Genomic DNA, 72,089 nt, shown 5'->3' with positions numbered 1-72,089 from the left:
ATTAGGGTTAAGTGTTTCTTACATAACCCATTAAGGACTTAATCCACTAAGTCCCTCAATCTGCTAGGTAAATCATATAGTGTAATTGGCCATAAGCCATACATCTATCCACTGGTCCAAACGCGGGTCCCGATAGGTCCAAACCAACATTTTCTAAAATTAGGGTTTTCTAAACGCTAATTAGGGTTTCTAACCCAAAGACAAGCCAACCAAGTCCAAAATTAAGCTTTTAGGTCCATTAGGGTTCCACTAGGTCGGGCACCACCCACTACCACCTCGGATAGTGGCGCTCCACGGCGGCTCACGGCGTCAGCCACCACCTCCTGGTGGTGGCGGTGATCTTCTTCACTTTTGAATAAGAAAATCTTATATAACATTCACCATTAAAACATCCACATAATATAAACACACAGCCACCTCCCACAGTGGCTGGTGGCAGCAATGGGCGGCAGCAAACAGTGGCAGCCACCACCTCATGGTGGTGACGGTAGGTTTTCCGGCCAAAAATCGCACCTATGACCCCACGAATACAACAACCAGCATGTACACTCAAACATACACTTATACAGCCACCGCCTTGGTGGCAGGCGTCGCCGAAAAAGAAGAGAACAACGGCCCAATGGCCACCGACGACTGTAATGACGTCTCCGACGTCGTATCTACAGAAAAGAACGAGAGAAAGATAAAAGATGAGTTGTAGGTGGAATTACCATGCCTTTCCGGTGGATCCCGACCCTCACACGACGAACACAGCACCTCCTGCGGTCTTCTACGCATCTCTTAGTGGTTTGCGGCGTTGATGGCAGCGGGTCGTAGCGGCGGACGGCACATCGACGTGGCGGCGACTGAACACGAGGTTGGTGGTTGGAGTCTCACATGGCGACCAGTGAATATGTTGAGTATTAGGGTTAGGGCTTAGACGATGGGAAGGGACACGGGTGTATCTCGTGTTATACCAAACTTTCATTCGATTTAACAAGTTTAGTTCCTCCCTTCAGAAATATTTTTAAAACTAACCCATAATTTACCCTTAGCATTAAAACCCATTACAATTTAGGTACAATATTTACCATTTACACCCCTGCTTCCATAATTCCTCTCAATATGTAACGCCCCGATTTTCAGGCATTGTTTAAATAAGATTTTTTGGGTTAAGCTCTACTCGACGAGTTGGTTGACCTACTCGTCGAGTAGCAGCGGGGTGGGATCGCATGTTAAGTGACCTACTCGACGAGTCCATATTGGGACTCGGCGAGTAGGAGCTGGCAGATGAAACCCTAAATCCCGGGGTTTGCACCCCTATTTAAAGGAACCTCAGCCTCCTTTGGCCTCTTTACAGTCTTTGAGAGCCCCTTAAAACCCTAATACGTGTGTGTGTGCCCATTATGTGTTTGAAGCTTGAAGAGAGGATCTTTGGAGGGAGAAGGCTTAGAGGAGAAGGAGATTGGAGCAAGTAGAGTGTGGGAATCAACTCTTATCTCAGTTATCATCTTCTGGAGGTAACCAAATCACATTTTCCTTGTGAATCTCTTCTATTGGTTGAGTTTTAGGGTTTTTGGTGAGACATTAAGTTGGAAAGATGAGCTATGGGCTAGATCTGAGATTGTAACTTCAGATCTGGACCCTTCTTGGATTCTATAAGCATAAAGTTACAGTCTTGGTCATGATTGAGGTCCCTTTTGAGCATAAAGTTCCATTAAGAACTTAAAATAGGCATTTAGAGCCTTTATAGCCATGCATGCACGTAAAGTTTGCAACTTTACGTGATAAGCATGCCCTAGAAGCCTGGATCTGTGATTTGGAGCCGATGCATGGCTCAAAACAAGTCTGTATGGAAAAGGGACTGAATGGACTCGGCGAGTCGCAAGGTTGACTCGACGAGTCACATGAAGATGGTCGTGGACTCGACGGGTTGGATGAACAACTCGGCGAGTCCGATGAATATTACCATAAGACTCGACGAGTTGAAGAACAACTCGGCGAGTCGGATGAGTTTTCCCTAGGATATGTATGCGTGTGTATCCGTCGAGTTGCAAGGAGGGAACTCGACGGGTGGCCTTAAAGTTTGAACGAGAATCGAAGCAACTCGACGAGTCACCCCGATGACTCGGCGAGTTGGATTGTGCTTCAAGGAACTCGGCGAGTAGTCGAGGGTACTCGGCGAGTTGGGGTCAACATGGACTGTTGACCTTGACTGAGGACTTTGACTTTGACCAGGGGTTGACTCGTGGGTTATGGAGTACCTTATAGAGTTAAGGACTTATGAGTATATTGTACTATGGTCATAGGTGGTGGAGCCTGTGTCAAGTGATCCGAGAGTTGGAGTTACCTTTCGAGTCGACATCTGCGAGGTGAGTTATCCTCACTATATCGATAGGGTCTACGGCACCAAGGCCAGCCCTTTAGTTGTTATTGTTATGGTATGCTACATATGGATTTGATCTGCTAGATCGGAATCAGGGTAGACAGTATGTTATGTTTTTTTTTTATCCGTAAGGATTGGTATGTTAGTGACCTGCTAGGTCGGTACTCTAGTTACTAGAGGACTCTATGATTGATGATCAGTGTGATAGTTATGTTTGATGTTTGTATATGTCAGTATGTGATAGTTATGCGAACATGGTTTTTTACTTGTTGGTTGGGTTGAGGCGGTCCTGCTTTGTGCTGAAGGCCAACATACCCTATGAGCGGTCCGGGGAGACTGCAGGCCCACGAGGCGGACCAGTCATGCCGAAGGCTAGGGATGGATTCAGATAGACTGTAGGCCCAGTAGGGCGGTCCAGTCAGGCCGATGGCCCAGTATGCATGTTGATTGATTGATTGATTGATTGATTGACTGATTGTTGCTGACATGGTATTGTCAGTGTGGTATTGGTATTTTGGGGGTAGCTCACTAAGCCCTCGGGCTTACAGTTTTCAGTTTATTGTTTCAGGTACTTCAGGAGATCGTGGCAAGGCGAAGGCGTGACCGTACCGCTCCTCATCCTTATGATCTGTTTATGGGACACTCTGATGGATATTGATTTGAAAACATTTTTGTAAACAATATTATTTGACTTTTATTCATGGTTGAAAAAGTTTAAATTTGGCGTAAAATTTTTGGATGTTACACAATATCGATCCCTACTTTACCAAACAACCCCTTAGCCTCCAAAATCTCTTCAAATGAAGTCCCATAAGTTATCATTTAGTCCCTGCCTTCAATAACACTTACAAATTAAGTCTGAATTTTACACTTTTAACCCCCATTCTCTAAAATTATGACAATTACTTCCTCGACACCAACACCTTGCTATATAATTATTTATTTTAGGGCTACTATACATTCATTAATTAATTTATTTATTTACTTAATAAAAAGGGTGTTACAACTCTCCCCCACTTAAATTAAATTTCGTCCTCGAAATCATTCCTTACCATTCCTTACACGCTAAACCACTAAAGTAACATGGCCACAACCCTGGGCACACCCTAGCCTTCCCCAGTGTAACCGGGACCAACCTTCGCAGGCCCTAAAATTCGTAGATGAGCGAGTTCCTTGCAACAAGATCACATCTACTCCGTCTGAAATCTGCAGTCTCGAGGTTCCTACTAGAAAACAGAATCATTGACCCAATTATCCCTGCAGATCACTTATACTTGGCCAAGGCTCATATAATCCCACTGTGAGTGACTTAGCATAACCCAAGCTATCTGTGACTCTAACCATACATGAAATCCTATAATGCTAATACTGCCAAGCATATCGGGGTGCTGGCCTCCCCTTTGGTCCATTTCAATCGGGTACTATCCGAAATACTGGAACTGCCTGAAACACTGAACTACCTGAAACACCGAGTTGCTTGAACATCACGCTGCCACATGGCTGCTTCCCCAAAGTCCACCGAGACCTCCCTGGTTCCAGCTTATCTGGAATGCTAATGTCATGTCCGGTTGCTGAGCCAAGATCAATCTCACTGTCTCCCCACGCGACTTCCGAACGAAATCCTTGTCTTATTAATAGTTGCCACTAGTTATCTTGCCACTTCGGTTCTAACGACTTTCTGATCTAACTGATCGGGTCCATACGTCGGATCCTGACATCACCAATTCCAAGGCTAAAGTGATTTCTACCTGACCAATGGTAGCCTTATGTCACAAACAAACTTCAGCAGTCCATTGCTTCCTTGATCTCATAACTGTAGTGGCATTCCGACAGTCATATCCCTGGCTCCACCAAGTCTAATCCTTCTGGGGAAATCCATAAACCAATCCGTGGATTTGCCACGCCTTCACTGTTACACCCGAACTGGTGGGTATTACTGTTCCTTACGCGATCTAACAACACTCCCATGCTGTCTACCAACCTAGTGAATGCTACGACTACACCCGCAGTCTTACAACACTCTATCACTATCTGCCAACCTTATGAATGCTACGGCTACACCCGCAGACTTACAACACTCTAACACTGTCTGCCAACCTTGTGAATGTTACGGCTACACCCGCAGACTTACAACACTCTAACACTGACTGCCAATCTTGTGAATGCTACGGCTACACCCGCAGTCTTACAACACTTTCCATACTGGGTCGAACACGCGCTTGACCTAACACTCAACTGAACTTATGTCCAGACTGGAATCCTCAACCTGATTCCCTAAGGCCTACTATCTCGTGACCCCGTTGCATCAGTACCGCACCCATGCCCATGATCGAAGCTTCACCAAAAACCACGAAATCATCTACACCCTCTGGCAGGGTGAGAATCGGTGCCTCGGACAACCGCTGTCTGAGAGTCTCGAAAGTTGCCTGCTGCTCAGGCCCCCAGCGAAAGGCCACCGATTTCTTGGTCAGTTGGGTCAAAGGAACTGCAATCTTGGAGAAGTCCCGAATAAATCTCTGGTAATAACCCGCTATACCCAGAAAGCTCCGAATCTCAGTTGGAGACCACAGAATCTCCCACTGCATCACGGCCTCTATCTTGGCCGGATCGACCAGAATACCCTCCTGGTTGACAAGGTGCCCAAGAAATTACACCTCGCGCAACCAGAACTCACATTTGGAGAACCTTTCAAAAAGTCTCTCCCCCATCAAAGTCTCTAGCACCTCCCTCAGGTTCTCCTTGTCAATATCTCGTTCTCGAGCTCTAGAAATCATATCATCCAGGGTCTCGCACCCCGAGATACTCATGATCTCCCTGCTATCATTTTACTTTATGTTCTGATACCTTACCTTCTTCATTCCCTCATCTGCTGCATACGGTGGTACCAAATAAGCTCTTTCCCGAGACTTTGCAAGTGATCCCTGCCACAGTCTCAGTCGTCTGCTGAAGATCCAACAACTCTTGCGCCTCACTTGCCTGGGAAAACTCTGCCCGGAATCTGGTTGAAAAGTCATCCCATGATATAGCATCGACCGCATCATCACTCAACTCACTACCAACCTCTCCCATCAATCATGTGCTCTGTCCTTCAAGATATAGGAAGTAAGTCGGATCTTGTCCCCTTTCGAGACAACGGCTGGTACGAAAAGTGTTGGCGACATCTGCCAACCATCTGCTGCAAGCAATGGGGTCCCTAGCCCCATGATAATCTGGAGCTTCACAAGCTCTAAACTCCCGAATCATCAACATACGCGTCCTATCATGGCTGCAATCTCAGTGCAGAATGCACTGAGCCTCTCATCACAAATCTCTAGAATGCCCTCCTTGATCATACCGAAGATCACAGGAGTCTGGTAAGTGATACTGTGCGTAATCTCAAATGGAATGAACTCCCTCATCTAATCATTGAGCTGCCCGACTCCAGAGTCCGAGCCTGATCCCTCGTTGGCACCAGAACAGCCATCTGGTCTACCACGTAGCATCACCATACTCGTATATATACCATAACAATCATTAGAATACTCATCATGACTCGATGGATCTCACACACTACAAGTTCCCTGTGTTCGTCTCAACCTTCCTTGATTCAAGTACGGATCCTCTGCTTTCAGTAGTACATGCCCATACTGCCTTCCACATCTATCCGTACTTTCCTCAAGAACTGCCTTGACTCCACCAAGTCTCTTCTACTACTACTGCTCTCTATTAATCTCATCTTAGGCTTGCCCTAGGGTAATGACTAATCCACTCTCCGCCATCAGCTGCATAAGAAGTCCCTGTTATCTCCCCCTAACAAGCTCGCGAATACCATTACATATCACTCCAACTAGATAATTCTTCGAATGAGAGATCCTACCCTAGAACGGTTGTACTAGCATGCAGTTCATAAAGCTGATACACATATAGCAAGCACATAAGGCATCCTTCCTAGATCCTTAGTCCTAATCTAGCATGCGGTTCTCATAAGCATATCATAACATAACTTGTATGGGTAATTTAGGAGTACTTGCTTGAGCTCGGCTGATCGCATTCACCACACCCTTTTCTCTTTTTTCAAAATTCTTTTGCTTTTTCTAAAACTCTTTTCTTTTCTCAAAATCCTTTTATAAACATGGTTTTCTTTTGAAAATTTCTATACCAATTCCTTAGTTTGAGTTCAGACACACCTGAAAGTGTGCCCGAATCCCTCAAATCAAGGCTCTGATACCAACTTGAAACATCCCAAAATTACAGTCTATAAATTTCGTTTTAAATTATTAATAAATCCATAGTCATCAAACATCATATGAAAGTCATAAACAGTGTATCTCAAAATATCAGAAACATCTGTCAATTATATCAGAGTAAAAACATCCCAGGCTATAACAAATGGTGTGTGCATTGCAATCATCCCGAGCTCCTTTTTTGAACACCGAAGTACCTGAAACCAAAACTGAAAAACTGTAAACACGAAGCTCAGTGAGTCTCCCCAAACTAACACATACCATACACATAACATGCAACTAGGAGATACGAGCCACGCCCACTCTCATGGAGATTCGGGCCCCGACCACACACCGCTGTCTAGGAGATTCGGGCCCCGCCCACACTCTGTTGTCAACAAGATTCGGGCCCCGCCCACACTCGGCTACTTTGATATTTGGGCCCCGCCCACACTCAGCTACTATCATGCATACAAGTATCACACAGACAACAAGTATCTCTAACTCTATCAAACATGCACATAACTATACTCAAATAACATTACGAGATTCGGGCCCCGCCCACAAACGACTACTATGAGATTCGGGCCCCACCCACACTCAGCTACTAACATGCATACAAGTATCACGCAGACAACAAGTATATATAATAATATCAAGTATTCACATATCCATAATCAAATAATACTACGAGATTCGGGCCCCGCCAACACTCGTCTACTATGAGATTCTGGCCCGTCCCACACTCAGCTACTAACATATCACATATACGGGCCGACCTTGGTGCCTTCGACCCGTTCCTACTAAAAGGAAACTCACCTCGCACTGATGAAGTCCCGCGAATAAATCTCGGGCTGTTGGCTGACATATCCCCAAGCTGTCAACATCAAAACAAAACCCAATTAACCATTTGGGCTTCCTATGCATAACTCTAAAATCCCCACTTGGGGTAAAAGGACCTTTTTACCCCTAACCTATCTTGGTCCAATATTAAGGCCCAAACTCATACTCTGAAGTCCCAAAAGTCAAATAATCAACCAAGGCCCAGGAAAATTGGGCCCAATCCTCTACCTGGTCTTACCCTAAGGCCCAACCATATATTCTGGTCCAACACTTGGCAATCCAACGGTCCACTATCTCATAATCATCAAGGCCCAGTTATGGCCCATCTATGGTCAAATTTTCCAAATTGGGCCCAAGCCTTTCCAATGGGCCTTATCCTAAGGCCCAATTCAATACTCTAGTCCTTATACTTGTTCTTGGATGGCGCATCAATAGTCCAAACATCTAGGCCCAACAGAAAGGGTCCAACTCAAAACCCAAAACAATTAGGGTTTTCACATGAAATGGCGATTAGGGTTAAGTGTTTCTTACTTAACCCATTAAGGACTTAATCCATTAAGTCCCTCAATCTGCTAGGTAAATCATATAGTGTAATTGGCAATAAGCCATACATCTATCCACTGGTCCAAACGCGAGTCCCGATAGGTCCAAACCAACATTTTCTAAAATTAGGGTTTTCTAAACCCTAATTAGGGTTTCTAACCCAATCACAAGCCAACCAAGTCCAAAATTAAGCTTTTAGGTCCATTAGGGTTCCACTGGGTCGGGGACCACCCACTACCACCTTGGGTAGTGGCGGTCAATGACGGCTCACGGCGGCAGCCACTACCTCCTGGTGGTGGCGGTGATCTTCTTCACTTTTGACTAAGAAAAACTTATATAACATTCATCATTAAAACACCCACATAATATACACACATACAACCACCTCCCACGGTGGCTGGTGGCGGCAATGGGCGGTAGAAAACGGCAGCAAACAGTGGCAGCCACCACCTCATGGTGGTGGCGGTAGGTTTTCCGGCCAAAAATCGCACCTATGACCCCACGAATACAGTAACCAACATGTACACTCGAACATACACTTATACAGCCACCGCCTTGGTGGCAGGCATCGCCGGAAAAGATGAGAACAACGGCCCAAGAGTGTAACGACGTCTCCGACGTCGTATCTACAGAAAAGAACGAGAGAACGAGAAAAGATGAGTTGCAGGTGGACTTAATATGCGTTTTCGGTGGCTCCCGACCCTCACACGACGAACACAACACCTCCCGCGGTCTTCGATGCATCTCTCAGTGGTTTGCGGCGTTGCTGGCAGCGGGTGGTGGCGGCGACGCTTCAACAGCACGGTAGCGAGCGGCGGACGTCACATCGACGTAGCGACGACTGAACACGAGGTTGGCGGCTGGAGTCTCACATGACGGCTGGTGAATATGTTGAGTATTAGGGTTAGGGCTTAGACGATGGGAAGGGACACAGGTGTATCCCATGTTATACCAAACTTTCATTCGATTTAACAAGTTTAGTCCCGCTCTTTATAAATATTTTCGAAACTAACCCATAAATTACCCTTTCAGCCCTCAGCATTAAAACCCATTACAATTTAGGTACAATATTTGCCATTTACACCCCTGCTTCCATAATTCCTCTCAAATTCGATCCCTAAATTACCAAACAACCCCTTAGCCTCCAAAATCTCTTCAAATGAAGTCCCAGAAGTTACCATTTAGTCCTTGCGTTCAATAATACTTACAAATTAAGTCCGAATTTTACACTTTTAACCCCCAATCTCTAAAATTGTGACAATTAGCTACTCGAGACCAACACCTTGCTATATAATTATTTATTTTAGGGCTACTATACATTCATTAATTTATTTATTTACTTACTTAATAAACGAGGTGTTACATGGATGACTCGGAGAAAGAAGAGATGGTTCCCGAAACTAAACCCACACCACCCTCACAACGACGCACAGGAAAACAACAAGAGTGCAAGGGTGTCGCACAACCGGGAAGACAAAAGCCGACAACATGGCTTCAACAAGAAGAGCTAGTTTTGGTAAAAGCTTGGGTTGACATTTCTGAGGATTCGAAAACGGGAAATGCACAACCGGGAGATCATTTTTGGTTTCGTATTTTAAAACGGTTTCGGGAGGAGCTAGAAAAAGATGACGACTACCGTACAAAACACCAACTGAATTCGAAGTTTCGAGAAATAGCAAAGGGGTTTCAAAAATAAACGGGTTGTACAACAACCTAAAAACCCAACAAAAAAGCGGCCAAGGCGACGAAGAAATACTTCAAGAAGCTTTGCAATTTTACCTTGAGGAAGTTAGAAAACCATTCAAGTGGCACGGTTGTTGGAAATTATTGGTTAGATGTCCTAGGTGGAAAAAATACGAGCAAAATTTTATTTTTGGAGTACAACAATCAAAGCGAACAAAAACGAGTTCTAGTGGTTACACAACTTCCTCCGATGCTCGGGTCAGTCTAGATTTAAATCAGGAAGACGAACTTGAGCTAGAAGAAATTGTCCGACCGATGGGTAGGGACAAAGCAAAGAGGAAGGGAAAAGGGACTTCTTCAGGTGCATTGGATTTCGGCATGGACGTTGACGAAATGCGGAAAATAACAGTGTCGTTTGATCGATATAATATTAATTTCTCTGAACGTTTGACGTTCGACAAAGAAAAAGAAGAAGGAACGCTCGGAGAGACAAAAAATGGAGGATATGAAGTTCTTGATGGAAAACACCGACCATCTCTCGGGACCGGTTCTCGAGCTCGTGATGAAGAAAAAGGAAAAAATTTTGAAAAAATCTTTTCCATGGGTTGTTGTTGGTTTGTTTGATTTTTTTTTCTTTTTTTTTTTTTAATTTTCTACTTTTTTAAATCTTAGGTTTATTGTAATTTTTATTTTAATTAATAAAATACATTTTCTTTTTAATTAAAATTTTTGGTTGTTATTAATTTAAAAATTATAAATCATAAAAATTAATTAATTTTATTTTTTTTAAAAAAAATAGTGAGGGATATTTCCAATTCATTGGTTGGAAACAAAACAAAACAAAATAAGGAGAGTTTTCCGGTTCAAGTAAACGAAAATAAGTAGGCGGAAAGAAACAATATCTAGTTAAAATAAATAAATTTATGACAAAAATAATTGCAGACATTGTGTGGGCCAAAGCCCAATAGATGGATGGTCCATAGCCTATATCAGTATAACACGTAGCATATAGCAAAAGTAAAATTATTTCTTCGTGTCGTGTATTAATATCACCGTCTCAACTCTCAACCCTAATTCTTCCCCCATTCACTTTTACTGTTTTAGGGTTTGCTCTCGTTGTCAAATTATTTTGTTAACTTGAAAATCCTTTTGAAGATGAGGCCGATTTTCTGTGGGAATTTCGAGTACGAGACTCGTCAATCTGATTTGGAGAGGCTGTTCGGGAAATATGGAAGGGTCGATCGCGTTGATATGAAATCTGGTATATTCTTCCTTCATTTGATATTAATCTGATTTAGGAGTGTTTCCTGTAAATGGGATGACGAATCAGTTTAAGAAAGGAAAACGATTTAGGTTTTATGTCAAAATATCCTGATGTAGATGATGTTATGGTCTTAATTTATGCTAGGGGGCAATGCCTTTAGGTACAGGGCTCTTAGGTTTAGGAACTGGTTATCGATCAAACATATTTTCTTGTTGATTTTGCTCCGTTTTTGTTATCTAGGATAGATGTTTATCCTTATTGCTTGGTGAAGTAAAATAGATGGATTTTGAGTATACTTGATGATTGACTAGAATTGCAATAAAGCTAGTTTTGTAGCTTTGCTGATGGGCATTATTAACAAGGCCATGGAAATTTGAATTACAATGGAACAGGCCTTGGTATTTAAGTGTTTGTTTTGACGCAGGAACAACAACCAAGGGAAAATGAGCTTCTCCCTTTGCAATAAAAAAACCTTAAGGGAAACATGGAAACATATCTACTACTACTACTACCTCATCCTTATATTCATCCTGGATTCCTTCTACATTTCACTCACTCACTCATCTGCCATATCACAAGAATTTTCATGTTGGGGTCTGTGAGTTCATTGTGCCTTGAGATTTCCATGAGACTTGGATATAATCTTTTTGTTATGCCATGCCATGCCATCACATCAATCAAATCATCATCATCGTCATGAATTAGTTCATCTTGCAAGACTTGTACATCCTATCAGATCTTCACATCGGTCTTTGCAGGTCTCATACCTCTATCTAGTTTATGTGAGGGAAAACAAAACAAAACAAAATAAAAGAAAAGAAAAGAAACCCTCATTTATAGATGATGTGTATTGTGGTCTTCACTCAACACATTTCTTATATTCTATTATGCTTTTTTTTCCTAACTTTTCTTTTTTCAAAATTTTACAGGATTTGCTTTTGTTTACTATGAAGACGAACGTGATGCTGAAGACGCGATTCAAGCTCTTGACAACAGCCCGTTTGGATACGACAAGCGCAGGCTCTCAGTAGAGTGGGCTAGGGTATGTTCATATTCATGTGAATTTCCAATTTTGCCCTTATGAACCTCTTAATTTACAACAAATCTTTTACAGGGGGAACGCGGTCGTCACCGTGATGGTTCAAAGTCAATGGCAAACCAGAGACCAACAAAGACTTTGTTTGTAATAAACTTTGACCCGATTCGGACACGTGTTCGTGACATTGAGAAGCACTTTGAGCCTTATGGGAAAGTCCTTCATGTTCGCATCAGACGAAATTTTGCTTTTGTCCAGTTTGAGACGCAAGAGGAGGCCACCAAAGCCCTTGAATGCACACACATGAGGTCTGCCTCTGGTTGATTAATTAATTACTTTTTTTTAAAAAAAATAAAAAATAAAAAATAAAAATAAAAATGTTGGATAAATATTTTGCAGTAAGATTGTTGATAGGGTGGTGTCAGTGGAGTATGCATTGAGGGATGATGGTGAGAGAGGGGAGAGTCCTTACAGTAGCAATAGGAGGTGGCCTAGCCCTTACACTTACAGGAGGAGAGGTAGTCCAGATTATGGGCGGGGTGGTGGGGGTGGACGTAGTCCGGTGTATGATAGATACAATGGACCCTCGTATGATCGGGATCGGGCCCCACAAAGCCCCGGGTATGGGAGGTATCGCAGGTATAATAATGTTTATTTTATATTGGATAATGTGGATGATGAATATTTATTTAATTGTCTGATGTTTTTTGTTTTATACAGTCGGTCTCCTGTCAGAAGATAAAGGAAGGGGTTGAAGGTTTATTATTAGGAAGAAAGTATAGATGGATGGATATGTGGAGAAGTCAGTTTGTTGGATGAAAGTTGATTATTATTATTATGTGGTATATTTTGGACTGATAACAAATGTGTGTTTGTTTTTAAACAAATCTATTAACAATATTTTACATCAAGTGCCTTTATTTTTTTTGGATTTTAACAAGTTATTTATAAAAGTATGAATGCCACTTGTAACAATTATATGCACGACCATATATAAATACTTTAAATAATCAAAATCTATCCTAATAAATGAAAATAATTTTAATCAAAATCTACCCTAATAAATGAAAATAATTTTAACACATGTTTTTCTTAAAACTTTTGACTTTAGCTAAATGTTATTATGTGAGATTTTTAAATTATTTAAATTCCACATGTATTATTATTTTTTTGAACCAGCAAATAAATATATTAATTACAGCACAAGATGCTAGTTAGCAAAGGAGTACATGTAGATACTTAGGAAACAATTACAAACTTATTAAAGGACTTACACTCCAATATGTCTATTTTAAACCTCCATTACCATTCTTATGTTTGAACCATAAAAACATGGTTGCTTTTATATCTGCCACCTTCGTTGTCGGTATTTTGTTGTTGAATAATCGATTGTTCCTTTTTTTCCATATACTCCGAAACACAGTAACAAATACACAATAACGTCTTCTTTGTCGGGCAATTGCCCTAGTTTGAAGCATACTCCAATACCTCTTGCACTGTTTGGAAGCTTGCCATTTGAGTATTGCACCACTTAGATATCCACTGTGTAACTGTTTTTGCAAACTGGCATTGTACAAGCACGTGGTCACTTGTTTTTGCATATGATTCACATTGACAACAGTATGTACAAACCACAGATGTTCCTCGGTTGGAAAGTTTCACAGTTCATGGAATTTTACCAATTGTAGCCCTCCAATTAAAGCAATTGACTTTAATTGGCACTTGCTTGATCCAAAGGAACTTTACCATTATCCACCATGTTATGTTTTGTCAGCATAGTTCTGAGTGCCTTCACCTTGTATCTGTCATCCGAAGTTATACCACACACCCACTTCTCTCCATTAGGAATCTGTTGTTTTTTTATCACACTGGACATTTGAATCCCCTTTTTTTTTCTGAACTCCCGTTCAACACCTGCTATGTTATTCCATACACTTGTCATTGACTTCTTGGAATAGCAATCATCCGGTTTATTCCATAGATTGTGTATGCCCATGATTGTTTTTGCCCATATTGATCCCTGATTTGTTCTAGGCCTCCACCACCACTTTACTATCAAGGAAATATTAAGGGATTTAATAGAACTTACCCCCAAACCTCCTAATTCCTTTTTCTGCAATCACTTTGTCCCATGACACCCAATGGATATTCGATTTGTCTTCCGAGCCACCCCATAGGAACCTACGTCTCAATTTTTCTAGAGTATTTATAACTCTCTCTAGTGCGACAAATAATGACATGAAATACGTTGGAAGATTCCTAAGAACAGATTTAATAAGCGTAAGTCTGCCCTTAAAAGAGAGTGATTTTGACTTCCATGCTGATAATTTAGCTTGAAATCTTTTAATGACAGACCTCCAATGTTTTTTAAGCTTCATATTAGCCCCCACCGGTACTCCTAGGTATGTAAAAGGTAGAGATGAGAGCTCACAACCAAGCGGTCTTGCCCGGTTGGAAACTTCACGCAATTCTGCTCCAATTCCAAAAATCTTTGATTTGTTGAAATTGACCTTAAGACCCGAAGACACATGGAAACATCTCAAGACACTAGCAAGGTTTTTAACATTTTGTTGCGACCCCTCGCCTATGAATAGTATGTCATCTGTGTATAGTAAATGTGAAATCAACGGACATCCATTTGGTATTTGAATTCCTTGAAAAACACCCTTATCGCATGTCGCGCGGATAGCCACCTGAGACCTTCCATTGCTATAATGAAAAGAAAAGGGAGAGTGGGTCTCTATAACGCCCGCAGATTCGAGCTAGTCAATTTAGAAACAATAAGCGTCAAAAAATGACTTTTTGATAGAAGATTATTTAGAATAAATAATCTTAACCAAGTTATAGTATATGTCACAAGAGTTCCGTACATATAAAGAACGCTGAAATCCGAGTTATAATGAAGAAGTTATGACCCGTCGAAGTTTTACGGCTAAACCGGCACGGCACCGCGTAATCTAAAAAGTGATTTTTTGATAAATTACTCTTTAGCCTTAGGGATCTAAACGAAAGTTGTAGTATATGTTAAACCGAGAACATACATAAAAATAACGTCCAAATATGACTTCACATGAGGAAGTTATGATTTTTCTAAGATTTAGCATAACAGTACACAACTCGGAAATCGAATTTTAGATCGATCGATTTCTAGCCAACACGACCTAAATGAGAATTGAAGATCTCATTAATAGGAACTCAACGATATAAAGACAGACAAAAACGGACGTCGGATGACAAAGTTATGATCTTTTAACGGACTTTATCTGTCTAAACCTGTTAAAATATAACTTTAAAAATAAAGTTAAAATTAGCCGACGGAGTCTAAACAAAAGTTGTAGATCACATGGCTACCTATGCGTGAATATAAATAACATCAAAAACAGAGCTCGTATGCGAAAGTTACGAAATTTAGAAGTTTATTAAATTATAGAAGAATGCGAGGCTGACACGTGGCTAAGATCCGAACCCTCGCTTTCTCTTCACGGCTTCGCATGCGATGCCAAAACCTGGCCCTCGTACGCACAGCTTAGAGCCTCGTACACGCAACGTACTCCGAGGTTACGCCCAACGTAATCCGAAGCTCCACCCTATAAATAGATGCAAGGTTCTTCCATTTTCTTCACACCTCTTCTATTTTTTCTCTCTCAGTTACTTGTGTAACATCCCAAAATCCAAGACCAAAAATTTCATTTTTACTTTAAAGGTTCATAAAACAGATTACTGAAAATGCCAACAATGTTATCTCATATCATGAAAACCCATAAATCAACTATCTCAAAAACATATCATAGGAAAATAATGTCAGAGTATAAATCCCAAGAATCTCATATGCGGAAAATCCAAAGTCGGGCATGCCGAGTAACTGACATGTTTCCGGATGTCAGCCTTCAACATGTCGTGGTACCGGGTCTTCCACATCTCCTCATCCCCCGCGTACTGAGGCACCGTAAAGCCCTTTCCCTGAACGTGGCGATAATCTCCGCCACCGACTCAGTAGTCTGCCTCATATCCAGAAACTCCCTGGCCAGCTGCTGAAGTTCCACAGCCGGCGCAAACTCAGCCCAAAACCTGGTCACAAAGTCCGACCAGGTCATAGCCTCAATGGCTGGGGCTCCCAACGAATCACTGACTGCCTCCCACCAGTCTCTAGCTCTGTCTCTCAAACATCCCGCAACATACCGGACCTTCGACCCCTCAGGGCAGAAGCTCGTCAACTGTGCAGACTCGATGTCTGCAATCCATCTCCTAGCCACAATGTGGTCCTTCGCCCCATTGTCAGAATGTCACATAAAACACCCCAAAACTACAAATAAGCATGCAATGGTCAAGTTTGAAGCTTGATACCTCAAATGAGTCAGAAAAGATGCTAAACCCCTGGATCTACAAGCTCCTCCCATGTTCTTGCTCCTTCTTCTAACTTCTTCTTCTTCAAAATCACCAAAAATCACCCAAAAGTGCACCAAATTAGCTCACAAAGCATGCAAGAGGTTTAGGGTTCGATTTCTACTCTTTAGGGACATTGGAGGCTGAAGGAATGAGGTTTGGGATGGAGTTAATGTCTTTATATATGGTGCAAACCCTAAAATTTAGGGTTTGCAACTGGACAGGTTACACCCAACGTATGCAAGGCTCCCCCCGCTTCGCGCCGCGGTCGTGTACGTCGTGCGTACACTATGTACGCCCAACGTACGACCCTTCTCACAAATTACACTATACTACACTTTACATTAATAGAAGGGGAATACCTGGTGACTCAGATGTTACATACACACTAAAGCTTATTTTGAAATATTTATCAAATGACCAATTTGCCCCTGTTTTAATTGATTTGTGATACAAAGTTATAACTGGTAAAATTGGGACAAAAGTGGAATTGTAATGGCAGATTACATACATACATAAAGAAAAAATAGAAAATATAATTATATACAAGATAAAAGAATTGAAAGAAACAATTAGTATAAAGTATGTTGTTATTCATTGTTAGTTATGTATTTTTTTTGAAACAAAATAAGAAGGGATGTTATAAAACTTGTTGGTATAACTAAAAACTACATTTTTGTTTCTTGGAAAAATAGTTAAAAATCGATGTTTTATAAACTTCAATGCTAAATGTATACATCTTTGTAAGTATCGATGAATGTTGTGAAAGTCGAACTGATTGATTCATCGATACTTACAAAGACAATCTGATTTATGCATAAGAAAAAAAGAACAAAAGAATCAAATCAATTAGGGGCAATATAGTATGGAAAAGCTAACCTGATGTAATATCTGTTGTGAATGACGAACTAATGAAGGAACTCAGAGGATGCAGGACGATGCAAAAGTAAAATCCGAGTATCGTTGTGTAAGTTGAATATATGTAAACAATTTATGTTGACATAACAATGAAAACTGATATAATGGGAATAAATATGGAATGGGCTTAATTTTAGGGATTTTTCTACAATATTTCGACTCTAAAAAACAACAAAATTTTATATATTGTTATTTAATGTTATGGATTTCTATTTGAAAGTTGTATATTTATAATTTTGGTATGTTTGATTTAAAGTAATATTAAGATAAGGCCATGATTTTCAGGGATTCAAATACATGTGGGGGCAGAATAGGAAAACCGTAAATAAAGGAAACTTTAATGAACATATTACAGGCTGTGTGGGGTTATTAGCTGGATAACGTTTTTATTTTTGAAATACCTTATTTAAATGATGGTAGGTTATGAATTTTCCTTATTTACAGTTGATGATATTAAAAATTTAAATGTGATTACCTTGTATGGAGTAGAGGTTGTTAATTAGGTAAAATTGAAGTTAATGACACGTGTCACATAGGCTAAGAAAAGGACACGTGGCTAAATGGCTCATAAAATGACACGTGGCAATGGTGAACTATTCTTTTATTATGAAGGGTAGATGTAAGTATTTATTGTATTAAATGTGTAAATCAATACTATAATTATTGTGTAACATCCCAAAATTCAAGACCAAAATTTTCATTTTTAAATAAGTTATTATAAAGCCAACAATATAAAAACATTCATGTTAATATCTCATGTCAAACCAAAGTATCAATAATCAAAACATATTATCATAAAACCATATCAGAGTGTAATCCCAAAGATCTCATGTGCGGAAAACATAGTGTGATGCGCTGCGATCAAGCCGACTACTTTCCTTTGAAAACGAGTACCTGAAACCAAAACTGTAAACCGTAAGCACAAAGCTTAGTGAGTTCCCCCATCATACCAAATACCATACAATCACATACTGTCAGGCATACCGGGGTGCCTGACCTACCCCATGCCAGGCATATCTGGGTGCCCGACCTACCCTGCTGAGCAAACCGGGGTGCTCAACCTACCCCTGCTAGGCATACCGGGGTGCCTAACCCACCCCTGTCAGACATACCGGGGTGTCCGACCTACCCCTTCCGGTTTATCTCCACCGGTTACGGGGACTATTTCACCCCCTACTACTACCACATAAAACATAACATAATCATACTGTCAGGAATATCTGGGGTGCCCGACCTACCCTTCGGTCCTAACAACCGATCTTGGGGACTATTCCCCTTCTACTACCATTTGACGTATAACATATCATGCTAGCACATAAACATATCAGGTAGTAGCGAACATAGCAAACATAGACAATTATCACAAAGACAATCATCTACAACAACTCCTACTGGTGGGTCGGCATTGTGGCCGTAGACACACCGCTACTGGAAGGTAACCCACCTCACACTGCTGAAGTCCCGTAGACACAATCCCACGCTGCTGAAGTCCCGCAGACTCAACCCCAACTGCTGGATGACAGATTCCCGAACTGTCAACACCAAAATAACACCCAATTAATAATTGGGTTCCACTACATAACCATAAGTACGTACTTGGGGTCATTACTACATTACCCCATGCTTGGCTTTATTCAAGCCCAAGGCCCAATCCATAGGCCCAAAAGTCAACTATGAGTCAAAGCCAATCATATGGCCCAATTTTCCAAATTGGGCCCAAACCCTTACAAGGTCTTACCATAAGGCCCAACCATTTAGTCCAGTCCAACATTCAACATTCTAATGGCCCAATATCACATAATCATAAAGGCCCAAACTATGGCCCATCTATGGCCCATTTTTCAAATTGGGCCCAACTCCTCATAGGGCCTTACCTCAAAGCCCATTAATTATTCTAGTCCATTTGCTTGATCTTGGATGGCTCATTAATAACCCAAATCATCAAGGCCCAACAGAAAGGCCCAACAATAAACCCAAGTGAAATTAGGGTTTCACATAAAATGACGATTAGGGTTAAGTGTTTCTCACTTAACCCATTAAGGACTTAATCCTCTAAGGACTTAATCCATTAAGTCCAATATTTCTTAGATTAATCTTTGCCAATGATTATTATTTAATATATCAAGTTATTAAATAATTCCCGTGTGTGTGTCCCGATTAATTCTCAAAATTAGGGTTTTATTGGCATTAGGGTTTTCCAAATCCTAATTAGGATTTCCAATCCAAATATTAGCCCATTTATCAATTTCTTGGGCTTTTATGTCAATTAGGGCTTTATTGGGCCTGATAGGCCCACTAGAATATCATTAAGTCCATTAGGGTTTTATTTGGGTCAGTTAGGGTCCATTAGGGCTTACAAGGCCCATTAGGGTTTCAAGCACCCTAAACGAATCGAACTCAACGAGGCAAGCACACCGCCACCCGACACGGCGGCCGGTGGCGGCAGCCACCACCTAACGGTGGTGGTTTGACTTTCCTTTCATTATTCCAATTTTTACAATTACAATGAATTCATGAAATAAATACACACACACACACACACTACACTAAATAAACACACACCCGTAACCACCCTTGTGGTGGTCGGTGGTAGTACACGGTGGCAGCCACCACCTCACGGTGGTGGTGGTGGCATTTTCTCAATTTTCTGGCCAACGAAACTACATACAACACACACACACCTAAACACATGGCAGCACACGCACACAACCACCTTCCACGGTGGCTGGTGGCGACGAAAGTGGCGGCTGGTGGCGGCCATGGAAGTTCTCCGCGGTTGTCGGCCATCAAACACACACACGGTATGTACAATAACGCAAAAACGCACCCCCTCTTCTTTTGCTCGTAAAAGAAACCCACACCCACCTGTGGTGGGTGACGATGGCGGTGAGCGGAACAGCCGTTGGCAGCACCTGCTAACGGCAGCGATGCCGGAAGTAGAATAACTAGCGGCAGGTGGTGGCGACTTGCGGGAAGAAGCGAAGAAGGTGGTGGCGATAGGGCGGCGACCATCGGTATCAGAACGAAAGGAAGGAGGAATAAGAATGACAGCAGCGAACGACGACCATCCACGACTACAACGCCGCCTCAACGACGACTTTTGACTTTGACAACATGGCAGCGACCGGTTCACGAGCGACGGCGGCAACAACATTCTTGCCGGCATTCCCGGGTTGCGGTGGTTGGCGAACTCACAGAGGTGGAGAAGTGGGAGTGGCGGCCGGTGGGAGTCATAAGGGGGAGGTGACGGTTGCATTCTTAGCTAGGGTTAGGGTTTAGTGGCAACCGGCACATGCTAAGGCTTTATACCCGTGCCCTTCAATTTTATTGCCATAATGACGCCTTTAGTCCCTCCCTTCCCATTTTCTTTCCAAGTAAATCCAATAATTACCCTTTGAACCCTCACCATTAAAATCCCTTACAACTTAGGTACACAATTTACCAAACAGTCCCCCAATGTCTTAATTATAACATACTCAGCCCCTCCACCTCATTTCTTTTTAAAATAATTCCTGATAATTACCACGGAGCCCCTGTCTTCATAAATATTTATAAAAATGAGTACCGAACTCACACTTTTAACCCCTGACTTCTAAAATGTGGCAATTAACTCCTCGAACCCAACACCCTGCATATATAATTATTTATTTTAGGCTACCATTCGTTCATTAATTTATTTATTTAACTAATAAATAAACGGGTGTTACATATTGAAGATATTTTTTTTCCATAAAATGAATATATTAGTAAATACTTTGTGTTTTTCTAACACCAAAAGCATTTATTATGATTTTTTTGTTACATGAAATAAAATAATGAAATGTTATAAAATAATATTGTCAAAATTGAGATAAATTAATTTTGGTGGTGGTTCTAGGATTTTAAATTTTCTATATCTAATTTTTTATAAGATTCTATTTTTGCTAAGCATTTTATCTATCTATAATATCTACTAGGTGTGAATCCCGTGTACTACACGGGTTGTTTAAAAAAAATTATATATGAAGATATAAACTTTAAATATATTTTTTAAAGAAAACATTAAATATCAATAAAAAACAACAAAGTATGATTATTTTTTTTATATAGACCATTTTGCCTAAAATTACAATAAACTTACAAAAAAACATGTCAATTTTGAATTATATATATTGAAGGAAACATATTAAAATTTGAAAATACAGGGAAACAAATTAATGACACATTAATTACTTTCTATAACCTAAAAATTAGATAGTTAATTAAGAAAATAAAAAATTACCATAAAATGACAAGTGGAAATTAATTTATAAGAATTAACCACAAAATTACATGTGTCCAAATGCATAAGGAATTGACAAGTGGCAAAAAGTTCTTTATTTATTAGGAAGGATTTTTGCAGTTTAGGCTTAGGTCATGTAAAAACATATATTGATATAGTAACATTATTTTTTATAGAGCTTACAATAACAATAGTTAAAAGTAACACTATATAAATTATTATATTGTTAATTTTAAAAACAAAAAATAATGTTTGATGTTTTAAATAATTATAATGATAAAAATTAAAACGTTAAGCTAATAATTTTTAAAAAATTAATTAACAATAACAACAAATATAAATAACATTAAACCATATATTATTTTTTATTTTCATTGATGAGTAACCCGCGGATAGTAGTCATTCAAACGATTGAGATTATCCAGTTTTAATAGATGTATATATATATCATATAATTCAAAATAATTAATATATTATATCAACTTAGTATACGAATTATTATATCAAATTTAACAACAATATTATTGTTATATTTAAGAAAACATATATTTATAAAGATTTCGACTATATAAGTCTTTGTGCAACGCGCGGGCATTAAACATTATGAATTTATTTTCAAGAGGTTTTTTCTAATATTAAATTGATGTAGGAAACTTGTTGGATTCCACTTTATCATTGTAACACTCACAATGGCTCATCTCCTTTTGCTTTCGTTTATACCACATTCCTTATTTTCATATTAAAATTATTTACTTTTTTTATGATGATTAATAATGGTCCTCTTTCATAAGGCCGGAATGTATGGAGCGGGGAGACTTCCCTCTCACTGGAACACCGTACCATGGGTGAGGGGAGTAACCCGTGGGAAAGAGGTGGGGGAGGGGGTGCCGCACACTCTCTCCTCGTTCTATTGGTCAGATTTTTTTTTTATTTTTTTTAATATTTATAAAATTATATACCTATTAAAAAAATATAAAAAATATATCAAAATCCATGGTTTTTAATTCCTACAAAATGAGTATAATATAAGTATGAAATATATTTAAAAATAAAAAATAAAAAAGTAGTGAGGGGAGCTTCCCACCCATTCCTTGGGTTTTAGATGAGGGAAAAGAAAGTGAGTGAAAGGGTGGCGTGGCTCACAAAAAGTGAGGGAAACTCCCCACCCATACCCTCATGTCTAAGTAGTTCCAACTTCCAAGAAACTTACTTGTTCGTCTTTTTATTTTCATTTTGAGAAATTAAATTTCTTTTATTTTTTGAAAAAGAAAGAGAACAAAAGCCAATGAACCAATAATATTCATTATAATTTAAAGTTTAAACTAGCTGTAATTTTTGACAAAGTGATTGATAATACACACATATCGGAACAAACCTTAAATTAGATATCCTAACAAACCTTATCTGTACCAAACACAAACAAATGATCAAGATTCTATATCAAACTTCTTTTTTCTACTTGTTCACAACGATCCATTTGAAAAGCAAACAAGTTTCAAAATACATATTTTAAGAAGCTAGCTAGAGAACCTAACAAGAGTACTTTACTTGATAATACCTACAAATGATCAATCACAAATAAGGAACAATAACAATGATACATATGCAATTAATTACCAGTTGTGTTTGACGATCTTAAACTTTTCTAAAACCGTTTTTCCTTCTTTATACTTTTGAGATTCCTGATATGCTTTGTCGTACATCCATCCTAACACCTCCCCACAATCTGAGCAACTGACATCTGCCACACGATGTAATCCAGTAATCAGATGTCGGTATTCTTTCTCACCCACCACCACGTTCATCACCAAACTTGATTTGGAAATATAACTCAAAACCAAACTTGTTTACACTGTGTTTGTGTTGTACTGCATATTTCATAACTCGATATATGCTATATATATATATATATATATATATATATATATATATATATATATATATATATATATATATATATATATATATATATATATATATATGCTAGAGTAAGCTTTATAATATAAAATAGAAAAAGATACCCAACATCTTGATGGTATTCCTTTTGCTTTTCCTGGAAATATGGTGAGTGGAAGACAATGAGGGAATTAAGGAATTGAGATTCCAACAATCATCCCCGAATCTCTAAGTCCTTCTAGAGATTCCCGATCACCGCCAATCTTTAAGTCCTTCTAAAGATGTCTTCAATCCCGATCAAGTCCCGCATTGTCTTGAACTTGGTTCGAGCCAATGGTTTTGTGAGAATGTCTGCCTTTTGTTCTTCACCTGGAATGTACTTCACCTCCACTTGTTCTTTTTCAACACACTTACGAATGAAGTGAAACCTCGTGTGAATGTGTTTGCTTCTTCCGTGAAAAACAGGATTCTTCGTGAGTTCGATAGCTGACTTGTTATCAACTCTTAGGACCACCTTCTCTTGTGCTTTGTTCATGATTTCGCCTAGCAAATCTTGAAGCCATATTGCTTGACATGCAGCCGCAGTTGCAGCCATGAACTCCGCCTCGCAAGATGATAAAGCAACAATATCTTGCTTTTGAGAACACCATGTTATTGGAGACAACCCATAGTAGAAAATATGACCAGTTGTGCTTCTTCCGTCATCTGGATCAACATTATGACTACTATCACTGTAACCAATTATTCGATTTTGTCCCATCCTCTCGTACTTGATTCCGTATCCCGTTGTTCCTCGTAAATACCTTAGGATGTGTTTGATTGCAACACCATGTGATTCTCTTGGATCTTGCATGTATCGACTAACAACTCCAACCGCATATGCCATATCGGGTCTTGTCTGCAAGAGATATCTAAGGCATCCTACCAACTTTCGGTATTGTGTCGGGTCGATTTCGGGTTCATCTTCGGCCTTCGACATTTTGGTTCCTGGATCCATGGGAATGTGGGTAGGATTGCAATCATGTAAACCGGCTTCCTTCAGAATGCGTTGTGCATACGCTTCTTGGTTTATTGTAATCCCCGATTCATCCTGTTTGACTTCAATGCCCAGGTAGTAAGTTAATCTTCCAAGATCAGACATCTCGAAGTTCTTGGACATTTCAAATTTGAACCTTTTGATCATGCTCAAATTTGTACCTGTGACAAACAAATCATCAACATAGATTGCTAAAATTAGCAAGTTGGATCCTTCGTTCTTCCGGTACACCGATGGTTCTTTCATGCACTTGTGAAATTTCATTCCTTTCAAAATCCCATCAAGTTTTGTATTCCATGCTCTCGGTGCTTGTCTAAGACCATATAGTGCTTTTGAAAGACGGTACACCTTGTGCTCTTCGCCTTTCCTTATGTAGCCTTCCGGTTGATACACATAGACGGTTTCTCTCAACTCTCCATGTAAGAAAGCCGTCTTGACATCCAAGTGGTGAAGCTCCCATTCATTGGTAGCGGCTAAGGCAATGAGAAACCGTATGGTTTCGATGCGAGCTACCGGAGCAAATACTTCTTGAAAGTCAATACCAGGTTGTTGTACGTACCCTTTAGCAACCAATCTTGCCTTGTGTTTGTTTATGGTGCCATCTGCATTTTTCTTCAGCTTGAACACCCATTTGAGTCCAATGGGCTTCACCCCCATAGGCTTGTTTACGAGAGACCAAGTATTGTTCTTGTTGATCGAATTGATCTCTGTATTCATGGCTTTGACCTACTCTGGTTCTTTCTTCGCCTCTTCAACCGATACCGGCTCGTCATTGGTTGCTAGGAGAAGTTCTTCAATGTCATCAACATAAAGTACATAATCTCGTAATCGAATTGGAAGCACCTTTGGTATTGTGGGCCTTTGGTTTTGAACATTGTTTACGTTGTTGTTGACCGGACTTGGTTGCTCATTTTCTTGTACCTCCACTCCGTCTTCAATCTCGTGATCCGATTCGTTTGGTTCGTTTTTTACATCGTTTCCTTGGTTGTTGTTTGCCTCATCTTCCGGTAAATCCCATGGTACTATGAATGATCCTGGTTCTTCATTGTCAGGTGTAGCTTCGTTAACCCAATTCCATCCTTTGGTTTCATTAAAAATAACGTCTCGACTTACGATTATTTTTTGTGTAACCGGGTTAAATAACCGATAGGCTTTTGTACCCGGTTCAGAACCAAGATGAACCAATGGTCTTGATCTTGCATCCAATTTTTTCACGTTTACCGGTTCAACTTTTGCATACGCTAAACACCCAAAGATGCGTACGTTCTCCAAATTAGGTTTTCTTTTATACAACTTCTCGTACGGAGTTGTATCACCAAGTACTCTTGTGTAAACACGGTTGATCAGGTTTGTGGAATGTTTTACCGCTTCTCCCCATAGGTAGTTTGGAACATGCATCGCCTTCATGATACTTCGTGTGATGTCCATAAGTGTTCTGTTTCTTCGTTCCACAATACCGTTTTGTTGTGGTGAATATGGGGCGGTAAGATGGCGTTTGATTCCATTTATATCACAAAAGGAATTAAACTCGAGCGAAGTAAACTCACCTCCTCGATCACTTCGAAACACCTTTAAAGACTTTCCGAGCTCATTCTCCGCCAAAGCTTTAAATTTTTTGAAGTGTAAAAACGCCTCATTTTTCTCTTTTAAGAGAAAAATCCACATATACCGTGAAAAATCGTCAATTAGTGTGAAAATGTATCGATTTTGACCCTTCGTTGACGGTGTTATCGGACCACATAAATCACCGTGAACTAGCTCCAATGGTCGTGTTGCTTTGTACGTCGTCATTAATGGAAATGACTTTCTTGTTTGCTTGCCCACCAAGCAAGATTCACACAATTGATTCTCACTGTCAAACTAGGGTAACCCTTTGACTAGACCTTTCTTGGACATCTTTTTCTTTGACTCGAAATTGATGTGTCCAAGTCTTGCATGCCAGCGCCACGTGTCTTCACTTAGTCTTGAATGAAGGCAAATAGGTACTCCAATGGGCAACTGTATTTTATAAAGGCGGTTTGGAGTTCTTTGTACCTTCATTAATAAGCAGTTGTCGGCATCATGCATTGTCAAATAGTTGTCTTTCATCCGAATATCGCACCCGGCTTCGGTTGCTTGTCCGAGACTGAAAATATTATTTTTCAAATCCGGAATGAAATAAATCTCCGTTATCAATCGTTGTTGCCCCGATTTTCCTTGGAAAACAATTGAGCCTTTCCCTTTTATTTCGACACACGAATTATCACCGAATTTGACCTTTCCGGTTATTCCTTAGTCGAGTTCGGAGAAAAATGAACGATTTCCCGTCATGTGATTACTTGCCCCGTTGTCCAAATACCACACATCGTTTTCTTGTGAGTTGTATCGAGACGGTATCACCTTCTCTTCGTTCAAAAATACGGACTTGTGTAGAAATACTGTTTCATCGGCATCGTCGTGTTCAGTAAAATTACTTTCTTGGAATTTTTGGGTTCGGTCCGGACATTTGGATGCGTAATGGCCCGATTTATCGCATCTGTAACAAATAATTTTTGACAGATCTTTTTTCGGGTTACGGTTCGAGTCCGAATTAGAATTAGGCCGGTTATTGGGCTTATTATTGTTTTGGGCCGAATTGGGTCGGGTTGATTTTGACCCGGATCCATTCGAAGACCCGGCTCCACCGGATCCACCTGACCCGGTTCGATTAAAACCCCCCGAACCCCCTTTTCTTCCCTTATTCGACTCCTTCTTCCCCGATGATCCTCCAGAACCACCACCACCTTCGTTTCTCCATCCGCCACCACCACTCGTTCTAGCCATCAACACCTGTTGTTGCCCGTCTCCGCCCTCATCTCCTCTGATTCTTTCTCCGTATGCTTTCAGACGCCCTACGATGTCGTCGAAAGGTACCGTCTTTAAATCTAGCACTTGCTCGAGGGAGGCGACGATATGAAAAAACTTTCTTGGTACGGTTTTTAGCAGCTTTTTCACCATCTTCGTTTCTTCGATGGTTTCTCCCAGTGACGCCGATTGGGAGGCGATTCCGGACAGTTTCCCGGCGAAGGAGTCGATTGATTCTTTCTCTGACATCATCAATCTGTCGAATTCGGAGTTTAGGGTTTGAAGTCAGACTTCTTTTACCCGATCAGCGCCTACATGTCGAGTTTTGATTGCATCCCAGAGAGCTTTAGCAGATTCGACATCACCCAATTGCATGATCGATGATTCCGGCATTGCTTGGTACAACAATCCGATTGCCAGGTAATTTTTATCATCATTACTATCTGTTCCTGGATCAATCGATGTCCAAACCTTGTGTATACGCAGGACGATCTTCATGCGTAGAGCCCAGACAGTGTAATTTGTCTGGGTTAACATCGGGCAAGCCACCGATGTGGTTCCGACTTCCTTGATTCTGACCGGAGGAGTAGCAGCACCAACACCTCCATCATCTTCAACAGAAGACATCTTCTAAACAGATAAGATTCCTTGATTTCACAGCTCTTCTTGATTGATTTCAAAGCTCTGATACCAATTCTAGTATAGCAATTGTATAGTATAGCAATTGTATAAACAATTCTAGTATAGCAATTGTATAAACACAGACAAATATATCAAAATATCTTTTTGATTGATTTGGAAATATAACTCAAAACCAAACTTGTTTACACTGTGTTTGTGTTGTACTGCATATTTCATAACTCGATATATATATATATATATATATATATATATATATATATATATATATATATATATATATATATATATATGCTAGAGTAAGCTTTATAATATAAAATAGAAAAAGATACCCAACATCTTGATGGTATTCCTTTTGCTTTTCCTGGAAATATGGTGAGTGGAAGACAAGGAGGGAATTAAGGAATTGAGATTCCAACAGTAATCAGATGTCGGTCTTCTTTCTCACCCACCACCACGTTCATCACGTGAGAAAACAAAAAAGCTCTCCCATGTCTTGCCTATAAATATTTATATATTTTATATACAACCAAAACTCAGATATGTACACTACTTAATCATCATGCATATATGATGAAAACAATTTATGAAGATACATAATATACAGTATAATACCTGGAAAGTTTTGGAGACAATATCGTCATGAAGGGCAACATGGGAGTGACAGTTGTAGCAGGCGTACAACCTAGGAGCGACCGTATCTGCCATTTCAGTATGATGGATTTAATTTGGGATGGAGGTTGAGTAAAAGGAAGGAATAAAGAGCGAATCACTCAAGAAATTATCGATTAAAATAGTGGTTTGATGGTGATAATTGATACGACATACGAATCTCACCTTTAAAAAAAAGGACATTAATTAATTAAATAAAAGGTATATGGAAAACGAAAAAACGCCATTCCAAATTGCAAACCAAGAGGCTATTTCATGAAAATGGTTTTCCTGTCAACTTAAAAACGTCAAATATAATTATAATTATTAGAGAAAATAAAAATATTAAAAGTTTTGTTAGCATAAAGAACCATGTACGTATTGTGTATTTGATGTTGTTATGTACGTATTGTGTATTTGATGTTGTTAGTATTCACTTAGGTCATCCGTTATACTTACCACTAACCATGGGATACCTACCACTAAACATACCACTCCACCTCATTTTTTTTAATTAAATTTAAATCAAAAATACATAAAAAATCATATATATTTTTTAAATACTAACATTAATTTAAAATACCAAATTACATTAATTAAAATACAAAAACTTAAAAAAAACATTAAAAATAAAAATACAACTTCAAACTACATTACTTAAATAACCTAATTAAAACAAACAAACAAACAAACGTAAGTAAAAAAAAAAAAAAAAACTAATTTTTGTTCATATTGAGTTCGTACAAATGATCTGCGACATCTTCTCGAAGATTGAAACATGTTTCGCTGTTATGAATTTCAACAACTCGTGATAAAAATTCATTCGTTCCTGGTACGAACTCTTCAAGCGGGATGACGACATCGTCCGGATCGTACGTGCAAATCGCTCGACCTTGATCTTCTATGATCATATTATGCATTATAACACATGTTAGGACCATTCGTTTAATTCTATCCTTATCCCAAAGTCGTGTAGCGTATTTCACTACATGTCACGTCTGTTTGAGGACTCCAAATGCCCTCTCGATATCCTTCCTCGCTGATTCCTGTCTCTTTGTGAATAACTTTGTCTTTTCACTTCGAGGAACCGAATATGCCTTCATAAGTGTAGAATAACCCGATTTATATCCCATCACAAAGATAGTAACCGTATTTGTACGAATGTCCGTTCACCGTGAACGTCATATCAGGTGCTTTGTTGGTCCAAAGATCGTTAAAAAATGGAGACTGATCAAGAACGTTAATGTCGTTGTTAGACCCCGCGACTCCAAAAAAAGAATGTCATATCCATAAATCCTAAGATGCGACAGCTTCTAGGATTATACTTGGTTCACCTATATCTCCTCGAGTGAATTGACCACGCCATGCATTTGGACATTTTTCCCAAGCCACATGCGTACAATCTAGACTGCCAAGCATACCCGGAAATCCATGCCTCTCTTCATGAGTCGAATATAATCTCTCAATATCACGTGGAGTTGGTTTACGCAAATATTGTTGATGAAAAACCTCATATACACATGCGCAAAACCAATCTACACAATCAATTACGGTCCTCTCGGATACTTTTAAGTATTCGTCAGATGCATCAAATGTTATACCGTATCCCAAATACCTAAGCGCAGCCACACACTTTTGTATACTACTAAAACTCATTCTTCCTCTAGCGTCGGGTTTTTGTTTGAAAAAAATCATAATGAGCTTCTAAAGCGTTACTAATACGTAAAATATCGCCTTATTTAGACGGAAACGATGTTCGAATGCGTCTTCATTGTAAAGACAGTTATTAGTGAAGTAATCACGTACCAATAAGTCATGTGCGGCTTGACGATCACGATTGACGACCGCCCTTGTACGAGCAACATTCAAACTTTCTTCATCGTGAATGTGTTGTACAACATTGAAGAAGGTCGAGATAAATTCTCCATCATCATCCGAGTCAATTTTTAACACTTCCAAATCTTCCATGTTTTTTTTGGTTTAGAATGAGAGTGAAATTTGATGAAATGTATAAGTAGAAGTGTGAGAATTTTATTTATGGAGTATGTAATAAGTTTTTGAAAAAAAATGACCGTTCAACGGTCAAAAGAACCAAAAGAAATACGATTGGCCGTTTCACTTCGTCGTCGGGAACACGAGATACCACGGCCGGGGTGGTGTTCGTGGTCATGGTCCACGTAAACCACGAACAGGCTCGTGCCCAGTATACCTGATGGTCTTATAGAATATGCTATGGACATGACATAATTACGTATCAAATTTATTCACCATCTTTTTTATTAGAATTGACTATGAGTAATTGGTGTACATTAGGATTTATATATATAATAGTCTACAATGATTTTGTGAATATATAAAATTAACGTCATGTGATGTTCCTAACAAAACAAAAGGAATTCAATTTCATTATTAAACAATTTTTGTTTAGAAACTCTCCTATCGCAAGTTTATTTGATTCGTTTCATCTTCTTTTTGTTAGATAATTAAGATTTAAGAAGATAAACTAATGATCCCTATATAAAATGTTATTGTCCAAAAGAAACAAGACTACCATTAAGATACAACGAAGCAAAACATCTAGAACGCATTTTTTGAAATAAAAGATACTAAAAGAAAGAAAGAAATTCTTGGGTTATAGCCCAAACATTATGGTTTTATTACAGAACTTCCAGAAACCACCCTAGCTAAACCTACACAGTACACACACATGCTATTAATTTACGACCACATTAATTAATTAATTAATTTGTTCATTTAATCCATCTCTTTCTCGTTGCTTCCACTGCCTCCTCCCTCAATCTTTTGAGCTCTATACTCAGCTGTTCATACTGTGCTTCAATTGCTTCAATTCCTAGCCTCAATTCCATATCATCCTCTTCGATATCTTTATGTACTTCCATCTCATCATCATCATCATCTTCATTACATGATAAAGAAAGAAATGAAGCATTGTTTATCATGCTCATCGACTCAACCTCATCTGCAAAATCTTCATTAATCCTTTTTACACATTCTAATCCATACCCAAAGTACAAATCCCTAACCTCCATTTCACAAATCCTAACATCATTTTCACCCATCATCTCAACAGATGCATCCGATGTTTCTGAATCTTTATCCCCCCTTGAATTAGGTTTCCAACCAGGTATAATTTTTGTGATCAAGTAATCGATAAACTCAGCAATAAAACACACATCATGATCTGCTAACTCGAGCTGTTCCACCATCTCAATCGCGACAGATTGTGGAGTGTCGCTATCAAGGTAAAACAAAAAGTGTATGTTCCTCACCCCACCTGCAAATCAATCAATCGCTTTCTTTTTTATCTTATAATTAACTTTTTTTTTTTTTTTAAATGTTAATTAAAAAGTTTCTCACCACATGGGTCAGCAATCCGCAAGGTCAAAGAAACCGAATTGTCATCATTCTTTATCCCTTTCAACTTGAACTCGTTTTGCTGATGAATCCTCTTGAATTCAGCAACTCCATTTTTGGTGTTTAAACATGCAGATTGATCAATCTCCATGAAATTCAATGATCTTGGTGCTGGTGTTGGTGTTGGCTCTTTCAGAAAAGGATCTTCAAGAAGCTTTCCAGCAGACGATCTTTCAGTTGCTGGAACCAGACATTTTTCTATGAATGCCTTCAGTTCAGAATCACCCACTTTGCTAAGAGAACCTGGTTTAATCCCCTGTAGTTTTTTAAACAAAAAATCATTTAACTTATTTGATTCCATTAATAAATTACCATTTCCAAAACTTACTGAGGTTACTTTCTTATAGATTTGAGCTGGATTTTTGCATTCGCTATAAGGGTACTCAAATGTCACCATTTCCAACAGACACATCCCAAAAGAATATATATCAACAAGTTCATTGTATTCCTCTTCATAAAGCTCCGGTGCCATGAATTCAGGTGTTCCTAGTGAAAAAAAAAAACAACATTAAATTCATACTACACTTGAAGAACATGTTTTTTTTTTTTAAAAAAAAGATATATATTAATTAGTCTTACCAATAACACTCTTGGCAGTTGGCTGTTGCATGACAGTTGCCAATCCAAGATCACCAATCTTGATTTCTCCATTGTTCCCATTAACAAATATGTTGTCACATTTCAAATCCCTGTGAATCACAGGTGGATTTTGACTGTGAAGGTAGTGAAGACCATTTAGAATTTGTCTTGCCCACTTCTTGATCGCTTTCAAATCAACTGTTTTATGTTTCTTCCGATATCTAAATGCAAATTAAGAGTCGAGTAAAATATATATTACATTAATTATATAGGAGTATATGATATCAAATCTATTATTTCTTACTGTCTAAGGCTTCCGGATGTGAAGAGCTCAGTTATCATATTTACATTTTTCTTCTTATGATCAACCCATGAATCAAAGAACTTGATGATGTTATTGTGTTTTAATGATCTAAGAAGATGAACTTCTGAATATAATTTTTCCAAGTCTTGTGGTGACTGCATCACAGCATCAATCCTCATATGATTCCAGGCAACTTCAATTCCTTCAAGTTGGTCGAATCCCTTGTACCTATTAAAAATCAAAATCCTTTATTAACAAAATGTTACAAACGAATGAAAAACTAGAGCTTCTTCTACTAAACATTATGAAACCATACACAGTCTTGAATGCACCTTTGCCCAGAACTTGAGAGTACTGTAAATGGAACAAGAAACAAAAACCATGAATGAATGGATATGACGACCAAATATATAACTTAAATTCAGTCGGAATTGCAAAAAAACAACATAATTAATTAAGAAGGCAATAGATCATAAAACGCAATACCCGAACGTATCGACCTCTGGGGTCTTTTTCAACATAATCAGCCTCTGAATCAGGAGACTCGTTACAAACAGCTCCAAACAACCCATTATTATTATCTTTACAACAACAAATTTTGCCAGGAAAAAGTAACCCCTCTCCTACACCAGAACTCATCCCGGTAGCAGAGAGATAAAAAGATTGGGAAGAAGAAAAAGAAAAACGCAATAAGATTAGAGAGATCACAAGGGGACGTGGGTTTCGGAAGTAATTGAATACGAATCGAATGCCGATCGCGTATTGAATCGAGATCGACATCCGAAAAGGACAACATCATTGGCAAGCTTCCTTGATGACGACCACGACAACAGGGAAACAATAAAGAAGGGACTTTTATTATGTGCCATCACACCACAAAAAATAAAATCCTCCAGGTTTGATGGATGATTCTTTCTTGAATTTCGAATTTTCCTTCAATCTATTCAAACCAATCTAAGAAAAAGCACCATCATTTTTCTATCACCATCTCCTTGTTTTGCATTCCCTGCATTCTTAGAAGAAATCAAAAACCATCATGTCATAATATATGGATTCGGAAAAGGGAGATTTTGGTAGTGGAGTTCTTTTTATCCCTTTCTACAGGAAAAGTGGGGAATCTGGAGGTTGAAGATCAAAAAATTATTGGTAATGGAATTCAAAGGGAACAAAACGAGAAGAAAAAGGGAAAATGGATAATTTCAGAGTTTTTGAGAAAGGAGAAAAGGGAAGAGGAGGCGAGCGGCGGAAAAATCGCATCACACAAACACCTGTACGCCTGTACGGGTTTAGATTGCTGATTGCTGTCAGTCAGTGCGTATAATCATAAACTAAAAAACAAAACATTTTAATGCGGTGAACGTGGATCGAACACGTGACCTTCAGATCTTCAGTCTGACGCTCTCCCAACTGAGCTATCCCCGCTATGTTGTTGCTTTCTTCTAACGACGTATTTTACTAAAAAACGTTTCTGCGGTTTCATCATCACCCTCTCGAATATGATATTCAGAGGTGGTAATGCAAATCAGGTTGGGTAGTTTGAGACTTTGAGTTATAACCACGTCATCTCAACTTGAATTCCAATATGTGGTATATGTTTGATTGTTGGTGAGCTTGAATTGTACCATTTCAGTTGTGTATTGTAAATTAGTTTTTTCAAACTGGTTTGTTAAATTTTAAATTGTATTTTTCAACTTGATAGCCGTTCATAGGTGGTGGAGGAATTTTCTAAGATGTAGGTGATGGATGATAGCATTTCCATATGTTGTTGAATGGAATAGAGAAATGATGCCAATTTTTGTTTAGGTGGTGATGGATTCCTTTATAATTTGATGGCATTGAATCATCAAGATAGTATTAATTTGAAATACATTAATTCATTTTCTTCCCACTATTAATAACGGTATGCAAGTGATAAAATTTGTTTCCACACTAGAATTTTCATGTAATTAGTAAATTTCACTGGGATCTTGTTTTTCATGTTAGGTATTTTACTTTTTTTTTATGAGATGTCCAACATTGTTCGAGATTTGATCACTTAATGATGCGATTTCTAAAATTTTAATGTTACGGTCTTTTTTCAAAACTCGCAAACTTTAACTTATTATTTTGGAAAATATCTAAATATTGATGATCTCATTTTAAAGTTTTCTTTTCTTTCCTATTTTTCGAAACCATTTGGCATACAATTGGTTTTCTCTTTCTTTATTATCTTCCCATTTTTCCATGTTTCTTCGCACCACCAGGTAAGTGGCAAACGTTGGAAGGCCATCGCGCTCCATAGTCTGGGTATTGTATGTTGTTGTGAGTAAAATCCATCATTTGACCATTCATTTTGTACTTATTAAAAAGACTATATATACACTTAATTTCTAAGAATATCTTCTCTCAAATGGTTGTTCAGCCTTTCTTTTTGACTAGATAAAATTATGCATGCGAAACCTATTGGCCTTTATATCAATGTATTTGGACTTATCCTTCACATCATGTTTTTCAAGGTGTCCTCCTAATTTATACGACAAAATCATTTATGTCAATATATGTAACATCCCAAAATTCACGACCAAAATTTTCATTTTTAATTTAATAATTATAAAACCATTTGTCTGAAAACATTCATAGTATCAACCAAGGTTGTAAAAATCGCTCGACGGTAGCTCGACGGTCGACTGGTGTTAAGGGATTAATCGGGGACCATAGATTATTAATAAAATATTAAAATTAATTAAATATTAGTAATCTGAAGAAAAACAAGTACTTCAAAATTAGAAAATAAGAAAATTTGTAATTTGGAAATTTGAAAATAAGAAAATATGAACATTTTGGTATAATATTTGAAATTTGAAAATTTGAAAATTTGAAAATTGTGGAGTAAAAAAACAAAGTTGGTTTTTTGATTTTTTATAAATTTTTTAATTTTTTTTTTTAATTTTAAAATTTTTTTTTTTATCTTTTTTGACTTTTTTTTTTACTTTTTTTTGACTTTTTTGACTTTTTTGACTTTTGTTGACTTTTGTTGACCGATTAATCCCGCCAAGGCCGATTAATCCCGCCAAACCCGATTAATCCTAAATTTCCAATTAATGTCCTAATCATCGACGGTTGGAGAACGCCAAGCGATTAATCCACGATTAATCGCCGATTAATCCCGATTTCTGCAACCATGGTATCAACTCATAACAAAACCAATGTATCAGTAGTCAAAACATGTCACGATAAAACAACATCAGAGTATAACTCCCAAGTTCTCATGTGTGGAAAATGTAGTGTGATGCGCTGTGATCATGTCGGCCCATTTCCCTTCGAAGAGGAAGTACCTGAAACCAAAACTGAAAACTGTAAGCACAAAGCTTAGTGAGTTCCCCCCATCATACCACATACCATATAATAACATACTGCCTAGCATATCCGGGTTCTAGCCTACCCCTTCGGTCTCTTTCAACTGGTAACTGTCTAGCATATCAAGGTGCTGGCCTACCCCTTCGGTCTCTTTCAACCGGTAACTGCCTAGCATATCAGAGTGCTGGCCTACCCCCTTCGGTCTCTTTCAACCAGTAACTGCCTAGCATATCAGGGTGTTGGCCTACCCCTTCGACCTCTTTCAACCGGTAACCGGGGACTATTTCACCCCTACCACTACCACATAAAAGCATACATAATCATACTGCCAGACATATCTGGGTGCCCGAACTACCCATTCGGTCTTATCGACCAGATACGGGGACTATTTCACCCCTACCATTATATCATAGCATACTAGCACATAACACATAACAAATAATGGCATACCAGACAATTATCACAAAGACAATCATCACTACTATAATCAACTACTAGTGGGCCGACATTGGTGCATTTGACCCACTTCTACTGGAAGGTAACTCGCCTCAAATGTTGTAAAGTAGCTGAAGGGTCCTCGTTTCTGAAATCAACCCCACTCAAACTCCTACACATAAAATATTTCCTTTAATTCCCTTTTCATACTCATAACCCCTTAGGGATCAACTTTTGTCGAAGTCAAAGTCAAAGTCAAAGTCAATGTTCTGGTCAAATTCAACATTCTGGCTTGACTCAACTAGTCGAGTTCCATAAATCATAAAACCCTGAAATCGCGATCTAACTCGTCGAGTTCTTTCACGAACTCGTCGAGTTCCTCCTATCAACAGAATTGGGACTTTCCAAATCAGCTCGTCGAGTCCGTCCTTGAACTCGTTGAGTCCTTCCTTTTACAGAATCGGGACACTCCGACCCAACTCGTTGAGTTCCTCTATGAACCTGTCGAGTTCTTCAGTCTGTTAAGCTTTCTTAATGTATTAAGCCATTATTCTTCGAATCTAAGTTCCATATTCCAGATCTGGGTCGAATACACATCTAGGAGGGTAAGGTTTCTGACTTTACCCATTAAGACCCATCCTAGAAGAAATGAGCCTTAACCCTAACTCAAAATAACTTAGTTCCAACTTCAAAAACTAAAATGTTTAAGTTGTAGAAAAATCACCATAAATTGTAGAAAAATCGTATGGTGATGTGCAAATAGTCATTTTAAAGGTATGAGCCTGAACTATTTGCACCTAATACAGTTTTGAAAACTAAAATGTTTAAGTTGACCAAAACAGTCCGTGAATGGAGTTAAACTTTTCTGATGAAAGTTGTTGGGTGAGTTTAGTTGTGTTCTTGGTGTTTTAACTTGTATTCCCCCCTTAAAACTTAAGAAAAACATGAAAAGATAGGGGTATGAACTCACATTGTGTGATTTCAGTGGGTGGATGTTGAAGAAAGGTAGTGTTCAACTCAAGATCACTTAGAAGGTTGCTTGAAGATTCGAAGAACTAACACAAATATGATGAAGTTTGTGTAAGCAACCTATGATTGGAGTAGAAAGGAGTGAAATAATCACACGGAGGATGATAATACTTACCAAAAGTAGAAGAAAAGTATGAAGAATAGCCTTGAATCTCGAAATTTAGAGAGAGAAAGTGAGAGAGAATGAAGTTTGTTCTTTGGTGGAAAATGAGGGGAATGAGGGAAATGTGAGGAGGGGGGAGGGCTTTCCAGCTCTTGACCAAGTGTGTGGCTGAAAAATGGTGGGAAAAGTACTATGGAATGACTAGGTATGGTGGAAGGACAAGGGTGGTTCATGGAGTGGGCATGGGGTGGTTGCTTGTGTCATACACTAAAGCAAGGTCAACACTCCACCTCTAAGCCATACCCATTAGATTTTTATTCATAAGTAAGGATTTTCTTAAAAATATAATTAAATATGAATATTTAGGGTTTATTATGTTAAAATACGAGTTTGGGTGAAAATCCCGTGTTAAAATCTCGAAAAACGGGCTCAAAACGCTAAAAATATTGGAAACCGGGCAAAAACTGCCAATTTCCGAAGTTCAGGGCCGGAGGTTCGGTCCTAGCCCTTAGAACCAAAAGTAGAAGAGGAACCGAGAGTAGGGTTCGGCTGCGCAGGGTCGCCTCTCGGACCGAAGGTGCAGTCCTCTCGGACCGAAGGTGGGAAGGGGAGAGCCGAAGGTCAGGTCTCGGTTCGGAATGGTCAGGGGACCGAAATAGACCGAGCCCTCGGTCCATTTCGGCTGAGAGGGTTTCGGTTCTAATGCAAGGTTTCGGCTCCTAAGAAGGTTCGGTTCCTAAGAAGGTTGTTTTCGCGTAGACTTCCGTTTTCGAGCTGTTTTCGTCAAATTCGAGGGTCGAGATGTCCCGAGTGATTATAAAAAGTTGAGAGAGATTTTGAGAGAGATTTGGGAGAGATTTCACATACTTAGAGAGATTTGGGAGAGATTTGACATACTTGGAGAGATTTGGCATACTTGGAGAGATTTGGGAGAGATTTGACATACTTGGAGAGATTTGGCATACTTAGAGAGATTTGGGAGAGATTTCATATACTTAGAGAGATTTGGGAGAGATTTGACATACTTGGAGAGATTTGGCATACTTGGAGAGATTTGGGAGAGATTTGACATACTTGGAGAGATTTGGCATACTTAGAGAGATTTGGGAGAGATTTCACATACTTAGAGAGATTTGGGAGAGATTTCACATGCTTGGAGAGATTTGGGAGATATTTCACATGCTTGGAGAGATTTGAGGCAGAGAGAGATAGAGTGAAAGAGATTGGGAGAGACTTCTTTTGTGGCCTTTTTGAGTGTTTGGCTTTGAAACGCAAGGTCCGCAAACCCCGTTTAGCCATGTTTAAGAGTCTTACACACCTCCGAAGGGTATGTAATAGTGTTTTATCGCTTTGCTACCTCACTTACCCCGATTAGGGTTCAAGAAATCTAAAAATACAAACTTTTCAAGTGATGATTTCTTATTAAAATAGTGAGTTGTACAGTAATTACATAAAGTGAACCCTAGTATACAAGAGTTAGTAGAGTTGACCGGTTTGACTTGTTGACTTTATTTGACTTTGACTAGACCAGAATTTGACGGTTGTCACAGATACCAACTTGTAACACCCATAAAATTCAAGCCAATTTAAAACATTTTAACCCATTCAAAACCACTAAGTTATTACAACTTGTTTTCAAAATATTTTAAACATCAGAGTATCCCCAGAACCAAATCACAAATCATGAAATATGAGGAGCGGTACGATCACGCCTTTGCCTTGCCACGATCACCTGATGTACCTGAAACAATAAACTGAAAACCGTAAGTTCGAAAGCTTAGTGAGTTCCCCCAAAATACACGTACACACATAACCATACACATACATCAATGAACAACATACTATGGGTCCAATCAACCGTCAGGTTGGAATACCCCAGGCCCTCAACCATCGGGTTGGAATGCCAACATACTACGAGTCCAATCATCCTCGGGATGGAATACTCTCGGCCCACAACCATCGGGTTGGAATGCCCCCACACCTATACATACAAATAACTACTATGGGTCCAATCATCCCTCAGGATGGAATACCCCAGGCCCTCAACCATCAGGTTGGAATGCCCACCTACTATGAGTCCAATCATCCTACCGGGATGGAATACTCCTGGCCCACAACCATCAGGTTGGAATGCCCACATACCTATACATACAATAACTACTATGGATCCAATCATCCATCGGGATGGAATACCCCAGGCCCTCAACCATCAGGTTGGAATGCCCACCTACTATGAGTCCAAGCATCCTACCAGGATGGAATACTCCTGGCCCTCAACCATCGGGTTGGAATGCCCCCTACTATGAGTCCAATCATCCTACCGGGATGGAATACTCCTGGCCCTCAACCATCGGGTTGGAATGCCCACATACTAGCAAACATGTACACCTATCAAATAACCATACAACAGTCTACAAGACAACATACTAGGGCCCTATCATCCTACCGGGATGGAATACCCTCTACTACTGCTCAACACGTGCACATATAACAGGTAATCTCCTACCAGCATACAGACAGTCAGACCAACTACCGGTCACTAAGCATAGCCACATCCAATCTACCAGAATACCGATCTAACAGAGCATACCATCATATAGCCATCCTATCTACCAGGATACTGATCTAACAGAGCATACCATCATATAACCATCCTATCTACCATGATGCCAACTAACATATCACAACAGTAACTATCTCAAATAACAAATCAAAGGGTCGGCCTTGGTGCCTTAGACCCTTGGGTATAGTGAGGATAACTCACCTTGCAACTGCCGAACCGAACCACAAAAGCACAATCCCGAAGCACTGCCCCAAACTCCAACACCTATAGCCATCAATGATCCATTGACATAAATATCCAAATTACCATGAATACCCTTGAAGGTCAAACTGGTCAAAGTCAAAGTCCTGGCCAAGGTCAACTTTCCTGATTGACCCTACTCGCCGAGTCAACCTGCTGACTCGCCGAGTTCCCAACTTCAGAAAACTCTCATATCATGACTCGACTCGCCGAGTCACTCCATGACTTATCGAGTTCAACAATCTCTGAGTCCTATCATGTCCAACTCACTGAGTCACCACTCAACTCGCTGATCTGAGTCTTAACCAGAAGAGGTTGGGGGTCTTGCGTTCTGACTCGCCGAGTCCAAGAACAGACTCGCCGAGTCCACAACAATCTTCAACAGACTCGCCGAGTTGTTCCTCCAACTCGTCGAGTCCATGCCTATCTTCAACAGACTCGCCGAGTCCAAGAACAGACTCGCCGAGTCCCTTCAGTCCTTTATTCATACAGAGGCTTTTCGAGTCATGCAGGGGCTCCAAACTGTAGATCCACTCTTCTAGGGCATAACTCCCACGTAAAGTTGAAAACTTTACGTGAAACCAAGGAACTATAAGCCCAAATCACTCTAGGGCTAAGGTTTAAGACAAGGATGCTTCACCAACAAGCCAAAGGCTGATACTTTGTGAGTTTCTGGACTAAGACAAGTCTAGATCTGAAGTAGCAACCTCAGATCTAGACCCCTAACCCGAAATAGATCCTTATCATGCAAAAAGGGCCCCAAATCTCATTCTTGAATAGATATTAATGCAATAGAGTCAAGGTAACAGCTTGTTACCTCCAAAATGTGCCCAAACTGCAGTAGATTCTGGATCTACACCACTCTCTTGATGCAAGCCCTTTTGATCTTCAAGTTTCTTCCACTAGAAACAACTTCCAAAGCTTCAATCTCCCTCCAAAGGCCTCACACACACAAGCTTATGGTTTTCTGGTTCTCAAGGGCAATAAGGAGGCTGAGAGAAGGACATAAAGTCCTTTAAATAGGGTGCAACCCCAAGATTAGGGTTTTTCTCATTCCAGCACCAACTCGTCGAGTCCAGCTTCCGACTTGGCGAGTCGGTCACTTAATTCGCGACCCAAGACCCGCTCCGACTCGGCGAGTAAGCATACCTACTCGTCGAGTCCCTTCTTCAAAATTACACTTTAAACCCTTAAATCATACCTCTGAAATTTGGGGTGTTACATGCGCGTTCCACTGGGTGTTCATGTTTCTTCACCATCCCACGTTTGCAAGCTCAACAAATCCTTATATGGGTTGAAACAAGCTTCTAGACAATGGTACGCCAAGTTATCAGCCACTTTACACGCTAAAGGATATTGTCGATCATTAAATGATTACTCCCTTTTCATCAAAAAAAAAAACTCAACAGTCAATTGTCATTGTGGCAATTTATGTTGATGATATTCTTGTAACCGGAAATGATGATGTTGCAATTTCAAGTTTAAAGATTGAATTACTTGAACAGTTCAAGATTAAAGATTTGGGACACATCAACTACTTTCTTGGGTTAGAATTTAACAAAGTTGATGTTGGAATAGTGGTACATCAACACAAATATCTTAAAGAGTTAATGGATACATATTCTCTCAATGATTCCGGTTGTGTTTCCACTCCTCTTCCACCAAAGTTACCATTAACTTCTTCTATTGATAATCCTTTGCCTGATCCTACGGTTTATAGACAGTTAATTGGTAAACTGAATTTTTTATTACATACCAGACCCGATATTTCTTTCTATGTACAATACCTTAGTCAATTCAACTAAACTCCTTGCCAAACTCATTATGATGCAGCCCTTCATGTCTTAAAATATCTTAAAGGGACCATTTCTCAAGGAGTTTACTTCAATGATAAACCTACGTATCATCTTGAAGCATATTGTGATTCAGATTGGGCTGCATGCCCTGTAACCCGTCGTTCAGTCAGTGGGTATTATGTAGTGTTTGGTGGTTCTCCGATCTCTTGGAAGTCCAAGAAGCAGATAACCGTCTCCTTATCATCAGCAGAAGCCGAATACAGGTCAATGAGACGCATTTGTGCCGAATTAGCATGGATAAGTCGTTTGTTTACTGAATTTGCTGTACCTAACATTATTCCTATACCTTTAAAATGTGATAATCAAGCTGCGATATACATAGCTACCAATCCAGTTTTCCACGAGAGAACTAAACACATCGAGCTAGATTGTCATTTTGTACGAGAGAGACTTTAGTCTGGACTCATTTCTTTGTCTCATGTCACCACTCATGATCAACTTGCGGATGTATTTACCAAAGCTTTAAATGGGTCTCAACATCGCAATGCAGTTTCCAAGCTTGGTTTACTTCCGTATCCTCCAGCTTGAGGGGGGGTGTCAACTTACCTGAAGGGTATTCTCAGTAATTTAACAATAAATGGCGGTATGGTCATTGTGTACATAAGTTAGTCAGTTAGATTGTTTTTATACACAGGTATCTTGTATATATATGTGTAAACGGTTCTTTATTCAAGTTTTATGAAAAAATGAATTCATCCGAATGTTTGTCTTTCTTTGTCTCTCAATCTAAAAGATAACAAAGAAAGGTATGCCAATTGGGAATAGCCCAATTGGTAGAGGCTTAGCCTCTTAGTGTGGGAGAATGATGATGCCAGAGTTCGATCCTTGGTGCTAACAAGAATTGAAGTATTAACACTAAAACCTAACTAGTCCGACTGTCGTTCAAAAAATATATATATATGAAAGAAAGGTATACCTTCGGGCGTAAGCGATCAATTTTTTTGCAATAGGAAAAGTAAACACAATCTTAACATAAAAGGAATACGTAATATAACGATCCTTAGAAAATACATACTGCAAATGATAAACAATTAAAAGAAAATAAGTAAAAAAATCCTAGTAAATTTCTAAATAATAAAATGTGGTTGCACATCCGCCATTGCACCATAAATTATTGAACAAATCAAAGTGTTCGTATATAATAAAATAATAAATTGACACAAAAACGTATTCAAAAGCTATTAAATCCAAAAAAAAAAAAAAAAAAAAAATTAGAGTTATATAGTAAATAAAATATGTAATTTTATTATTATCTGAGGAAATAAAATGTATTTAAAATAAGCGTATATACTCTTTCGTGGATACCCAAACAAGAAGTGAACCGGGCATGAATTTGAATAGGACCCAAAGAAAATGTGGGGAATTGCCGCTGGAAACCCTACACAGTCGATAAAAGCATATAAAACCCATCTTCTATGCCTATGCCTACGGTTGATCGGTTGTTTTTGTGAGCGAATCACATTCCTCCAAGTAAGTGTGTTTTTGGCCAATTGCAATTTTGTCTTATTATTTGAACAAGTTTCGGAATGTGATGGACTAAAACAGTTGCAGGAATTTACGATCAAAACAAGAAGAAGAAGAAGATATAGAAAGGGATTATGGGGTTTCTTTCAAACAAAATCGAAAGGAATGAGATCAAAGCAGGCGACCACATCTACACTTACAGAGCCGTCTTTGCTTACTCTCACCATGGTATTTCGTTTTTCATCTTTGCCTCTGCTTCTCAGTATGTCTCCATTTCTCATCGATTCGAATGAGGGTTTTTTCAATATCTTCAACATCTTGAATATACATACATACATACATACATCCATAAACTTGTTTTCGTTTCAAGTAATTCTAATTTAAACCTCCATTGCTGAATTTTTTTCTTTTTTGAGTTCAATTCTAATCTTGTACATCTTCGATATTGGTCTACAATGCAATTGGATGAGAAGTTGTATGATATGTGTTTTTTAGCGTTTGATATCAATATGGTTGGTAGGTAAAGATTGTTTGATCCCAAAAGCATAAACTTGGCTCTTTTTATGAATGTCTAAATGACCAAAAAAAAAAAGAAAAGAATCCTGAATAATCAATCTTGTACTAATATAACGCAGGCATCTATGTTGGAGGTAACAAAGTGGTCCATTTTACCAGGGATCCTGAGAAAAGCTCTTTTGCTTCTGATGACATTATAATGTCTAAAACAACCTCAACAAGATGTAAAGCATATGCAGACTGTGGATTTAGAGGACCTGGAAGTGGAGTTGTGATATCCTGCCTGGACTGCTTCCTCCAAAATGGGGCCCTCTATCGGTTTGAATCCACAGTCTAAGCAAAGCTGAATTCTGTGCCAAAGTACGAGGTGGCAGTTGCACGACTGCCAAGTCAGATGATGAAGCGGATACAGTCATCCACAGAGCCATGTATCTGCTTCATAATGGATTTGGGGATTATTATGTGTTTAGGAACAACTGTGAGGACTTTGCTTTATATTGCAAGACAGGGGTTTTGATTGTTGAAAAGGAGGCTGGGTCAGGGTGGGGAAGAAGTGGACAGATTTCATCTGTATTGGGTGTTCCGTGGTTGTTACTGTGACAGCTGGCATGTATTGCCTCACCAGATACGCAACTGATATTGGAGTTAGAGATGATGTTGTCAAGGTAAATGTGGAGGATTTGGGGGTCAAGATCAATCATCTAAAACAACAAAAATGAAATTTTTACATTTATTTATTATTATTTGGATTTGATGGATATGGTTTGTGGATTGTTGCAGGTTTCTGTTTTAGGCTTTTATTGCAAATGGAACTAATGAATTCATCAAAATTACATTCAAACATGTGTCTATTTATTATAAAGCTATCACATATGATGATGTGCTGCTATATAGGAGCTGTCTAAGAAACTAATTAATTACAAATGCTATCTACAATAGTACAAAGTTATGATCATAGTAAACCCCACAAGAATACAACCAAAGCAAGACATCCCATATTCATTCCACACAAATTACATGGATTATTTTATTTAACAAGTAGCATGGTCTGGCCATTCTCAAAACACCAAAACGGTATAAAGATGATCAACAATAATTCAATATAATGATATGAATGGACCAATGTTTAATAGCAACCAAACTTAAACGTGCATCATAAATTAAAACACATACACAAGTACACACCCACGTAGGGAAACATACCCAAATATAAACATACACACTATATATAACACCCCTATTTTATTATAAACTATACCCAACACCTTTTCTTGGTTTGGAATAGTGTAAGCATACATAAGGTGTACATGAGACTAGCAAAACAGAACAAGTAATACCAAAAACCATAGTTAAAATACAATGGTAGATCTAGGATTTAAATAGGTTGGGGGCACAAAAATATATTCAAATACAAAAATATATTAATCATTAATTATTAATTACAATTTCTAGAAAAGGATCAAAAGTCATTTTATTTGAATAGGGGACAGCCAAATAGAAACCAAAGTTAAGAAAGATTTTTGGAAATATTCCAAAAAATAGACTAAAATCGAAACTCTAAGTAAAATATAGGGACCATATTTGTATTTTACTCTATTGTTTAATGTTTTGTTTGGTGACTGTTTCACTAAAACAAGAGAAAAGGACTTCATTTTTTTTCCATCCAATTTATATATAAAATATGTAGAATTTTTCCAACCACTGGGGGCACGTACACACCTCTATGTGCGTCCGCCCCGGTTGTATATATAAGTTTTATTTCTTTTCAAGAGTGAGTATATAACTTTTTTAATGAGACTAAATGACAGTTTATTCTTATGTTTATAAAAAAACAAATTTCACAATATTTATCAAATTTAACAATATATATATATATATATATATATATATATATATATATATATATATATATATATATTGATTTTAACATGTTAGGAGTTAGAAGGAAAGGAACATAAGGCAAAAAAAAATTAAGTTAACGAGTGAGTGTCTTAATACATTAAGTTGGGTTTTTTTGTTTAACCAATTAAGTCATTTTGTTGGGATTAAGTAGACCCATTAAATGGTAACCTGTTAAGCTGATTGAATCAAAAGGAAACAACCCAAAGCCTAAGTAGAAGAAGCGTTGATCAATATGTAAACGTACATATATTTGGAAAATATTGTGTTGTGCATTATATTCTTTGGAATGATTTGCCATCGTCAATTATCAATTTAGCTAGGCCCTGTAATTAAGGCATAAGTTTAGTCCTGTAAATGTGTATTTCCTTTTTTACCCTTGTATCTCTCTTATATATATATATATATATACTCATAATAAAGACAAGACACAGGAAGACACGCTGGGTTTTCTGTTTTTCAACCTTCTTCTCCAATCTTTCTTCTTCCCTGTTCCAGTTTATATTGTTTGCTGTTGTTCTACACAGTCTTTCACAATACACAAAAACTGCTTGTATACATAAAAAGAAAAACAAGGCAAACACACAATAAGTAAAAACTTACGACGCTAGTTAGTTGTACATTGAAGAAGAGATTTCCCATCTCCAAGAAAATGTAAAGATACACAACACAACAGAACTTATGCTGCAGTGCAGTGCTGATCATTTAGCCGTAATTAGTAAACAAAATCTTCTAATTAAGTAGATTGGCCATACAACCATGTGAATGTGATGATGACCATTCAAATATCATATGCATTAGCAAAGAAAGATTAAACAATTCAATTAAACTTGCATATAATTTGGTTTAATTAATTAATCACCCAGAAAAGTTGAAGTCCAGTATCCAGTGGAACCCATGTTTTGACCATCACCCTGATCTCTTATTGTTCTTGTTGATGAAAGGTGTTGTTGGTTCATCATGACTCCAAATGGTAACATTATTTCTTGAAACCCTCCATTCTCATCCACTTGGACATTCAACACTGGATTTGAATTTGAACCGAAGGGATAAATTAGTTGGTTGCTACTATTTTCAACCTTGGGTAGCTTTAGAAACTGAGAGAAACCATGATTATGAGGATGATGATAGTCTTGTTGTTGGACTTGGAAAGACAAGTTAAGATGTTGAGTATCTTGATCAGTGGTGATGGATGATGAAGAAGAAGATATGGTGGATCTTTTGTTCTTTCTTGAACCACCTCCAACAGGGACATTTCTGAGGGAGCCACCTTGAGTCCAGTACCTTCTACAAGCCTTACACAAGTATCTTGGCTGTGTTAAGCTGTAGTTGTTGTAGTAGCAGAACTTTGTGTTGCTTGACTTGCATCTTGGACAGTTGAGAGGACCACCTGCAGGTTGAGCTTGACCTTGTTGTTGTTCTTGTGGCCTTACCTTCCTCTCTTCTACTTGATCATTATTATTATTATTATTATTAATAGCTTCCTAAAACCACAAACAAACAGAAAAAACAAGAAATGGCTTTTAATTGTTTTATTGTTTTCAAAACATTGTACAGTTGGTAACACAGCCAAGATATGACATAATAACTCACCAGTTTCCATTGAGAAGCGTCCATGAATCCAAAAGAGACAAGTTGAATTGAATGGTATTGTTGAAGAGGAAGAGGAAGATGAAATGTGGGTTTGTTTGCGAGGAAAAGAAAAGAATGTTGGTTTTTGGATTTATTTGGTGAGGGTTAAAGATTATGATAACGACAGATCGACGAAGGAAAGATAAAGGAAAGGGATTTTCTTTGGTGTTGACTAATGTTTGTGAAATCAAATTATAATAGTGATAGTGGGAGTCGGTTTCTTAGTTTTTAATATTATATATTATGTAAAAAATGTAGTGGGAAGGAATTAATTTGTTTCAAAATGGACGATGGTGGGTTTTTGCTTTTTTGACCTCGTAAACAATATACAACCCGTAAATGCCTTTTTTTTATATATATTTTTTATAATTCCATATTCGAAATTTCTGGCATGTTTATGTTTGTCTTTTTCTCAACCTATCATATCATATTATTATACCATAGCTTCTTCTTTACACTATCGGTTTTCCCAAGATTCGAGATTCAACTTTGATGGTTTTAGCAGCTAGCGGGAGGAATATTATTTATGTACACTGTTATAGATAATGATATGACACTTTCAAGTTTCAACTTGTCAAGATTAGGTTAAGTTTGGAAAGAGAGAGGAAGTTGGTGAAGAAGAATACAAGGTAAGAATGTCAAAAAAGGCGACAAATGTAATGATGCTTCATTTTTAAACAACATGTGTTCAATGAATTAGCATCATTGCATCTTAAATAGTATGTATTGATCAGGAGGTTTCGAGAAAACATTAATTTATGCTTTCCAGTTTCCAATCAAATTTAGATACGTCCATTTGGGAAGAAAAGAACAATGGGAGATCCTAAAGCATTAAGCAATGCCCATTACCAAAACTATATATATGATGATCCCTTTTTTGAATTTCACTCCTAAGATTAAGAAATCACAAATAAGATTGAGAAAATTCATACATATCAGTTTAAATACTGCTTCTTTGCATTGCATGGTTACTTTCTCATCAACCCAATGCAGGAAAAAACTTCACAAGAGACATGATATAAAAAAAAATTACAGACCATCATGTAGTTACTGTAATACAAAAGACAAGTCAAAAGTTAATTACAGAAAAATGAAATTATTGATGGATGTGATTGTGATGCCATATTTTCAACGCAAGTAATTGCTTTATTGTTGTTCATTATACTAACTCAAGTGATATAAACAACTTATTTGCAAAGGGATATTGATTTATCCTTTACAAAACCCTTTAAAGCGAAAAAGTTTGTTTTGTTTGCTGCGAGTCACATTATGTTTTCATAAAAGAAAAAAAAAAGTGTAATTTAAATATATGTAATGATGCTCCAAGCATAACCAAAGTTGCTACTTTTTGTTTGTTTTTCACTTGTGAGCCAACAAAGGGAAAGAGAATGCAAAAGGTGTAGTTGCTTTTGTTGGACTTGCTAATTTTACTTATTATCTTTACAACCACCAAATATCTTTCTACTTTCTAATACTTGTCCTTCATCTCAAAAGAACATTTGTTTTTAACCTAGTTTTCGTGCATCTGAGCTAGGTGTTGGATATTATAGTTGAATACTTGATACTCTAGAGTAGAGTATTAAATTCTCAATATTTATATCCAAAAAAAAATAAATAAATAAAAAAATTAGGCAAGGCACATGCATAAACAAATTCCAAGTGGGGGCTGCACTCTGAGTAATTCAAGCAATAAAATTGTCAAGGAGACACGAAACAAGTCTCACCAAAATCTGGATAACTCTTTTGTATCCAAGAAGCTGAAAAAAGTTGCTTCATTGACTGGCTAGAAATTGAAAATTGCCAGACTTGATTATTCTAGGATATAGTGTACTGGTTACAAAAACCAAGACATATAGAAAACAATTCGCCCCATGCAAAATTGTGACAAGTCACCACGCACCATATGCGAGTAGCATTAATTTGCATACGATAAAAGAAAAGAAAAGGAAAATGTTAATGTTTTTCTGAATTTTTCTGAAAATGTTGTTATTACCTGGAACAAGACCAAGAGGCAGAACGAGTAAGCCTGGGCTTTTCGATCTTCTTATCTTCTTCAAGAGAAATCATAGCAAGATTAGAAGGGTTCTCAATCATAAGCTTTGCAACCAGGTACCCTGAGATTGACCATGTCTGATACTTCCTTGCTTGCTTCCCTATATAACGCCCCTTCTTCCCATCATAATACTCCGGCCACCCATCTTTTGAAAGCCGCTGCTCCACCAGCTCTATAGCCCTCTTTGCAATCTGTGGCCTTCCCGCCTTTATACACGCCGCCGTCAGCAACCACAATAGCACTACGTACAAAACCAAAACAAATTAACATTTTTTTTATTTTTATTTTAATCTATTCAAGTAATTACTTAATTATCTACCTGGCCAAGAACCACCATTGTGATAACTCCAACGAATGTTCTTTGGATCACAACCAGTCACAATCCTCCACTGATAACCTTCCAAGGCTGGGTATGCAATTTTCAACGGCATCTCACCAATTAAATCTTCCCAGCGTTCCTCAACAAGATCCATAATAGCTGTAGCCTGTGCCAGAGTGGCTAAAGAGCTCAAGATAGCAATACAGTTGCCGATTAAGAACCACCTGAAGTCCATGCGAGCCGGGCTTACGTTTCCAATGAAGTAACCTCCTCTCAACGGCATGAAATCAAACACCCAATCCGGAATAGACTCCGGGATCACATTGAACTTGTTGACAGCTGTGTGGGAGTATTCTTCTGTTTTGTAACGATAGATGTTGTTCAATTGTGTGAAATCTAGCCAGTAGTAGTTTCGGATGTGGTAGCTTAGAGCTGTAATCCTTCTTTCAATCCGCCCGATTAAACGGTTGGAATCAGTGTCTTGTTTAAGCATTTGTTGTGCACACCGAAGCGCGAAGAAGAACAGAGCCTGGATCTCAATCGGATATCCATATATTCCCTGTTAACAGATAATTTAAATTAGTTAGTAAAACTTAATATTATATGAAGTAATAAGGAAAATACAACATATATACCATCCTTCTGTCAATCATGCTACACCCATCTGCACAGAGGAGAGTTGGGAAAGTATCAAACCCATCAGATAGGCAAAGGTTGAGAATCAGTTTCATTCCTTTTTGCACTTCGGGTTTCTCTGCCAATGTGTAATCCCCTGTACATTTGGTGTATGACCTTAACAGTATAATCCACCAGAAACCTGAATCAACAGGCGCCACTCTTCCGATTGCACTGCCACCAAAGTCAGCTTTCAGTACGTCCTTTTCCTGGTATGAGTCATACATGACTTTGAAACTGGCAGGCATCACACCTTCTCCAAGAGTGAAATTGTCAATTGTCTTTTTCCATCCTTGGAGATGGAGAGTCTTTAGTAAGAAGTTCTTCACAATCTCTGGCTCCGGATCTGGAACTTTCATGAGGTACGCCAAGGCAGTAGGCACGAAGTCTCTCACAAACACCTGCAAAATTCACATCAAATTGTGTTTCTGTAACCATTCTACCAGACAGTTGTAATGGAAATTAACCAAAGTGGATCTAGGGACACTTGACTTAACACAGCAAATGAACATATGCAGAGCATTACTACTAACTGTCCATACATTTATTCATTTATAAAAGTGATGACTGATTGATCAACCAAAAACATTACATGAATAGTTAATTCCTCTGGTTTCTTCTACTTAAATTACCTTATAATTCAATCTAATCCAGGACATTGTTTAAAATGTTATATCAAACTGTTTTTATGTAAGAAAGCATGTTACTCTCCTGGAAGGCTAAATCAGTAGATTATAAGCTGATCCATAATCTTATAGCCAGCATTATGATCCTATCATTAGCTAATCCAAATACTGGAACTGTCTTTTGGTACTGCTTAATTAACAGAGCATATCCATGACTATATACGCATAGAATGACAGATTAGTTGATCTCAGAGAAAGCATTTCCTGTTGAACTTATTCCAGTATGATTAATGTTTCTACACAAACATTAGCAAATACGCAGAGCTCGCATTATTACACGAGGCAAGAAGAATCACACAAATACACAAGTAAACAAATGTTACAAATCATGTATACACACTCACTCACTCGGAGACAGAAAAACCGTATATGTAAGCAAATGGATCCTGCATACGCTGACATGCACTGGATTAAACATAAGAGACATGCACGATAACTAAATTGATCCATGCTCTAGCTGTATGACGTAATGAAATGATCTGCTTAAAACAGAGCAAGATGAGAATTACATGCGCAAGCTGATTAGTAACTATCAGATCGGTCTTCCTTATGGATAGTTAAATGTGTTGCGCTATAGAAACATGCATGGAGTAAACAGATGGCTATACATAGATAGAAGCACGAATTTATGCTTATAATCAAAGAATCAATCAAATATAATTGAAGTATGTACCTGATTGTAATTCAATGCCTCCGCACTAGGATCAACTGCAGCTAGTGTTCCGACCGGTTTTTTCTGGAAATAAACAAACGAGCTTCTCAGTCGTTCCCATGCTTCATCCATCATCGACGGACTACCGTTCTCTGTACCACTTGCTTTTGCACCAGTCCCCTCATTGACAAGGTTGAGGAGACTCGTACCGACGCTAGGCGACGGCTTCAAAATTGATTTGTTCTCAAGTGAACCACGTCCTGCCTTCTCCTTGTCCGACGACTCTCCGTCGCGTCCTCCTCCATCGGTCCCTGTCGGAGACGTAGGTGTAGATTGCTTAGATGAATCATCAGTCGTCGAAACGACGACTTCTCCTTCAGCTCCAGGTGGAGATTTCAATGTAGTAGTTCTCTTCAATCCTTCTCTACGATCATCACAATTCGTCGGAAACCGAACGCGGTTATTCTCGATATTTCGCCAAATCTCATCAGCCGTATCGCTCTGCTCCGCAGACGTCTTCAATGATAGACTTTTCTCTGCACCTGACGTTTCAACCATCGGTTGATCATCGTCCATATCAAATTGCAGTTCATCGATCAAACTGGAAGCATTTTTGTGGTTACCTTCTTCGCTCGAACTCGAAGCCATTTCTGTACAGCAAGTATAGGAATCTAGAGAGAGAACGTTAGAGAGAGATTAGAAATGAAAGAAGCGTGAATGTAAGGAAGCTTTATGTACTATTTATTCAGTTTGGCGGTTAGAAAATGTGAGGTGTCCTTTGTTGGAATAATACTCTCTAAATTGAAAGAATTGCGTCAATGCCATTTCACTGTGTGGTTCAGAGGCAATGGGTGTGTGGCATCTGTAGTAATTAATACTTAGAAACAGGGTTTAATTCTGGAGACCAATATTTGAGAGGACTTCACAGCGCGAAGAGGTATGTGTGGTTGCAAGTTTTATAACCAATCAGAGTAGAACACATGGTGGCATAACAAACTTCAGGTGCTATGAAACGTCGTCGTCGTCGTCATGCATATTTATCTTTCATTTCCCGGTTTAATTTCCTTTTTGGGTGTATATTTACTTTCCATAAACAGATAGCACAACACAAGATGATCAATATTCTCACTAAAATGATTATATTGTTTGAAAATGTTCATTTTGGAACTTTGTTTTTTACAAAAATAAAGTTCAGATTTTTTTTTCAAAAGTTGTTGTATATGGATCATTTGATTCATTTCCCTTTTGAAAATGCTAGTTCAAAATTGAACTTAGACAAAAAAAAAATAAAGATAATTTTTTTTTTTAACTTCATTCTTGTTTTTTGTCTATTTGGTGATGTCGTCTCTATGATTTCAATTTGCATAATCTGTTCCTACTTTCAAATTTCTCTGAATCTCGTGAAAAGAATTATCTCGATGTAGGATGTCATATAACAATATACCAAATTATGTATATAATATTGGTATAAAATGTGCAATTTGTAAAATCAGATTTGTCCTAATTAAGTTGTTATTAAATGAAGAATGGTCATTATATAAAAGAAGACGATCACAAGGGAGTTGCATGTCAATAACCTATAGCATGTGGTCTAGAATAATTGTCTCGTGAGAAGGTAAAACTCAATATTAACACCTAAGTAGTCCTAAACAAAGCCTCATAGGTATATTCTTGCCTATGATTTGGCCAACAGTTAGAAGATTGCATAAAGAGAAAAAAAAACTAGTATATTGTGATCAAAAGAATAAGATGTGGTTAAAAGTGGTTTAAAACTTGAATATGACAGAGGAAATAACAAGATCATAAAAGGTCCATGTAAAGAAGACAATCACAAAAGAGTTGCATGAAGAATGGTCATTATGTAAAGAAGACGATCACAAGAGAGTTGCATGCCAATAACCTATAGCATGTGGTCTAGAATAATTGTCTAGCGAGCATGTAAAACGCAATCTTAACACCTAAGTAGTCCTAAACAAAGCCTCATATGTACGTTATTGCCTATGATTTGGCTAACAATTGAAATATTGCATAAAGAGAAAAAAAAACTAGTATATTACGATCGAAAGAATAAGATGAGGTCAAATGTGGTTTAAAATTTGAATATGGTAGAAGAAATAACAGGATCCTAAAAGGTCCATGAAAGAATATATATATTTTATGGTTCGATGGCAACTTAAGTGAAAATATATTGTAAACTATCTTTCACACGAGTGGTTATTGTTTGAAAAGTATTCATTACTAGATATTTAAAGAAGTTAATGCTAAAAACACATTCTTATAAAGAAACAAATGCAACATTTATAAATTCATTTAGATTTGTAACATATAAACATTTATTTCGATAAATGTGATGTTTTTTAATAATTATTTATAATAACATTACAGTTATTTCATATCAATTAAGGGCTTTTTTCTATGAATATGATGTCTATATCACATAGTATATTAATAATAACACACCCAATTATATATAACCAATAAATAATCGACTTGTAAATTTATATATTTGATGACAAAATTAAGTATCCTAAATTCCTAATTAATGGTCATACAAGTGATGAAAGATGGGTCCGAGCATTTCTTAGGCCCACAGATAAATAATAAAACACCTCCAAAGTCCAAAGTCCAAATATACCCGATTCACACTCTCACATGACATAAGTTGATTGTCCTCTAAATTCGACTTATTTTATAATTACGCCGTAGGATGCTTTGTACTGTGTAGCCCTATACGGTTGTCAAGCCCACACTCGCTCTAGGCTGGCCCGTATGTCATACATCTTAGTGTTTAACCAAACATTCATATTAAGTTATTAACAAACAACTTACTATCAATATTAGACATTAATCAAATGATAATCTTTTTTTATTATAACAACGCTTTACAAAGAGTTTGTCACGATAAGATGCAAATACTTCACAAGTTCTGCAATAAGTTTAATATTTTAATTTATACACAATTTTATGAGATAATATAAAATGATCATTTAGATGAAGATTTTTAACAAAAGAGGGATTTACAGAAATTGCCAAATTTGTTAATTACTTAGCAAAAAATAGTTAAAAATTAACATTTTTTCAAAAATAGTCAATCAAATCACATACCATTAGCCCACCTGCGATGTGGTCTAGTCCATCCACGAATTCGTCTTTGTTAGACATATTTGTATTATCCATATTTATATTTAGTTAGCCCTTTTATGTATTTAGGCTTATTTTGTATACAACCCATTATACTTGTATTGAGCCCATATTGTATCTGTTATATATATTAGTATGGAAGCCATTGGGGGTTTTTGACGGGAAAATACGATCCTTAACATGGTATCAGAGACTTCTTAACCTAGCCGATCTCACCTGTGGGTTTTCTTCATTGTCGCTGTCGCTATTTTCTCCATCCTTCTTCTTCTCCTGCTGATCGTTCCTTCTCTCCTCTGCTGCTCTACTCTTCATCCCTCACAATGCCTGAAACAGGTTCAAGTAGTTCTAAACCTAATCCCACTGATAAAATATATGGCATTACCAACATCAAGTCATACATTCCGCTTCTTCTTGACTTGAATAGATTGAATTATGATTCTTGGAAAGAGCTTTTTAAAACCCACTGTATTGGTTATAATGTATTTGATCACCTTGAGGGAACTCCCAAAATTGATGTCAATTCTAACGAATGGAAGACAGTGGATAACATTGTGAAACAGTGGATATATGGTTCTCTTACTCAACAGGTTTTGCAATCCATAATCACCATTGATGCTACTGCTGCTGAAGTATGGAAAGAAATTGAAGATCTCTTTCATGAAAATAAGGAAGCTAAAGCTCTTGAACTTGATGATGAACTTCGAACTCTCACTATAGGTGATTCTTCGGTAATGGAGTATTGTACCCGCATCAAATCTATCTCTGATCTCCTTGCCAACATTGGCGCCCCGGTACCCGAACGAAATCTTGTTATCTATGCTATAAACGGTCTATCTCCAAAGTTTGCTCATGTTGCCACCACAATCCGACACCAAAAACCGTTTCCAAGCTTCCTTTAAATGCGGTCTATACTCACTCTTGAAGAACGGTCAATGGCTAAAGATCAATCTCGCCTTACCTCAGTTCAAGCCTCTCATCTTGATAATGCCTCCTCACCAACGGTCCTAAATACCGAGCATCAATCTCGCTCACAAAATCCTCGTAACAACAATAATGGAGGTTGTGGTGGCAACCAGAACTACTGTGGTGGCGGTAGAGGAGGCCGCTCCGGCGGCAGGGGAGGTGGGCGTTAAGGAAGAACCGGCGGAGGAGGTTTCTCTAATAACCAAAACCAATCGTCTCCTTTTGTTCCTTGGCCTGTGATGGCGATACCCCCTCAGCCACAGCCACAACAACGTGGGTTGATGCCCTCACCATCAGCTTACCCATTCAGTGCTTGGCCCACTACAACGCCTAGCCCTCGAAACCCATTTCAGCAGCCTTGGTCCAATGCTGGAACAGCCCAACAGCAGCCTTGGTCCAATGCATGAATAGCCCAACAACAAGCATTTTTTAGCATTGCTGGACAGCCCAACAACTTGTCATGGTTTCACTATCCACCCACTCAAGACCAACCAACCATGCTCCCTCAAGCTTTTAGCAATATGAGTCTTCAAGACCCGGGCAATGCGGATTGGTACATGGACACCGGGGCGACTGCTCATCTTCATGCCGACTCAGGTATACTCAACTCTCGTAGTAATATTTGCAATAATTCTAATTTATCGGTTTTAGTTGGTGATGGATCTCGCATTCCCGTTACTAAAACTGGTCATTTCATCCTTGGTTCTAGTCCTTTTCGCACATTACACCTCAAAAACGTCCTTATTACACCTCAAATTATTAAAAATCTCATTTCAGTTCGTCAATTCACTCGTGATAATAAATGTTCTATTGAATTTGACGAATTTGGTTTTTCTGTGAAGGATTTCATAACCAAACAACTCCTCCTTTGTAACATCCGGATTCCCAGGTATTATATGTTATTCATTTATTTTGAGTTTGAGAGAAGGACTCGACGAGTCGACGCCTAGACTCGTCGAGTAGGATCGCGATTTGCTGACTGGATTAATGAATGGACTCGACGAGTCCGTGCTGGCGGCAGAAACCCTAAATCTTTGGGCATGTGCCCTATTTAAGGGTCCTTATAGCCCTCATTTGCGGCTACCAGTCCAGAGAGAGAAACCCTAGAGAGCTTGGGCGAGTTGTGTGTGAGAGCAAGCCATTTTAATCCTTTTTGGTGTTGTTTTGCAAAAAAAAGGTGTTTCCAGCTAGAGGAGGTCAAGATGATTGCTAATCCGTGGTTTTCAAGCTTGGATCTGCAGTATTGAGGTAGCAAATCGAACTCTCCTTCTGTTTTGGTTAAGATCTATGAATCTAGGGTTTTCTATACCCTTTTTATGGCTTGAATTGATGAGTTTATGGTCCCTTTATGTGTTAGACTTCAGATCTGGACCCATAGAGGTCCAGAGAGCATTATCCATCTTGCTTTATGAAGTGTTATGGAAGGGATGAACTTAGGTTGCCATTTTTGAGGCAATTTTTTCAAAAGGAACCATATATGTGTTGCATGAGTGTAAAGGTTTCACCTTTACGTGATTAGTGGGTATGGAAAGGTCAGATCTATAGGTTAGAGAAGCGGATCTGACCTCAGAAGGTCATTTGAGTGTTAACATGGACGCTACTCGCCAAGTTCATAAGTGGACTCGACGAGTCGAGTCGGGGTTGCCCCGCGATTCGTGACAGGAGTAACCCGTCGAGTGAAGGGATGAATCGACGTGCCAAGTGAGGCTAGAAGGATTCAGAGGACCCGCATGGACTCGCCGAGTCGCCCATGTGCACTCGACGAGTCGGGTCAAAGTTTGATCGTTGACTTCAGTTGACCTTAGGGTTTTGGTCAAGCTGATTCAGGAGAGTTCAGGGAGGGGTAGAATGGCCTTCTACCCAATCTTTAGAGATGAGACTATGAGAGGGTATTGATCAGGAATGTTATTCGGATGATAGGAGGAGTCTAGGTCGGGACGTCAAGCACGAGAGTTTATCTGACTTCGTACGAGGTGAGTCTTCTCACTATACTGTACCTAGGATGGTACCTATGTTTGACCGGAAGGTCTTATATTGTATGAGATATATGTGTTGTATGCTGTTATATGATATGTATGTGTTATGTATGTTATGAATGAGAAGGACCGGAAGGTCATTATGATGTGGACCGGAAGGTCATGATGATATGGACCGGAAGGTCCTTACGGGTAGGACCGGAAGGTCTACCAGGGTTGTGGGACGGAAGTCCTCTGAGACACAGTGACCGGAAGGTCTTATAGCCTTGAGTGGTGTATGTGCGTATGTGGTATTTTGGGGAACTCACTAAGCATTTATGCTTACAGTTGTTGTGTTATGTGTTTCAGGTACTAGCGAGGATCGTGGGAAGGCGCCGACATGATCCGTACACACTCATGGAGTTTATGTCTTGAGATTCTGGGATATGTTTTGTTATGATAACATTGGATACATTATGTTTTGATATTACCTTATGAATAAAAGTATGTTTTAAAAATGAAAAATTGTTTTGGAAATTTACGTTGTTACAAGTTGGTATCAGAGCCTTGATTTGAGGGATTCAGATGCACCTTCTGGTGTATTTGAACTCAAACTGAGGATTTAAGAAAGTTTTTCGTAAACTAAACAATTTTTCTAAAAAGTAAAAGGATTTGAGAAAAGCAGAAGGAAGCAGTGTGTACGATCAGCCAGCGCTCGAACGGTGATTTCCCAAATTACCCTTACATTACGTATTATGAGATATGTTATGATATGTTATGCATGCTAGAGTAGGCTAGGTATTCATATTAGGACTAGAGTGGCCTGATTTGTGATGCCTTAGCCTAGGAAGATTTCTGCTGCTATGTGATGCTTGAGAGTGAGTAGGTAGCAGTGAGGAGCTTATGAGAGGTCTACCGAAGGGTAGCCTATGCTAGCGAGATGTAGAGTACTTGTGATCTGGGATCCTAGGAGGAGGACTTGGGGTGAATACTGATGGGGTGTGGACGGTAGTATAGGGCCCGTACTACTGAAGACACCGGATCAGTGCGCAGTCCAAGTAAGAATCCTTAGGGTACTAGGGAACAAGTAGGGTTGAGTGCTCGAGTGCGAGTATACTCGAGCGAGTCTCTGATATTTTATGTTGTATTTCAGAGACATCATGGTTGGGACACGCCACAGACCTGAGACGAGCAGCGTGAGTGACGAGGAGCTTCGTCAGATGATCCACGATGAGGTGGCTGCGGCAATCCGAGCCGAGATTCCGGAGATGTTTGGGTCTATCAAGACCACATTGATTGAGACCTTTGATGAGCGGTACACAACGGTTATTGAGGTTGCGGCTGCTGCAGCTGTTGCTGCTGCTAGACCTTAGGGGGGTGACTCGATGTTGTTCCGGGAGTTCGGCAACACGAAGCCACCAAAGTTTGATGGGACGTAGGATCCGATTGCTGCGATGAGATGGATTTCTGATATCGAGGGATGCTTCTACACCTGTTCGTGTCCGGATATTTGAGGGTTTGGTTTGCACTGAACTAGCTTCGCTTGGGAGCGAAGGACTGGTGGAAGTTTGTGACGGCGAACTTCACTCTTGCAGAGATTTTGGAGGTGACCTGGGAGAGGTTCACCATCATGTTCAGAGATGAGTACGTTCCCCCGGTGGAGAGGGAACGGTTGGCACAGGATTTTTTGTCCCTCAAGCAGGGGACGGAGCCAGTAACTGTGATCACACGGATGTTCCATGAGAGGGCGTTGTTTTGCCCTGAGCACGTGTCGTCTGAGCAGGCGCGCATTAGTTAGTACTTGAGCATTTTGAGGAGGGATATCAGGGAGTTCGTGACGAACTCATCATACCGGACATTTGTTGAGCTCCAGGCAAATGCCCGGAAGAGGGAGATCGAGCTGGAGACTCAGGCCCGGGAGGAGGCCGAGTCTTAGGGGAAGGATCGGTGGCCGGCGCAGTCTCAGCCGGCAGCCAAGTGGGCAAAGCCCGCCGATTCAAGATCTGGAGGCCAGAAGGGCCGCACTTGTGGGAAGTGCGGCAAGGGACATGATGGGGTTTGTCGATCATGTGATTGCTACAAATGTGGCAAGGAGGGGCACATAGCCAAGGATTGCCCCAAGGGGTTCAAGGTTTGTTTTCATTGCAACCAAACCGGACACCGGAAGGCCGAGTGTCCGCAGCTGCGGGGGACAGCATAGGGAGCACCGTAGGGATCTGCCCCTGCTGCCGTGCGAGCTACTGAGGTTCGGCCGGTGAAGGCCGAGGCACCAAAGGCTCGCGGGAGAGCCTTCCAGTTGACAGCGGAGGAGGTCCGCGCAGCGCCCGATGTCGTGGCTGGTATGTATTCTTTCATTTATTTATGCTGAGTTTGAGATATTGTGCTTATATTATGATATGCGTAGGTACTTTTCTTGTGAGTTCTGTACCTGCTTTGGTGTTATTTGACTCGGGTGCGAGTCGGTCATTTGTGTCTTTAGCGTTTAGTCAACACATCAGTATCCAGCGGGAGGCGTTGAGTCGACCTCTACGAGTTTCCATAGCTGACGAGCGAGCGGTGTATGCTACGGATGTGATTCGAGGATGTGTACTCGAGATCTTCAGTGTTGAGTTCCCGATAGATATGGTCCCGATTGCGATGGGGGACGTGTGTGTCATAGTGGGCATGGATTGGTTGAGCCCATTTGGGGCTGTTATAGTGTAACATTCGGAATTCCAGGACCCTTATAGCCACCATTTGCGGCTACCAGACCCTTGAGAGAAACCCTAGAAGTGCTTGAGCGTTTGTGAGGAGGAAGAGGCCATTATTTGATCTTTGTGGGTTGGTTTTGCAAGAAGAAGGTGGTTCCAGCTTAGAGGAGGCCAAGGAGGTTGCATATCTGTGGATTTCAAGCAGAGGACATCATCCTTGAGGTAGCATATCGATCCTTTCTCTGTTTGGTTGAAGAATTCATGGATCTAGGGTTTTCTATACCCTTTATTGGGATGATTTGTTTGGGATATGGTCCCTTATCATGTTTAGACCCCAGATATGGACCCATAGAGGTCCAGAGAACCTTTCCCATTCTGCTTTATGCTTGTTCATGGAGGATTGGAGACTAGGTTGTCATTTTCAGAGTTATTTCTCCATTTATGACTTGATATGGGTTGCATGCACGTAAAGGTTGCACCTTTACGTGACCTTTGAGCACTTAAAGGGCAGATCTATAGTTTAGAGAAGTAGATCTGACCTCAGAAGGTCATTTGAGAGTTGTTATGGGAGCAACTCGCCGAGTCCATAAGTGGACTCGACGAGTCGAGTCGGGGTTGCCCCGCGATTCGTGACCGGAGGAACCCGTCGAGTGGGAGGATGACTCGACGAGCCAAGAGAGGCTGAAAGGATTCAGAGGACCCCCATGGACTCGCCGAGTCGCCCATGTGCACTCGACGAGTCGGGTCAAAGTTTGACCGTTGACTTTTGTTGACGTTAGGGTTTTGGTCAAGACTGATTCAGGAGAGTTCAGGGAAGGGTAGAATGGCCTTCTACCCAGTTTGTAGGGATGAGATCATGAGAGAATATTGATCAGGATGTTATTTGAATAATAGGAGGAGGCTAAGTCGGGTCGTTGAGCACGAGAGTTTACCCGACATCTTCGAGGTGAGTCTTCTCACTATACATTACCTAGAGTGGTATCTATGTGTAGACCGGAGGGTCTTGTGTGCTATGTGTATATATGAGATTTTGTGTTATGTGATTTATGCATGTTATGTGTTGTATAGACCGGACCGGAGGGTCCAACGATATAGACTGGACCGAAGGGTCCAACGATACAGACCGAACCGAAGGGTCCAACGAGCTATGACCGGACCAGAGGGTCCAACGGGCTACGGGACTGGAGGGTCCCGCTGAGACACATCGACCGGAGGGTCGTACTGTAGCCTCGAGTGGCGTATGTGTTGTATGTGGTATTTTGGGGAACTCACTAAGCATTTATGCTTACAGTTGTTGTGTTATGTGTTTCAGGTACTAGCGAGCATCGCGGGAAGGCGCCGGCATGATCCGTACACACTGAGAGGATTTATGTATTTGAGGATCTTGGGATTTTTTTAGTGTGATAACATGTGATACATTGGATTACTATGATATTTTATGAATGAAAGTATGTGTTTAAAAATGAAAAATTGTTTTGAAAAATTACGTCGTTACATATAGACTGTGAGCGACAGTTGGTGACGATACGAGACCCTAGTGGGGGAGTACTTACGGTGTACGACGAGGGTACCCGTTCTGGGTCAGCATTTTGTTCGGCTGCTAGAGCGAGGCTGAGCCTACAGCAGGGCTGTAGCGGGTTTGTGGCTTATGTGATGGATTCACGGGTGGCCGCAGAGGGGCTGGGTTCGATTAGTGATGTGCCGATAGTGCGTGAGTTCCCGGATGTTTTCCCCGAGGAGTTGCCGGGTGTGCCTCCTGTGAGGCAAGTGGAGTTTCGCATCGATTTGGTTCCGGGAGCGGCGCCTATCGCCAAGGCGCCCTATCGCCTTGCGCCACCAGAGATGCAGGAGTTATCCTCACAGCTTCAGGAGCTGTTGGGGAAAGGATTTATCAAGCCGAGTAGCTCACCTTGGGGAGCGCCGATCCTTTTTGTCAAGAAAAAGGATGGTTCACACCGGATGTGCATGGATTACCGGGAGTTGAACAAGTTGACGGTCAAGAACCGTTATCCACTACCGAGGATTGATGATCTGTTCGATCAGTTGCAGGGAGCATCTTGGTTCTCCAAGATAGATTTGAGGTATGGATATCACCAGATGAGGGTGCGAGATGAGGATATCCAGAAGACGGCGTTTAGGACTCGTTATGGGCACTACGAGTTTGTGGTGATGCATTTTGGGCTCACCAATGCACCAGCAGCGTTCATGGATCTCATGAACAGGGTATGCAGACAGATGTTGGACAGGTCGGTGATTGTATTCATCGACGATATTCTAGTGTATTCGAGATCTAGAGAGCAGCATGAGGAGCATCTGAGAGAGATTCTCGGAGTTTTGAGATCGGAGAGGCTGTATGCCAAATTCTCCAAGTGCGAGTTCTGGTTACGGGAGGTCCAGTTCTTGGGGCATCTCGTTAACCAGAATGGGATATTGGTCGATCCGGCCAAGATTGAGGCTGTGATGAGTTGGGAGGTGCCGAGATCACCCACCGAGATCAGGACTTTTCTGGGGTTGGTCGGCTACTATCGGAGATTTATCAAGGATTTCTCCAAGATTGCCGTGCCTCTCACCAAGTTGACCCGGAAGGGCGTTGCTTTTTCGTGGGCTCCGGAGCAGCAGACCTCGTTTGAGACTCTTCGCCAGAGGTTGTGCGAAGCCCCGGTGTTATCCCTTCCAGAGGGAATGGAGGATTTTATGGTGTACTGCGACACATCGATATTGGGGTTGGGTGTGGTGCTTATGCAGAGAGGGCATGTGATAGCGTATGCATCGAGACAGCTGAAGCCTCATGAGACGAGGTATCCCACCCACGATCTGGAGTTGGGGGCAGTGGTGTTCGCCCTCAAGATCTGGTGTCACTATCTGTATGGGGTTCGGTGTACCATATACACGAACCACAAGAGTTTGAAGTATTTGATGGATCAGCCCAACCTGAATATGCGCCAGAGGAGATGGTTGGATGTTGTAAAGGATTACGATTGTGAGATCCTGTACCACCCGGGCAAAGCTAATGTTGTAGCCGATGCTCTGAGTCGTAGGGCAGAGAGTGCCCCGATTCGAGACACTTGTATGCGATTGACGGTGATGACTCTGGTGTTGGACACCATTCGGGAGGTCCAGGCAGAGGCCGTGATACCAGAGAACCGCAAGAGGGAGCGGGTGATTGGGCAGGTGTCTGAGTTCGTTACCGATAGCCGAGGGCTGATGACCTTTCAAGGTCGGATTTGGGTGCCGTATGCAGGCGGGGCACGTACCATTCTGATGGAGGAGGCGCACAGATCGAGGTTCTTGATTCATCCCGGGGCCACTAAGATGTATTTGGATCTGAAGAGAGACTATTGGTGGCCCTGTATGAAGAGGGATGTTGCGTGGTTCGTTGAGAGGTGCTTGAACTGTCGCCGGGTTAAGGCCGAGCACCAGCGTCCGCATGGCAAGTTGCAGCCACTTGAAGTTCCCCTGTGGAAGTGGGAACAAATTTCTATGGATTTTATCACCATATTGTCGACGACCGCGAGGGGCGTCGATGCAATTTGGGTGATCATTGACCGGCTGACGAAGAGCGCTCACTTCCTTGCCATCAGTGAGAGCTCTTCCGCAGAGAGGCTGGCCGAGTTGTATGTGAGAGAGGTGGTATCGCGTCATGGAGTACCGATCTCAATTGTGTCAGATCGAGATGTACGTTTCACTTCCAGGTTCTGGAAGAAGTTCCATGAGGAGTTGGGTACGAGGTTGCATTTCAGTACCGCCTACCACCCACAGACGGACGAACAGAGTGAGCGGACGATTCAGACGCTCGAGGACATGCTTCGAGCATGTGTGTTAGATTTCGGAGGAAATTGGGATATGTACTTGCCGTTGGCTGAGTTTTCCTATAACAACAGCCACCATTCGAGTATTGGTATGCCTCCCTTCGAGTTGTTGTATGGGAGGAGATGTCGGACTCCCATTTGATGGGGAGAGGTAGGGCAGCGCGTGATGGGTAGCACTAAGATAGTGCTTCAGACGACTGAGCAGATACAGCAGGTCAGGCAGAGGTTGTTGACGGCTCAGAGTCGCCAGAAGAGTTATGCGGATAGGCGACGATCCAAGCTTGAGTTTCAGGTGGGAGACTTCGTACTCCTGAAGGTGTCTCCTTGGAGGGGAGTGATCCGATTCAGGAAGAGGGGCAAGCTGGGGCCCCGGTACATTGGTCCGTTCAGGGTGACCGCGAGGTTGGGCAGGGTAGCGTATCGTTTGGAGCTACCTGCGGAGTTGAGCCAGATTCATGATACCTTCCACATGTCTCAGTTGAGAAAGTGTATAGCCGACGAGTCGGCGGTGGTACCACTGGAGGATATTCAGGTGGATGCGAGCCTGAATTACGTTGAGAGGCCAGTCGCGATTGTGGATCGTAAGATCAAGGTTCTGAGGAACAAGGAGGTGCCCCTGGTTCAGGTCCAGTGGCAACATCGGAGAGGGTCCGAGCTGACTTGGGAGCCGAAGCGGGAGATGCGGGAGCGGCATCCAGAGTTATTTGCAGAGCGAGACTTCGAGGACGAAGTCTGATTCTAGTGGGGGAGAATTGTAACATCCGGATTCCCAGGTATTCTATGTTATTCATTTATTTTGAGTTTGAGAGAAGGACTCGACGAGTCGACGCCTAGACTCGTCGAGTAGGATCGCGATTTGCTGACTGGATTAATGAATAGACTCGACGAGTCGGTAGGGTGACTCGACGAGTCCGTGCTGGCGGCAGAAACCCTAAATCTTTGGGCCTGTGCCCTATTTAAGGGTCCTTATAGCCCTCATTTGCGGCTACCAGTCTAGAGAGAGAAACCCTAGAGAGCTTGGGCGAGTTGTGTGTGAGAGCAAGCCATTTTAATCCTTTTTGGTGTTGTTTTGCAAAGAAGAAGGTGTTTCCAGCTAGAGGAGGTCAAGAGGATTGCTAATCCGTGGTTTTCAAGTTTGGATCTGCAGTATTGAGGTAGCAAATCGAACTCTCCTTCTGTTTTGGTTAAGATCTATGAATCTAGGGTTTTCTATACCCTTTTTATGGCTTGAATTGATGAGTTTATGGTCCCTTTATGTGTTAGACTTCAGATCTGGACCCATAGAGGTCCAAAGAGCATTATCCATCTTGCTTTATGAAGTGTTATGGAAGGGATGAACTTAGGTTGCCATTTTTGAGGCAATTTTTTCAAAAGGAACCATATATGTGTTGCATGAGTGTAAAGGTTTCACCTTTACGTGATTAGTGGGTATGGAAAGGTCAGATCTATAGGTTAGAGAAGCGGATCTGACCTCAGAAGGTCATTTGAGTGTGGCCATGGACGCTACTCGCCGAGTTCATAAGTGGACTCGACGAGTCGAGTCGGGGTTGCCCTGCGATTCGTGACAGGAGTAACCCGTCGAGTGAATGGATGACTCGATGTGACAAGTGAGGCTAGAAGGATTCAGAGGACCCGCATGGACTCGCCGAGTCGCCCATGTACACTCGACGAGTCGGGTCAAAGTTTGACCGTTGACTTCTGTTGACCTTAGGGTTTTGGTCAAGCTGATTCAGGAGAGTTCAGGGAGGGGTAGAATGGCCTTCTACCCAATCTTTAGAGATGAGACTATGAGAGGGTATTGATCAGGAATGTTATTCGGATGATAGGAGGAGGCTAGGTCGGGACGTCAAGCACGAGAGTTAATCCGACTTCATACGAAGTGAGTCTTCTCACTATACTGTACATAGGATGGTACCTATGTGTGACCGGAAGGTCTTATATGCTATGAGATGTATGTGTTGCATGCTGCTATATGATATGTATGTGTTATGTATGTTATGAATGAGAAGGACCGGAAGGTCATGATGATATGGACCGGAAGGTCATTACGGGTAGGACCGGAAGGTCTACCAGGGTTGTGGGACGGAAGTCATATGAGACACAGTGACCGGAAGGTCTTATAGCCTTGAGTGGCGTATGTGCGTATGTGGTATTTTGGGGAACTCACTAAGCATTTATGCTTACAGTTGTTGTGTTATGTGTTTCAGGTACTAGCGAGGATCGCGGGAAGGCGCCGGCATGATCCGTACACACTCATGGAGTTTATGTCTTGAGATTCTGGGATATGTTTTGTTATGATAACATTGGATACATTATGTTTTGATATTACCTTATGATAAAAGTATGTTTTAAAAATGAAAAATTGTTTTGGAAATTCACGTTGTTACATCCTTCCATGTGATAGCTCGGTTGATTTGTATCCGTTTACCAAGTCCAACCATCAAGCTCTTATCTCCGTCAACTCCTCTTTGTGGCATCAAAGACTTGGTCATCCCGGCCAACCTATTTTCAAGCATTTAATTTCTAGTAATTCAATTTCATGTAATAAAAAGGAGTCTCATTTACCTTGCCATGCTTGTCAACTTGGCAAACATACTCGTTTATCTTTTTCTTTGTCTAAAACTAATGCATTATTTCCATTTCAAGTTATACATTCTAATGTGTGGACATCTCCTCTACAAAGGCATAGTGGTATTAAATATTATGTGATTTTCCTTGATCAATTTACACACTTTGTTTGGGTATATCCTCTTAGAAATAAATCGGATGTGTTCTCTAAATTTCTTCACTTTCGTGCGTACATCAAAAACCAATTTCACACCGATATTCAAATTTTCCAATGTGATAATGGAAAAGAATATGACAACTCTAACTTTCGCCAACTTTGTGACACTCATGGTATTCTCATGCGTTTCTCGTGCCCTTACACCTCCCAACAAAATGGAAAATCTGAACGCATGCTTCGTACGCTTAATAACATGATGCGTAATCTCCTATTCCAAGCCCATCTTCCACCCACATATTGGGTGGAAGCTCTTCACATGGCCACCCACCTATTAAATATTTTGCCTTCCACCGCTCTTAAAAATGACACTCCTTTTCACAAATTGTTTCACAAACGCCCATCTTACACCCACCTGCGTGTGTTTGGATGTCTTTGCTACCCCCATCTCAATAACACCAACAAACTTCAACATCGAGCTGTACCTTGCATCTTCCTTGGTTACCCTTCCAACCACAAAGGATTTCGTTGTCTTAATCTTCATACCAAACAAATCATTATATCTCGTCATGTAGTCTTTGATGAAACCGTTTTTCCATTTGGTTCAATGACTCCCAATATTGCCCCTAGCTACGACTTCCTCGAGTTTGATGAATCTAGAAACCATTACAATCACCCGAACACACCCGCTACTCCTCTTGGGACCACACATACCCACTCTGACGCTGATTATACTTCCAATCATGTGTCATCTGCTGTTGATCATCCTTCGGCAGTTGGCTCCTCCAACGTCACTGCTTCCACTAACAGTGACATCTTCGTTCCCTCTCCCTCTGTTGCTTCACCTCTTCTGATGGGTTTGAGCCATAAGAACATTACTATATGCACATGCAAACCCTAATGCTTGGATCTAGGTTTCTCTATTGTACATGCATTAATCCAAGACTTTCTAACCCTAGATCTAGTGATAATAATTCGAAATTATAATAACCAAAACAGATCTAGAAGGTTACCTCTTGTTGCTTGCTTGAATCTTCTTTTCTTTGATGCTTAGAGTCACAAGTGTAACTCGTCTGATGGCTTACAAACCCCAACTAGCAAGAGGGTAGTATATGAGAGAGGGAGGAGGCACACAAAATCGGCTCTAGGGTTCTTCTAAAACAAGTGGCCGAAAATTGCATGCATAGGGTTCTATTTATACTGTGAGCAGTTAGGGTTTCAGTCAAAATCCTAATGGACAACTTAAACATTAAGCAGCCCATGGAACCTTCTGGAATACAAGCCATGGACGAAAATATGATGGGCTCCCATCATAATTACGTTCACCCCATAATCCATTAGGTTTCCCAGCCCAAAATACAACTATCAAACATTTGACAGTTTAAGTCCCCTTTATTCAATTAATCTCTTTTAATCACCAAATTAATTCCTAATTAATCTATGACTAATATTAATCAAATAATATGATTTCTCCTTTAATATATTATTCTTATAATATATTAATAAACCATAATACCTTCTCTCTCTCCATAAATTACCCTGTCAAGTTGCTATGGTGAAGGCAACCCAAAAGGACCATGCACAACTGGGTCAAGTACTTATCAAGTATAGTTACGGGATTAGACACTAATCCAACAGTCTCCCACTTGGATAAGTCTAGTAACTACAAATGTAAGTACAATCCGATTAGCAATCGTAGCTCTCAAAGACGCTGTCGAACTCTAATCTTATCAGTAACCTGTCCTTTAGATAAGGGATCGTATAGTCCTCTGTTCTAGATATCGTGCTGACAATTACATGGAACATAGTCATACTTATTGTCCAGCAGTTTGTTTCTCGATCTCTGATTCGTCTGACATAGAACTTAATTGAACACACCAATTCAGTCCTGACCGGGCCCGACACATAAGTCAAACCAAATCATCGAGGGGCCCTGATATCGCTTTTACCCTCTTAGGATAAAAGGAACATATAAAGTTCGACTTATATGCATTTACCATTCACTAATCAAATCACACACAACAATGCGTTTTATAACATCAAGTTACTAATGCGTTTACGCATTATCAATGCATAACCAATTAGCAAACAATAAACCATATATCTAGGTTCTAAGACCATATGATATTATCGTCTTGCGATCACTCGAGATAAATTCCATGAAGTGATTCCAGCAAGCGTGGGTTTATTCCAATGCTTAAATTCAAACTCATAAGCAATCATGAATGTTGTAGCAAACTTTTGCTATGTCTAATACATTTTAGACAATCTACAAACCAATTCATGACAGTCTTCGTTCATACCTACTTCCAACATATGAACGACTGTGGATAGTTTGAATAATCTTATTATTCAGGAAGTCAAAACATGCAAAGTGAAACAATAGGTAAACAATTAACATAAGACAGTAACATTACTAATAAACAATACTCTTTTATTTAATCATCAAATGTTAATTACAGTTTATCTATTACGCGTTTCTAAACTATCTAATCTAAACTAATATCGTCCTTCAGGACGATGCTCTTGGCGTGCTGCAAGTGCTTAACCCTGCTCAGTCCCTTCGTAAGCGGATTTGCTGGGTTATCTTCTGACGATACCCTCTTTACAACGAGGAGTCCTTCTTCCACCCGATGTCGAATAAAATGATATTTTCTGTCGATATGTCGAGATCTACCGTGATCCCTCGGTTCCTTGGTCAAGGCAACCGCTCCTTCATTATCACAGAAAATTTCCATGGGCTCCTTTATGGCTAGCACAACTCCAAGGTCTCTAATGAAGTTCTTCAACCATATTGCCTCCTTTGACGCTTCGCTCGCTGCAATGTACTCTGATTCGCACGTTAAATCAGCTACAGTCTCTTGCTTGGAACTTTTCCAGGTCACTGCTCCTCCATTAAGGGTAAAGACCCAGCCCGACTGCGAACGGTAGTTGTCTCTATCGGTCTGAAAACTGGCGTCACTGTACCCTCGCACCTTTAAGTCATCACTCCCACCGAGGACTAGAAACCATTCCTTGGTCCTCCGTGTTGGGTATTGAGCATTCTATCACTCCTATGGTGTACATGCAACCCTATAAACCTTGGATCTATGTTTTCTCTATTATACATGCAAATATTAACTATTCCAAGGTTTCATCCTAACTAGCATATTATGAAGCACCTATACTACAAAGTTCTAGTTAGATGACATACCTTTTGATGTAGCTTGATGTCTTCAAGCTTTAAGAGCTTAGCCCCAATAGTGTGGAAGCCTCAAATGGAATCACAAATCACCAAAACACCTTGGAAGAACTTGAGAGAATATGTATGCACACTAAAATCGGCCCACTCTTATTTTCACACACTTGTGCCAATTTTGTGAGACAAGGACCCCTTTATATATTATGGAGGATTAGGGTTACATCCATGTAAACCCTAATACCCATGACCTTTCATTTACATAGGATCCATGGGTTAAAAGCTCCATGGACCATCCATGAAAGCTTAGCCCAACCTAAATGAACTTGGCCCATTCCATATATATAAGAGTCCATATTTAATTAGTTCTTTTTTATCACTTAATTAATTCTAAATTAATTCTTGATCAATACTAATTAAATAATATGATTCCATATTAATATATTAGAACTTATAATATATTAATATAAATCATAAATATACTATTCTCAAAAGACTATCCATATAAATTGTGCCGGTGAAGTGCAACCCAAATGGACCATGCCGGGTCGGGTCAAGTACATACCAAATATAGTTATGGACTTAGACATTAATCCAACAGTCTCCCACTTGGATAAGTCTAAAACTATTATTGAGTATGACTTCAAAACCTAACTGGCAATCATAGCTCTTAAAGCCGCTGTCGAACTCTGACCTTGTCAATGACTTGTCCATTAGATAAGGGATCATATATTCCTCCATTCTAGATATCATATGGACTGAGACATGGATTATAATCATTCTCTCTGTCCATTTGTTGTTTCCCGATTTTCAATTTATGATGACTGACTGATTGAACAAATCAAATCAGTCCTGGGTTGGCCAAGCACTCACATGTGTCATCGCTAAATCATCGAGGGGCCCACAGATATCGCTTTTATCCCGAAGGTAAAAGGAATGGATAAACTTCGACTCATATGGCTTGTTCTACTACTTGCTGAATCATATACAAAGGCACGTTTTATAACATCGAGTTACCAAATGGGTTTTCGTGCAATCAATGTATAACCAACTCATAGTAACAACTCATATCTCTAGGTTTGAAGAATATAAGATATTATCGTCTCATGATCACTCGTGATAAAATCCATAAAGTGATTCAAATGAGCGCGGGTTGAATCCAATACTCAGAACTTATGAGCACTCATGAGTGTTGTAGCACCACTTTGTCCACCAACTTGGACCTCTACAAACCAACCCATGACAGTCTTGATTCATATCTACTTCCAACATATGACCGACTGTGGATGGTTTGAATAACTTAATCATTCAG

General features: G+C 39.8%; 6 protein-coding genes, 1 non-coding gene and 1 pseudogene across 8 annotated transcripts; 3 read left to right on the top strand and 5 right to left on the bottom strand.

Moving 5' to 3' along the window:
* The first annotated feature begins 10,668 nt into the window (after positions 1-10,668).
* On the top strand, positions 10,669-12,847 carry RS31 (RNA-binding (RRM/RBD/RNP motifs) family protein). Its single transcript, XM_079087170.1, has 5 exons — positions 10,669-10,897; positions 11,830-11,942; positions 12,015-12,244; positions 12,336-12,575; positions 12,657-12,847. The coding sequence occupies exons 1-5, from the start codon at positions 10,792-10,794 to the stop codon at positions 12,676-12,678; spliced, it is 711 nt and encodes a 236-aa protein (XP_078943296.1). The 5' UTR covers positions 10,669-10,791; the 3' UTR covers positions 12,679-12,847.
* A 13,443-nt stretch (positions 12,848-26,290) lies between these two features.
* LOC145165099 (uncharacterized) lies at positions 26,291-27,502 on the bottom strand. Its single transcript, XM_079083727.1, has 3 exons — positions 27,066-27,502; positions 26,769-26,945; positions 26,291-26,555 (listed from the first exon to the last, which is right to left on the bottom strand). The coding sequence occupies exons 1-3, from the start codon at positions 27,500-27,502 to the stop codon at positions 26,291-26,293; spliced, it is 879 nt and encodes a 292-aa protein (XP_078939853.1).
* A 3,619-nt stretch (positions 27,503-31,121) lies between these two features.
* Positions 31,122-33,641, bottom strand: LOC145167903 (putative serine/threonine-protein kinase WNK10). Its single transcript, XM_079087169.1, has 7 exons — positions 33,348-33,641; positions 33,178-33,215; positions 32,862-33,089; positions 32,558-32,778; positions 32,307-32,464; positions 31,922-32,234; positions 31,122-31,838 (listed from the first exon to the last, which is right to left on the bottom strand). The coding sequence occupies exons 1-7, from the start codon at positions 33,639-33,641 to the stop codon at positions 31,294-31,296; spliced, it is 1,797 nt and encodes a 598-aa protein (XP_078943295.1). The 3' UTR covers positions 31,122-31,293.
* A 569-nt stretch (positions 33,642-34,210) lies between these two features.
* TRNAF-GAA (transfer RNA phenylalanine (anticodon GAA)) lies at positions 34,211-34,283 on the bottom strand. The gene has a single exon. It is a non-coding gene; the product is annotated as a tRNA-Phe (tRNA).
* Positions 34,284-43,743: 9,460 nt separating this feature from the next.
* Positions 43,744-45,239, top strand: LOC145163238 (protein LEAD-SENSITIVE 1-like; annotated as a pseudogene). Its single transcript, XR_013739667.1, has 3 exons — positions 43,744-43,893; positions 43,975-44,115; positions 44,523-45,239. The product of XR_013739667.1 is annotated as a protein LEAD-SENSITIVE 1-like (transcript).
* A 1,778-nt stretch (positions 45,240-47,017) lies between these two features.
* On the bottom strand, positions 47,018-48,100 carry LOC145163237 (dof zinc finger protein DOF2.5-like). The gene is made up of 2 exons (XM_079082090.1): positions 47,896-48,100; positions 47,018-47,786 (listed from the first exon to the last, which is right to left on the bottom strand). Exons 1-2 carry the CDS (start codon positions 47,917-47,919, stop codon positions 47,157-47,159), a joined length of 654 nt encoding a protein of 217 aa, XP_078938216.1. The 5' UTR covers positions 47,920-48,100; the 3' UTR covers positions 47,018-47,156.
* Positions 48,101-49,923: 1,823 nt separating this feature from the next.
* Positions 49,924-52,967, bottom strand: LOC145165098 (putative alkaline/neutral invertase F). Its single transcript, XM_079083726.1, has 4 exons — positions 52,341-52,967; positions 50,942-51,382; positions 50,307-50,865; positions 49,924-50,228 (listed from the first exon to the last, which is right to left on the bottom strand). Exons 1-4 carry the CDS (start codon positions 52,965-52,967, stop codon positions 49,924-49,926), a joined length of 1,932 nt encoding a protein of 643 aa, XP_078939852.1.
* Positions 52,968-55,780: 2,813 nt separating this feature from the next.
* On the top strand, positions 55,781-56,359 carry LOC145165097 (uncharacterized). The gene has a single exon (XM_079083725.1). It carries the CDS (start codon positions 55,781-55,783, stop codon positions 56,357-56,359), a length of 579 nt encoding a protein of 192 aa, XP_078939851.1.
* Positions 56,360-72,089: the final 15,730 nt, after the last annotated feature.

This window comes from Lactuca virosa, chromosome 3 (assembly GCF_052849685.1).
Source record: "Lactuca virosa cultivar CGN04683 chromosome 3, Lactuca_virosa_CGN04683_v6, whole genome shotgun sequence".
Taxonomy (NCBI): domain Eukaryota; kingdom Viridiplantae; phylum Streptophyta; class Magnoliopsida; order Asterales; family Asteraceae; genus Lactuca; species Lactuca virosa.
Note: the sequence above shows the minus strand (reverse complement) of the source record. Positions and strands in the feature narration are given on the sequence as shown.

Bases quoted from the DNA above. Each gene is read 5' to 3' on its own strand.
- LOC145165097 (XM_079083725.1), top strand. From the start codon at position 55,781: ATGCCTGAAACAGGTTCAAGTAGTTCTAAACCTAATCCCACTGATAAA.
- LOC145163237 (XM_079082090.1), bottom strand. From the start codon at position 47,919: ATGGACGCTTCTCAATGGAAACTG. The intron at 47,787-47,895 runs GTGAGTTATTAT...TTGTGGTTTTAG, and splicing joins ACGCTTCTCAATGGAAACTG to GAAGCTATTAATAATAATAA.
- LOC145167903 (XM_079087169.1), bottom strand. From the start codon at position 33,641: ATGTCGATCTCGATTCAATACGCGATCGGCATTCGATTCGTATTCAAT. The intron at 33,090-33,177 runs GTATGGTTTCAT...GATTTTTAATAG, and splicing joins AAAGGTGCATTCAAGACTGT to GTACAAGGGATTCGACCAAC. The intron at 32,465-32,557 runs GTAAGACTAATT...TTTTTTCACTAG, and splicing joins AACTGCCAAGAGTGTTATTG to GAACACCTGAATTCATGGCA.
- LOC145165098 (XM_079083726.1), bottom strand. From the start codon at position 52,967: ATGGCTTCGAGTTCGAGCGAAGAAGGTAACCACAAAAATGCTTCCAGT. The intron at 51,383-52,340 runs GTACATACTTCA...TGAATTTTGCAG, and splicing joins AGGCATTGAATTACAATCAG to GTGTTTGTGAGAGACTTCGT. The intron at 50,866-50,941 runs GTATATATGTTG...ATCTGTTAACAG, and splicing joins GCATGATTGACAGAAGGATG to GGAATATATGGATATCCGAT.
- LOC145165099 (XM_079083727.1), bottom strand. From the start codon at position 27,502: ATGTCAGAGAAAGAATCAATCGACTCCTTCGCCGGGAAACTGTCCGGA. The intron at 26,946-27,065 runs GTCAAAATCAAC...TATTTGTTACAG, and splicing joins GGGTCTTCGAATGGATCCGG to ATGCGATAAATCGGGCCATT. The intron at 26,556-26,768 runs GTATTTGGACAA...TAATATTTTCAG, and splicing joins TCACAAGAAAACGATGTGTG to TCTCGGACAAGCAACCGAAG.
- RS31 (XM_079087170.1), top strand. From the start codon at position 10,792: ATGAGGCCGATTTTCTGTGGGAATTTCGAGTACGAGACTCGTCAATCT. The intron at 11,943-12,014 runs GTATGTTCATAT...AATCTTTTACAG, and splicing joins TCTCAGTAGAGTGGGCTAGG to GGGGAACGCGGTCGTCACCG. The intron at 12,576-12,656 runs GTATAATAATGT...TGTTTTATACAG, and splicing joins GGGTATGGGAGGTATCGCAG to TCGGTCTCCTGTCAGAAGAT.